Source organism: Ovis canadensis, chromosome 1, assembly GCF_042477335.2.
Source record: "Ovis canadensis isolate MfBH-ARS-UI-01 breed Bighorn chromosome 1, ARS-UI_OviCan_v2, whole genome shotgun sequence".
In the NCBI taxonomy this organism is placed as follows: Eukaryota; Metazoa; Chordata; class Mammalia; order Artiodactyla; family Bovidae; genus Ovis; species Ovis canadensis.
The window spans coordinates 102,653,822-102,714,138 of NC_091245.1; the positions used below are offsets into that span (position 1 = coordinate 102,653,822).

At 52.8% G+C, this 60,317-nt stretch overlaps 4 protein-coding genes and 1 long non-coding RNA gene across 27 annotated transcripts in view; 1 reads left to right on the top strand and 4 right to left on the bottom strand.

The window, feature by feature from the left end:
* Positions 1 to 6,428: 6,428 nt before the first annotated feature.
* On the bottom strand, positions 6,429 to 9,876 carry LINGO4 (leucine rich repeat and Ig domain containing 4). The gene has a single exon (XM_069542407.1). It carries the CDS (start codon positions 8,884 to 8,886, stop codon positions 7,102 to 7,104), a length of 1,785 nt encoding a protein of 594 aa, XP_069398508.1. The 5' UTR covers positions 8,887 to 9,876; the 3' UTR covers positions 6,429 to 7,101.
* A 2,210-nt stretch (positions 9,877 to 12,086) lies between these two features.
* Positions 12,087 to 37,229, bottom strand: RORC (RAR related orphan receptor C). 22 transcript variants are annotated; one of them, XM_069542518.1, is made up of 13 exons: positions 37,117 to 37,206; positions 36,600 to 36,637; positions 34,444 to 34,473; positions 26,619 to 26,671; positions 22,366 to 22,451; positions 21,942 to 22,083; positions 20,179 to 20,691; positions 19,716 to 19,837; positions 18,722 to 18,854; positions 18,451 to 18,558; positions 18,158 to 18,268; positions 16,582 to 16,691; positions 12,087 to 13,599 (listed from the first exon to the last, which is right to left on the bottom strand). In XM_069542518.1, the coding sequence occupies exons 6-13, from the start codon at positions 21,952 to 21,954 to the stop codon at positions 13,438 to 13,440; spliced, it is 1,272 nt and encodes a 423-aa protein (XP_069398619.1). In that variant the 5' UTR covers positions 21,955 to 22,083; positions 22,366 to 22,451; positions 26,619 to 26,671; positions 34,444 to 34,473; positions 36,600 to 36,637; positions 37,117 to 37,206; the 3' UTR covers positions 12,087 to 13,437. The 22 variants fall into 22 exon arrangements, with proteins under 22 accessions (XP_069398619.1, XP_069398634.1, XP_069398610.1 ...); XM_069542533.1 differs by having other exon boundaries at positions 26,515 to 26,671; positions 37,117 to 37,199; XM_069542509.1 differs by lacking the exon at positions 36,600 to 36,637 and having other exon boundaries at positions 37,117 to 37,219.
* Positions 37,230 to 38,341: 1,112 nt separating this feature from the next.
* LOC138414819 (uncharacterized) lies at positions 38,342 to 54,154 on the top strand. The gene is made up of 5 exons (XR_011246968.1): positions 38,342 to 38,486; positions 45,195 to 45,277; positions 45,589 to 45,654; positions 52,446 to 52,545; positions 52,996 to 54,154. It is a non-coding gene; the product is annotated as an uncharacterized lncRNA (long non-coding RNA).
* Positions 46,242 to 48,571, bottom strand: C2CD4D (C2 calcium dependent domain containing 4D). 2 transcript variants are annotated; one of them, XM_069542567.1, is made up of 2 exons: positions 48,340 to 48,571; positions 46,242 to 47,471 (listed from the first exon to the last, which is right to left on the bottom strand). In XM_069542567.1, exon 2 carries the CDS (start codon positions 47,391 to 47,393, stop codon positions 46,353 to 46,355), a length of 1,041 nt encoding a protein of 346 aa, XP_069398668.1. In that variant the 5' UTR covers positions 47,394 to 47,471; positions 48,340 to 48,571; the 3' UTR covers positions 46,242 to 46,352. The 2 variants fall into 2 exon arrangements, with proteins under 2 accessions (XP_069398668.1, XP_069398663.1); XM_069542562.1 differs by lacking the exon at positions 48,340 to 48,571 and having other exon boundaries at positions 46,242 to 47,709.
* Positions 54,155 to 59,327: 5,173 nt separating the features above from the next.
* The window catches only part of THEM5 (thioesterase superfamily member 5), an 8,608-nt gene continuing 7,618 nt past the window's right edge, over positions 59,328 to 60,317 (bottom strand). The window contains exons 5-6 of the mRNA XM_069542579.1: positions 59,802 to 59,926; positions 59,328 to 59,478 (exon numbers count right to left, since the gene is read on the bottom strand). Coding sequence (XP_069398680.1) covers positions 59,432 to 59,478; positions 59,802 to 59,926 — 172 coding nt within the window. The 3' untranslated portion in view covers positions 59,328 to 59,431. The remainder of the gene's footprint in view (positions 59,479 to 59,801; positions 59,927 to 60,317) is intronic.

The following is a 60,317-nucleotide window of genomic DNA, read 5'->3' on the forward strand; positions in this document are numbered from 1 at the left end:
TGAAGGACCCAAGTTCGGAGCAACCCGTGGTAAGGGAGCTGTGGGTAGTTCGGGCATCAGGGGCCCACCCTTCCCTGGGGATTAAAGGGAGACCGGTCAAGGCTACTGGCTCGAAGGCACAAGCCGCGGGTAGGGGGGCCGTTTCTGTGGGGGCGAGGAAGGGGATGCAGACGGCGGTTTGCTTTGGAAGAGTGTATTCCAGTCGCCGTCTGGGTACTTGGACCGTTATGGACGGTTGGGCCCTGCTACCCACTCAGAGCGGCTGAGAGCCTCGCGAGGTGGCCCCGATCCTTCCCCGCCTCCAGTCCCCGCCCCGCACTAGGGGCTCACCCTGCGGGCAGGGGTTGAGCGCTCCGTGTAACGTGGGAATCGTGCGCACCAGCTTCTGTCACAATGCCTGGCACATGATAAGCATGCAGTAAATGTTTGTAAAATAAATGCAAGATTATATGTTTAGTCAACTAAGGAGATGCCATTGAGCCTCAGTTTTCCGTTTTGTATTAATTTAAAAAATATATGTTTTGAATAAGTAATACATGTACATTCTACCAAGGAATGAACAGATTTCTCATCCTTAAAGAAGCAATCGGTTTTACCAGATTCTTGTGGCTTTTCCACAAGATTTCTATAATATGCATACATTAAATTTATATATATTATCTAGTTGGTAACATGTTATATATGACTATTTTGCAATTTCTTTTTGCATGGTCCCGATATCTTTCTGTAGCAGTACACATGTATCTAATAGTTGTTTCACAGTAAGCTTGAGGCATGTATTAAGGTTTATTCAATCAGTCCTTTAACATTATATGATACCCAAGTATATTTTGTCTCTTGTATATCTGTACAGTAAACATTTAGGGCTGCAAACATTTAAGTCTGACCAGTGTGTGTATTGTTTTTTTTTTTAATTTGGCTATATACAATTTCACAAATTCTCTTTCTTCCATAAAGATTGTTCTCATTTGCATTCCACCAACAACATTTGAAAAGGATTTTGGTAAGTATAGTATTGCCAAATTGCCTTCCACAGAAGTTTTACCAGTTTTCTCTGCCATCAGCAAGCTTATACAGCCTGTTATAAAACTTTTGGATTTTTGACAATCTGATAGTGTAAATGGCATCTCACTGTAATTTTAATTTTCATTTCTCTTATAAGGTTGAGCATCTCTTAGTATGTTTAAGTGGCAATTATATTTTTCTGTAAATTGTCTGTTCATATACTTTGGATATCTGATGAGGGTAGGATAAAAGCTTCCCAGGTGGCACTAGTGGTAAAGAACCCCTCTGCCAGTGTAGGATAGGTAAGAGGTGTGAGTTGATCCCTGGGTTCAGGAAGATCCCCTGATCCCCCAGAGAACAGAATGGTTACCCACTCCAGTATTGTTGCCTGGAGAATTCCATGGACAGAGGAACTTGGGTGGGCTACAGTCCATAGGGCCATAACGAGTTGGACACAACTGAGGTGACTTAGCACACAAAACAAAATTGGATCTCTATTGCACACCTTAACACCAAAATAAATTCCAGGTGAACTAAATACTTACATATAAAAAAGGACATTTTAAAAGTATTTAAAGAAAACATAGGGTGATTTTTAAATAAGCTTAGATAGTAGGAGGCTTTTCTAAATATGATGTGAAACCTAGAAGTTATCAAAGAAAATGCTGACAAATTCAGATCCATAAAAATTAAAAAAAATTGCATAACAAAAAAAGTCACAATAAAAAGAAGACGACATAGGACAAATTGGGATTGGGTGAATTGAGATTTCTTTATTCTTATCTCCAGTTCTAGAGAGTCCATTTTATTTCCTTGAAGAGTATTCTGAACAAGGTGTAGGTGGCAGCAGGTGAAACTAGTTAAAGTGTGGGTGGCCCAGAATTCAGTGGGCAGCTGTTTCTACTCTACAAGGCAAAGCAGGGAAGTAGAATGTAGCTAGAGGGCTGGACAGGGAAGGATTCTCAACACAGTAATTCCAGAGCCTGCTGCTTACAGAGTTCCCTTCTTGGACAACATGCAAACCATTCAAATGATGCTCCATCTGAGGTTTTGGAAACCAACACAGTGGCTCTGCCCATTGTAGGATTTGCCCCATCACTCAAGGGTCTTCACCAGAAAGCAGCAACTGGGAGCATGGGTCTTAGTATTAGAAATTATGCTAGTGCTACTCTTCTGTCTTTAAGTCAGATTAATGAGTTGTGGCAGGCGTCCTAGGAGAGAGACACTCTCCTCAGCCTCTGGCCACCGCCATCCAGCTCGAAGTCTTCCTCCTTAATCCCCCTTTACAAAGCAGTCTGGAGGAAGAGGATTCAGGAGTTCCTTATTTCACACACTCTCCAGCCTGTATCACCACCACACTGACTTCTTAGAGCAAAAGTCCTACCCAAAGCCTCCTGCATCTCCCTGAGAGATGGATGCTGCAGGGAGAATGGTGGCAGGGAGGGCAGCAGAGCAGCTGGAGGCAACAGTATGTTTTCTTATAGGATCTGTCATATCACTTGCTCTTACTTATGCAATTAGCTACTTCACACCATAGCCCTTCCTAGCCTTTACTCTTTGCCTCTAATGGACCTGGAGAGCACAGGCAGCCTAAGCCTTCACCTTTCTCCTGCCACCTGAGGCTTCTCCCAGCAGAGGTTCTCTAAGCATTTCTGTCCATTGCGTACACCGGGTATTCTCACAGGGGTCTGTAACTCTCAAAGTTAAGGATCATTGCCTTGCAGCATGCTCTTCTTTTGAATTAGGGAAACAGCCCAGCAAAGGACGTAGGGAAATTAGAGTATCTCAGGAACCAAAATAGGGAGTGTAGAAGTGCTGCCAGAATGTCTGTGGGTCCAGATTTCTCTCAGCTTAGATGAGATCGTGTCTGAAATGAAAGAGAGGAGGGGTAGAGAGAGGATTGGGCAGGATGATCTCAGGAAGGTTCTCTAAAGCAGGAGTAGGCAGGTGAATAGAGCTGAATTCTTCTTGAGAGTAAAGCAGTTCACCAATCATCCCACCATCCTGGAAATTCCTGAGCCGCCTCTCTATAACCTAAGAAGTTGTTAAGGTTAGAACTCTGAAAAGCACCTATGAAATCTGAAGCCTCCATTTTTAATTACAAGAGGCTATGTTGCTGGCATCCAGGCATTTCATCTGATTTCTGGAATTTCTGCTTCTTTCTGCTGGTCCCTGGGGCAGAGGCAAGGGCATTGGGAGAGGAGACTGAGAAAAAAAGATTAAAAACCAACAACTGATCCTCTGCTTCCTGAATCAGGTGCATTAGAGTTACTGAGAGAAGGTGAGGATCAACAACTGACCTCAGTTTTCCTTAAGAGTTGGTCAGAGTAGGTGGGGCGGAGGATGTCCCCTGGATTTTACCTTTCTCACAGGTCAGTTCCTGCAGCAGAGAGACCCTGGGGAAGCGGGTAGTGAGAGCAGACAGTGACTGGAGCTGTACGACAGTGTCGTGGAAAGCATTTGGCTTTTGAGTCAGACAGCCCTAAGTTCAGAAGCAGCTCCCTTACTAATTAGCTCTGTGTACTTGAGCATGTTACTTAATCTACTTGACCTTTAGTTCCATCAGCCAAGATTCCCTATCTTATAGGGTTGATGTGAGGATTAAATTAGAAATCCTACATATAACCGCTGACATAAAATAAGTGTTATTTCTTTTCTATCTCCACGGCTGTCACCCCAGGGGAGAGCTGGCATTGGATTGCTTGTGATGTGGACCATAACATTCCTACACATACACACATACCACTTGCCCAGGTCTTTGGTTGTCGTCACACACTTGTCCACACACAGACACATACCACCCCAGCCCCCCAGCTAAAGCAGCCTTTCCAGACAGGTGAGGTAAGCAGTTGACTTACTGATGATGGTACAAGCTGTGGTACAAGTGCTCATCCCAGTAACCTTGTTACAGTAATTAGTGTCGCTTATTGAAGGTGTTCTGGAAAGGCTGTATCAGGAGAGCAAGGGGTGGTAGTGGGGGTGGGGGAGCCCCACAGGCATTTCCTCTGGGTTGAATGTGTTTTTTTGGGGGGATAGTTTTCTCACCTGTGCTGGGGAGGCCCTAGTCTACACCTAGAGTTATAACATCTGGAGCTGTGTTGTCTAATACAGTAGCCACTGGCTACATGTAGCTATTGAACACTCGAAAGATAGCTGGTGTGACTGAGGAGTGGGATTGAAAATTTGTTTCATTTCAGTTAATTTAAGTGTTAAAACCAATATTTAGTTATGGAAAACTTTTTTTGGCTACACCTACATGCGGAATCTTAGTTCCCTAACCAGGGATTGGAACCATGCACCCCTACAGGGGAAGCACAGAGTCTTAACCACTGGCCTACCAGGGAAGTCCCTAGAAGACTTTTAATATAGTTGGAACAACTTGGATGTATGAGTTGATTTTTTCAACAGTGAATTTTATGAAACCTAAATACAGATCAGGTATTTCTGGCGAAAATTTAGTTACCAAATTGGAATGTGCCGTAAGTGTAAAGGATATACTAAGTTTCAAAGGCCTAGTATGAAAAGGTAATGTGAAATATTTCATCACTCATTTTTATATTGATAACATGTTGAAATGATCAAAGTTTGGGTACACTGGGTTAAATAAACTATAGTCTTAAAATTAATTGTATCTGTTGCTTTTTTTTTTTTTCCAATGTGATACCAGAAAATTTGAAATCACCTAAGTGACTCACGGGATTTCCCTGGTAGCTCAACTGGTAAAGAATCCACCTGCAATGCGGGAGACCTGGGTTCAATCCCTGGGTTGAGAAGATCCCCTGGAGGAGGACATGGCAACCCACTCCAGTATTCTTGTCTGGAGAATCCCCATGGACATAGCAGCCTGCGGGGCTACAGTCCCTGGGGTTGAAAAGAGATGGACATGACTGAGTGACTAAGCACAGCACTGCACAAGTGACTCTCAGTCTGTCTCTCCTGGGCTGCTCTGGAGGCCGTGGGGCGCAGGCAGCAGCAGCTCCTGATCTAGACACACGTCGTCTGTTCCACACTGCCTCAGGGAGGGGGTGCTTCCCAGAGCAGATTTCCCAGAACCGCAGTGCTGCTTCTGCCCTTTTCTGCTTTGCAGTGTGCACAATTGAAACGAGAACTTCTGGCACCTATCCCCCAAGTCCCAGTCTAACAAGCAGCTGGTAGAAGATTTTGGAGATGGGGGAAGAGGGACGTGCCCCAGGGGAACCTTTCTGGTGTCTTACAACCTGGAGAGGAGAGGTTGCTGCAAGGCTAAGAGAGCTGTCTGTGCATGGTGGAGGGCAGGGTTGGAGGCTCCAGGGTACTCAAGATTGCCTGATTCCCCAGCCTCACTCTCCAAACTGCTGGGTTTCACAGTCACCTCTGCGTCCTCTCCACCCCACCCCCACATTCCCACCTCGGCTCCACTGAAGAGTTTGCCTTCTGGTGAAGTCTGGCTGCCTTCATACAGCGCCAGCTTCTCTCACCTGTCAGGGATAGTTTGGGCTGGGGGTCTTCTAATGAGTAGAGTCTCCCCAGAGCAAGGACTATGACTTCAGGAATGGCTTGGAACCCGATGATGCTTGTGGATTGTTGGGTGAGGCATGGGTGGGGGCCCAGAAGATGGAGGGGAACTGAGGATGCTGTGCAGATGCTGCTGCAGAGAGAGAGAGGGAGGGAGAAAGAGAGGCTCCCCGGGACCTCGTGACTCTCCACTTCTCGGTCCCTCCTCCCAGCTCCTTTCCTCTCCTTTCACTCCTACCCTTCCTTTGATGCTGAGGCTGCTTCTACTTCTCTTGAGCTCTCAGCATCTCCACTTTTTCTGACACTGCTTTGCCCTCTCTTTGAAGCACACTCAGAGGCAGTCAGCATCTTCTCCTCCCACTCCACCTCAGCATCTGGGGTCTCGATAAGGACAGCGGAAAGGCATGTAGTTCCTGCTGCTCCTTCTTCCCTCCACTTTTTTCACTAGAGCTCGCAGTGCCCCTCCCACCTTGCTCCTCCAAACCTAGTCCTGTTGTGTTCTGGGTCTCTCTCCTTTGACAGCTGCAGATTCTCGTTCTGTGGAGGTTCTCTTGCTTTCCACCAAGGGCACTAGGGCTCTGCACAACAGGAACAGTCGGGAGATTGAACCAGAATGAGAAAGAAAGGGGAGGAGCTGGGTGTCCTGGGTTGGAATTTTTGCAGAGGGATCCTTTGGAAGGCAGAGACTCTCTCCTCCAACTCTGGAAATGGAGCACACAGAGGAAAGGGCTGACATGAAAATGGCCTGGGGGTGCTGATCTTTTCAGGCTTGGCGGCAACGCTTTGCATAGACCTTTGGCTGTCAGGCTTGTTAGATTCAGGCAAGGTCATTGTTACAGGCTTAACAGGCAGGCAGAGGGGCGGGAAGCGGGATTCTGACAGAAAGAAGGGGCGGAAAAGACTGAAGTAAAGAAAACTGAGCCATCACATTTAGTTGTGGCTGCCACTGTCTTGGCCTTTAGATAGCAGGTTTAATGATGTGGCAGCAGCTTTAATGATATGATGGGGGTGGGGGGCTCATGCAGACCCCGTGCCAGTGTGTAGTCTGTGCCCCTCCCCCCAATCCCCAGTACCCCGTCACATCCTCTTCTCTCTAGCTTGAGGTCATTGGCCCTAGTTCCTTGTGCCTAGAGAGGGGATAGAGCAGCGGGAGGGAGAGAGGGACACCACCTGGGTAAGGAGCAGACTCCAAGAAGCAGTTGCACTTTCCAGCCCCACCCCTGAAGTAGCCTTATCACTGTGGTTGGCAATTGGCGTTGGTTATTCAGGGTATGTGTAAGTGTGTGTGGAGTTTAGGCTGGCAGACTGGAGGGTTATAGGTCCTGCTTTGTATGTGGTGTGCGGGGAGGGCTGGGCTGACTGCAGGATCTACACCTTCCGTTTCCTGGGACTCTCAGGGAGGAGATGACAATGCTATCCTTAAACTGCAAAAGCCTGAGGAGACAGGCTATGAGGAGGCAGCATCTGCTGCTGGCGTGGTGTGGCAGAAAGTGGGGAAAATCTGGGCCGTTTGGGATGAATGTCCAGTCCAAGCAGCCTTGGTTCTCTCCCACTGTGGTATCTGAAGCTGGCCTAGATGAGGCCCCACTGTGGAAGGAAAGGTCAGAAGAGCTTGGCAGTGACCCGGTTACCCCCAGAGTTCTTATCCCCAGAGGTCCGAGGTGCCACAAAGTCGAAGGTCACGTGATGTTTGACCCGGCCTTTGCCTTTGCTCCAAAGGGCGATGAGGCCAAAACAGAGGGTCACCGAGGTGAGGAAGGGGAGGAAGCCAACCGCCAGCACCATAGCTATACCTTTGCTGTCCAAGAAGAATGGCCCTGGGATCCCTGGCGAGGTGATGTTGGGGTCAGAGAGAGTGCCATTTGGTGGTTCAACTTGGATCACTTCCAGCCAGGTCCTCAGGGAGTCATTCCCTGCCACGTTGCTGACCACACAGACATAGGCCCCTCTATCCCGGAGTTGCACAGAGCGGATCTCCAGCGTCCCATCCTGTAGGACCCTCACTCTCCCAGCCTTCCCCAGCCGAACCCCCTGAGGCCTCATCCAGGAGACAGTGGGGGCTGGGTCCCCATCTCCAGAGCAGGAGAAAACGGCATGCCCCCCCTCCTCGGCCATGACCCAGCGCGGCCCGGATTTTCGGATCAGGGCTGGTCGGCAGGTGAAGTGCCCTGGAGGTAGGATGTCTGAAAACTCCCTCAAGCTCTTCCCCTGGACGTGCTGGGGGCCAGCACAGGCAGGTGGGGTGGAGCCAAAGTCCAGGCGGCGGCGGAGCCTGAGCAGCCAGAGGAGGCGGCAGTCGCAGGTCAGGGGGTTACCTGACAGCCTCAGGGTGACCAGTTTGTCTGGAGAAGGGAAGGCTGTTTCCTCCAGTGTCTGAAGGGCGTTGTCTGCCACATCCAGGAGGTGGAAGGCTGTCAAGCCATGGAAGGCGTGGGCCGCGATGGAGGTGAGGCAGGCACCCGACAGTCGGAGCTCCTGGAGCCGCACCAGGGAACTGAGCCTGCGGGCTGGGATGGCTGAGATGGGGTTCCGAGAAAGATCCAAGGCCCTGAGGAAGCTCAGGTGGTGCAGTGCTTGGAAGGGCACCGAGCTCAGGTTGCAGTGGGTGATGGCCAGGGTGCTGAGATTGAGCCCGCCCAGGCTCCCTGGCTCCAGAGCCTCCAGAGCTGGCCAGTGGCGGATCTCCAGCTCCCTTAGCTGCCCCAGCCCCCGCAGCGCCCCCGCTGGCAGCCTCCCGATGTCCAGTTCTCGGAGCCTTAGGGCCCCCAGTGCTGGAAGGCGGGCCAGGGCTGGGCCAGGCACAGTGCTGAGGTTGCAGCGCTCCAGGGTGAGGGTGCTCAGTTTGGCCAGCCCAGCAAAGGCTCCCGGAGCCACAAACACCAAGTGGTTGTCCCCAACCTCCAGCTGCTGGAGGCTGCCTAGCTCCCTGAAAGCGCCATCAAGGAAGAGGACGATCTGGTTGAGGCGAAGGTCCAGCAGTGTGAGGGAAGACAGGCCCGCGAAGACCCCAGGCCCCATGATTCGCAGCCGGTTGCCCTGCAGCCTCAGGGTGAGTAGGCTGCGCAGGCCGTGGAAGGCCCCTGGCTCCAGGGTGGACAGCTGGTTGTAGCTCAGGTCCAGTTCCCGGAGCTGGCCCAGGCGGGACAGCATTCCCTGCTGAAGCCCCCATAGGCGGTTTCCACTCAGGTCCAGGAGCTCAGTGTCTAGCGGGAGTCCCCCCGGGACAGCCTCCAGTCGTCGGTGGGCGCAAAGCACTGCCTGGGGTTGGGAGGTGCAGTCACACACAGCAGGGCAGTTGCCACTGCTTCCCATTGCCGGCAGGAGGAGCAGGAGAAAGACGGGGGGCCATGGGGGCCAGGCTTGCTTTGGAGCTGTGGCCACAGCCATGCCCTCTTTGCTCCTGGAACAGAGGATGACATGGCCCTTTTTGGAAAGTGGCTCAGATGATGGGTACTATGGATTTCCCTGAGCCTCCGTAGAGGAGAGGGATTGAGCTACCTGTCCTAGTGTGGCCGGGTAGTGTGCAGTACGCTCCCTGGAGACTCCTCTCTGGGGACTCTCTGCTCCCCTCCACCACCCCTGGGTAACAGGCCGAGTGCTTACTAGCTCTTGGAACCCTAGCCCAGTGGGGAAGATTTTATGGGAACAGGACAGAAAGAAGCAGGGAAGTAACTTTTGAGTTACCCTCTGTCTCAGAGATCCAGAAATACCCAGGTCCCTTCTCTCGAGAGCTGCTCTCCTAGTCTCTGCCCTGTCCCTCTCTGCCCACCCTTCTCTCATTCATCTGCCCACAGCTTTGTCTAAGGCTTATGGGGGTCATACCCCTGGATCCTGATCAGAGAGAGGCCTCACCTTGACTAAGTCATCCAAGCCTGGGAAGCATGTGGGCCTCAATTCGGCCCCCCAAGCTCCACTCACTGCCTCTCTGCCTTCCTCCAGCCTGGCCCAGGGCCCGAGGCCCCAGACTAACATGAGGCAATCTCCCCAGAACGCCTTATGGATGACAGCCAAGCTACACATTAAATGTGGCAGAGGATGCAGGGCACACGTGAATCCCTCACCAGAGCCCCAAGGGCAGCCCACCTCCTCTGTAGATGACATTGGGTATAAGGGACCCAAGAGAGGCCGAGCATTGTTTGCTTGGTCCTCAGACTTAGGCTTCTCTCATGCCCCTCTGTGGTGTTTTGATTCAAACCCCATGTGGGAGTCTGAGAGAGATCTCTTGTTGCCTTTGGCCTCTGCCGCCTGAGAAAGGCACAAGAGACACACCGGGAGCCAAGGAGGCCCAGACGAGTGAGGAGGGACAGTGTCTGACCAGATACTGTGGTGGGAGTAAGCAGGCCCTTGGCTGGCATAGGAGATCTCGGCACAGGCTGTGTGCCCAGTCTGTCAACTTAAAGTAAGTTTCTGGGTGCCAGGTGCCTGGGAAAAATTAGGAAGATGGTGACTGTGATGACCACTGGCGGCTGAATGAGGTGACAGAGGAGAGAAGATGCCATGGACCCCCCCTGTTCAATGACCACTGGGACCCCAAGAGAGGGGAAGTACTGGAATTGGTAAGAGATGGCTGCAGAGACAGGGCGAGAGTGAATTAATGCTCCCTGGGAGGCAGGATGCCTGGGTTTCTTTCTAGAGGCAGATCCCAGTCACTTTTGACCTTTCAGACTTCTGACTTTCTGGGCCCTATGAGGTCAGCTTTCTACCACATGGGCCATTTTCTCCCAGGTGGGACTTAGGAAAGACAGTTTAGGAGTTAGTGTGATTTTTTTTCCCCCTTTATTTCCCACGCTATCCCCCCTTCCACAAGGATCATTCAGGTGGCTACCCTACAGCTATTTCAGAGGACCACAGTAGTTCAGGAAAGAGGAAAGAGGCCGAAAGAGCAAGGGACGTGGGACACTGTTCTGAGGCTTGGGCATGAGAAAGAATGGCCCAGCTGGGGCTGCTGAGCAGGCTCCTCTGTTCCCTATCCCAAACTAACAGGTATGGATGGCATGCTAAGAATTCTCCAGGGAGCAATGTCCCAGCTTCCCTCATCCCTGGCCTCCCTCCCCCAGTGCCTGTCCTGGGTAGTCCACCTGACAGCTAGCTCTTTATCACTACTGCTGCAGTTCCTGCTCTTCCTTCTTTCCTGCATTCAGCAAAAGTGCGGTGAAGCGTGTAACCCAGCTTTCCCCCTTCCCACTCTTGTGAGCATCTTCTTAGTCTCCAGAGCCTGCCAGCCAGGGGCTGGCAGGTCCGGCCCCATTCTCTTTAAAGGTAGCTAATGTAATCACAAGCTTCCTTTGCTAAGCTCCGTGGGTATGGGACTGGCTCCCAGCCACTTTGCAGGAAGAGATAGGTGTCAGAACCACTTCTTTCTCTCCTCATGTGGGCTGGGGTCCAGGGGCATCACCCTCAAGAAGTAGGGGTCTTTCTTCTTGTCTCTGTGTGCCAGTCCAGGGACACATTTGATACTGGACAGCCTCTTTAAAGCAGACCTGAGTGAAGCATGGGGAACTACACCGGGGGCAGGGGGGCTCCTGGAGGAAAGATCTCTGGAATATCCACACTGACTGCAAAATAATCCTTCCCAGAAGTAGAGCGCCTGGGAAATGGAGGGAGAGCTCCTTGGAGTCCTTTTGCCCAGGGGCACCTGGGACATCTTACTTTTCCCATTAAAGTCCTAAAGGGCCAAGATCAATGGTGGGCTGGGGGCAGAGTGGGCACAAACCCTCTAGCCCTTGTGGGTCTGGCCTTGTCTCTGAGCATGTTATGGAGAAGGGCAGCTGCAGCTCCAGGACAGGAGGTGGGGGCACTTACCGGAGAAGCCGGAGGGTGGCATCAAGTTGGGCACCGCATCTGTCCAGGGCTGGGGGCCTGTCCCATTCAAGCTGCCCCTCGGCCCGCACCTCCCCGTGTGCCTCACTCCCCGCCTGCCCGCCTGCCCGCCTGCCGGGCGCTGCTGCTATTGCTGCTGCGGCCGCTTGCTGCCAAGACCGAGGTAGAGAGAAGAGCCAGAGAGAATTTCTCCTTTTTTTTTTCCTCTCTCTCTTTTAAACCGGGCGAGAATGAGTCTGCAGCAACCCTGTTGGTGCAAAATAAATAAATAAAGCAACCAGGGAGGGCTGCAGCAGTCGCCACTACAGGCTGGCAGTGGAGGGGAGGGAGCGCAGGGAGAGGCTTGGAGCCCCAGGGGTGGGAGGGTTGGCAGCTCCACAGAGTCTCTCGGACATCCTGACTCCCCCTGGGGAGCTCTGGGGCCACCCAGGCATTCTCCATAGGGTTGTCTTTCAGTCTCCCAAATGCCGGGAGATTCTGTGCCACCTCTCATTCTAAATGTCCCCTGTGGGTATCATTTGTGGGGAAAGTTCTCAGTCCAGAACACCCGCTGTGGTGCTTGGTCTGAGGTTGCTTCAGTGGGGAGAGGGGGCATTCCTGATAGCTCCCTCACCTCTATGGGGGATGGCTCAGGGTAGCGGGCTAGCATCCTTACAGTGTTGATGGCTGCCTGGGCTAGGAACCTGGGTCCTCATGCAGAAATGAGATTTCAGAGCAGCGCTAGGATAACCTTCATTAAGTCTCCTCCCACCTGACACACACACCTCTTGCCTTTGAAATCATTTTATAAAGAATGGCATAGGTTGGAGTTTATGTTTACACTCCCCTGAGAGGAAAAAAAAAAAGAAAGAAAAACCAAACCTCCTGACCACCTGCTGTTTCCCTCCAAGCAGGGCACACAGCTATTTATAAAACCAAGAGAAGTTCTCAGGCAAGATCACGGTCTTCTCCACCTTGCCGGACCCAGCGGTATCCACGAAGAGAGTGCTGGAATTGCATCTGCTTCCTTTCTCATCACAAGAGCAGGGCTGCAGGGTGGGGACCAGACAACTAGTACTCCAGGGGTCTGTTCTTGGCCCTGTGACTGATCAGTGTCCAGCTACCTCTTCTTTTAGGGATTTCTTGCAACCAAAGACAGCTGGGGCTGGTGTAGAGTTTGGGCCACCCCTGACCTAAGACTGGTGAACTAGGGCACCAGGTGAAATGTTCTGGGCTCCCTCAGGATTGGGACTCTGCCCTGGGGCCGCTAAATTCCTCTGAGCTGTGACCTCAAGGAAGACAGATTGTGTCAGATTAAATATGTCTATAGAGCCACATGACTGCAGGTTGAGTGTGTGAGTATGTTTCACCTGTCTGTGGATGTGTGTCTCTGATAGATTTGGGTAATCCCTAAAGTCTATTTTTAAAGTGCACATAAGTCTGAGTTCTACCTGTCTGTCTGTGATGTTCTTGGTCTTCATCATACCCTATCCCTATATGCAAATCCCATAAAATTATCATCCCCAGCCCCTTCCTTACTCCCATCCCATCCTTACCCTTCACATATCCAGTTTTTTTTTTTTAAGACCCCAGAGTGCCTAACCATCTCCTTGCTGAGCTGGAAGGAAGGGGGCAGGCAGCAAACCTAGTGATGCAGATTCATGTTATACGCAGGTCCTTCTGGGCTCTGGCCGCCAGTCTCCAAGCTTGTTGCACCACCCCAGCCAAAGCCCCAGGGAAATGCAATGAGGTATTTCAAAGTCCTGTTCTTAGCTTCTGAGTCCAGAGTTGAGTTCCATTCATCCAGGGTGTCCTGGAACCCCCTATTGTCCTGAGGATACCTAGGTCCTCCGAGAGGTCCTTGTATCCCACCCCAGGCCTCCCAGAAGCTGGGGGTGACAGGGCATGGGAAAGGAGCCCAGACAAAGCTGAGGCTGGGGACAGAGTCCCTCCATCCCGACCCTCTGGCTCTTGGCCTGCTGCCAGGCAGGCCGGTGGGCTGAAACCCAGTCTCAGCGTTTGTTCACCCATCCCCCCAAACAGTCAGAGACCACCCTCCAGGGGCCACAGGAAAGGAAAAGACCAAGGGAAAGGTGAGCCAGCAGGCTATAGGAAAGGCAACGGAGTCCCTCCTCCAGGTCACTTGGACAGTCCCTCGGGTGACTCGATTTCAGTGCTGAAGAGTTCCTTGTAGAGTGGAGGGAAAGCAGCTTGGACCACGATAGGGTGGAGATGCTGGAAGGTTTGCAGCTTTTCCACGTGCTGGCTACACAGGCTCCGCAGCTTCCCCTTGGGTGGCAGCTGGAGGTGGGTTCATGGGGAAGGAGGGTGAGTACTGCAGCTCTGTCCCCAGGTCAGAGAAGTCCTCCCATCCTTCCTGGGCTGCGACAACCCTCTGTACTCTCTCCCTGCACACTCAGCACTTGTGGGTCATCCAGATCCCATTGGTAGGGGTAGGTCTGTATTCAAGGAACTGGAGGCGCATGAGAACCGCAGTGGGACAGGAACGTGAATTCTGGCTGAGCCCCCAAATGGTGTTCCTGATACTCCTTAAATGAGCCCTGTTCAAGACTCTCTCACTCTCTTATGCTTTTTTAAAACATCTTTTTGCCATGCCATGTGGCATGTGGGCTCTTAATTCCCTGACCAGGGATTGAATCCATGTCCTCTGTACTAGAAGCCTGAAGTCTTAATCGCTGGACCACCAGCGCTTATAAAACCCATGTTTTTATAATAGTGAAAGTCTGTGACTCTTTTACACACTGTTAGGCGCCTGCTTGCCTTCGTTGATGCTGTTCCCCTTACCTGGAATGCCTTTTCAATTCTTCGGTGCTTGGCTAATTCTTACTCACCTTCAGTGTTACCTCCTCTAGGACTATTTCCCTGGATTAAAGGTCCCTTCCTTTGGGCTTCCCTCTGTGGAGCACTTAAATCCCATTTTAGGAAAATGATCCAATTTATCTATCTCTCCAGCCTAGATTTAAGCTCCTTGAGTCTCTCTCCCTCCCTCTCCTCCCCCACTCTCTCTGTATCCTCCGTACCCATCATACTGCTTGCACACGGCAAATGCTCAATAACTGTTTCTTTGGACTAAGCAATTTCCAAACAGATACCCAACACTGCAAATAGTAAACCACCATTGCCAGCACTCAGCCAGTGGAGGGGAATGACAAAGGCCCAGAGGTCCATGAGGAGACAGAGGCAGAGAGACCTCACCGGAGAAAGACTGAGAAAACCATTTATCTTCTGCAGTTTCCTGTATCACCAAGTGAGGCTCAAAAGCACCTCTCACCAGCCACCATCCCCCTCTCCCCAGGTTAGTTATCTGGAAAGGGACAGTCAGGGAAGAGCAGGCAGCACGGGATCCCTTGATACCTCTCGAATCCCTCCTCTTTTCATGCCTCCTGCTTTACCTCGCATTTGTCTGGGCTATTGCAACAGGGTCGTTCATTCATTCTTTCATTCATTCTCATTATATGTGTTGAGAACCTTCTGGCTGGGCACTGTGATGGGCTGTGGTGATGCGTCGGTGAATGAAATAAAATCTCTACCTTTATTAAATGTATATTCTAGTGAGGGAGCCAGACAATAAATATTAGAAAACTTCTTCAAAAAAACAATAAAGCAGGCTGATGGGTAGAAAGCTTTTTTGGATGGGGTAGTCTGGGAAAACCTCTCCAGAATAAAGGGATGGAGCAGGTTGTTTGGAAAACTAGGGGAAGAAGCATCCAGGCACTTGGAACAGCAGGTGCAAAAGCCCTGAGAAGCAACTTGATGTGTTCAAGGGATAGCAAGGAGGCCAGTGCTGCTGGAATGGGTGACTGAGAGGGCAGTGGAAGGAGACGAGGTGAGCAAAGAAGTCGGGGGTCATGCCGTGAGGCCAGTTGGCCACGACAGAGACTCTGGGTTTGATTCTCAGCGTGACGGCAGCTACAGGAGCACTGAGGACTGCCGTGTGGCTGCGGTAGGACAGACGTGTGGAGCAGGGGTCCAGCTGGAGGCCTCTCTAATGGTCCAAGTGAGCGCTGACAGCAAGAGGGTGACGGTGGGGAGGTGATGTATTCCGAAGGTGGATTCCACCAGATTTGCTTTCCAACTGCCCTCCCAGGTGCTGCTCCTCCTGAACTGTTCTACCAGACTTGAGGTTTATGTAGGGCAGAGACTGTCATTTAAGTCATTTCTGTATTCTCAGCACCCAGCACAGTGCCTGGCACACAGCAAGCGTCCATTGCTTGAACCATTCCATAAATGGTCCCCTTACATTGGTTCCAAATTAAATTGCCTAAAAAATAGCTCTGATGATATCATTCCTCTAGCCTTTGGTGCTCTCCATTGCCTGGAAATAAAGTCTTAATTCTTTAATATGGCATTGAAGGTCCTCTCTGATTTGCTCCCTGACCTAATTTTTAAGGTTGTCTTCTGCTACTTTCCTGCCCCCATCAATCTATCCCAGCTTCCGATCTTAACATGTAGTCAAAATGTTCCACCAACTATTCTCCACATACACATTATCTTTCCTCCTTATTTTTGCTCATATGGTTCCCTACGCCTGGAATGCCTATCCCACCCCTCAATGCCTGTTAAAATAAATATTTCATGGCCTAGTTTAAATGCCACCTTCACTAGGAAGCATTTATGAGCCTCTCCTTTTGCCCTCAAGTTATTTTTAACCCCTATTCCATGCTGTCACATTTCCCCAATATTAGTAATATATCAGGGGCACAGAGATGTGGTAGAAAGAGCCCCGGGACTTGCATTTATCACCCACGATTGTGTAAACTTGAACAAGTCATTCAGGTCTCCTTATCACTACAGGGAGATTTTAACATCTCTCTTACTGACTCGGTTGTCACAAAGATGAGTATATCTGGGAAAGCACGTTGTTAGTCACATTATTATTTTATCCCGTATCACATCCTATTGTGCTTTAGAGTCATTGGTATACAAATCTCTTCTTCACAGCAGGTTAAAAACTCTTGGTGGGAGTAAGGACGGCATCTCTGTATCTTTCCACTCACAGTACAAGCAGGTGCTGGTAAGCGGTGGCTCTGTTAAACTGAATTGTTCCCTGGAGGTCCCTCCCAATTTCAGGCTCCCTAACTTGTCATTTGTACCCACACAGAAGTGACTGCTCAGTCGCCGTGTCCTGTGCTGTTGCAAGCTCTCTCGTACAACTTAGCTCTCAGGCACTTCCTCCTCTGGACCCTCAGACCCTGGTCCTCGCAAACCCTGAGGTCACAGATCTGGCGCCGGGCCTGACCTCTGTCCCAGGACTGCTCCTACCTTTGCCAGGATGCCTTGGCGATGAGTCTTGCAGAGATGATGATGAAAGGCCAGCTCCAGATTGCACTGCAGCTGTTCTACTTTCCTTTTCTCTTGGAGCCCTGGCCGGTCTGAAGGAGGGGATGGGACCACAGCAAAAACAAGAAAGAACATGGACGTTAACTTCTCCCCAAAGGTGTGTCATTCTGGACATCTGTGCTGAACGGAGATCTTCTTAGCTGAGTGAGAGACAGTGTAGGGGGTGTGGGTGTGTGTTGTTTTGGAGTTAGTAAGCTGTGGGGCCTTGGGTAGCTCTCTATAAGGAAAACTGGGGAGAGATGAAAGAGATGAGACATTCTGATCTCCCAGTTCCAGGCTGCCTTCTCCCTGGTACCTAGATATTTCACATAGCTAATTCAGTGCTCTCCACTAAAACTCTGCTGTGGGGAAGAAAAGATCTCCCCCTTCACCCCGACTTGGCAAAGATGGCCCCAGAGAGGAGATGGGCCTTGTGTAGCCAGCCTAGCTCAGCACTGGGCCTTCTGTAGCACTCTGTGGCTAACTTCAAGAGACAAACCACCTTTTGTCCTGACTCCATAAAATAACCAGAAGTCATCTTTTCAGTCTTTATTTCCAGGTCAAGGGGCATGTTTTGGGCTCTACTCATTGGCAGAGCCAGTGGACTGGTAACTTGGTCTACAAACTCAGGTTAGTAGCACAATCCACTTCCCCAGGTTGTCAGAATCCTTGGCATTCGGCTGGGCTCACCCAGCCCACTCCATTCTGTGGAGCAGACATCCAGAGTCCTGCCCTGATGGCAGGTAGCCTTTTGTTTCTATTTTTGGCTCTGTCCTAGGACTCATGGGATCTTAGTTTGCCCACCAGGGGCTGAACCCACACCCTCAGCAATGAAAGCATGGAGTCCTAACCACTGGGCCGCCAGGGAATTCCCGATGGCATGTTGCCTTAAAACGAGTTCACACAGAGCAGCGATTCTCAAGCTTGGTGGCATGTCACAATAACCTACAAGAGGCTGTGCAAAGTTCTGGTGTCCGGCTGAACCTGAGATCCACGTCAGAGTCGCAGCACTCGTTTTCTAAAGCTCCACAGGCGGCTCCAGAGTGGGGCCACGGTGGGGTCCCCGGCAGGGACTCACATGCAGCCCAACTGCTCTCACCTCCTCTCTTCCTCATGCCTCCCCACTTCTCCAGCCCCACCTGCGGTTCTCTCTTCCCTCTCTCAGGCTCCTCTGGATCTTTATTTTTTTGACTCATCTTATTTTACAGCAACATTGGGTGGGCTTATTCTGCTTTATAAAGCACCTTGCCAGATTTAACCACAGCGAAGGTCCACACCCTTCAGTATCTGTCACGCCCCCACCGCCTGCTTGTGGGTTGCAATTTCTTCCTCCAGGGGATCTTCCCGACCCAGGGATGGAAACCCACATGTCTTAGGTCTCCAGCCCTGGCGGGTGGGTTCTTTTCCACTAGCGCCACCTGCGAAGGCTGCTTGAGCACAGCACACAGGTCCAGACTCTTCAATACCTTTCGTGCCCCCACCGCCTGACTGTCCTTTGCCCAAGCCCAGTGACACTCACTGGCATTGATGAGCACGAGGGCTGTGTAGAGGGCGATCTCATCCTCTGAAAAGCGCAAGGCACTCAGGGAGCGGGAGAAGTCAAAGATGGAGCTGATGAGTTCACTGCAGCCTGGGAGGGTGGAAACGAAATAGTGAGCAAGGCGGCTGAGGCCACAGTGCCCGAGGACACCCGCCCCCTTGGTGTCTGGAGCAGAGAGGGCAGTCTGTCATGGAAAGAGGGCGCCCTGGGTCTGGAAGCCTCGGATGGGGTTGGCATCGGACTCCTCTTGCTCATCTCCCCCTGCCCCTCACCCAAGGCTCGGAACAGCTCCACGCCACCGTATTTGCCTTCAAAAAAGACTGTGTTGTTGTCAGCGTTGTAGGCCCGGCACATCCTGACCAGCACCACTTCCATGGCTCCTGGGGAGTGGGGAGACAGGCAGGCGCGTTGTCACACAGAGCCAGGAATCCGTCTCTGTCCCCCTTCAGTGTCCTGGGCCCCTTGAGGCACCTCCCTCCATGCAGCCCCACCCATTCCACACTGGTCCCCCCACCCCGCAGCCCGCCCGCTTTCCCCGGGCACCTGCTTTGAGCAGCACGATCTGGTCGTTCTGGCAGAGCTCCATAAAGCCCGGGAGCCTCTTAGCGAACTCCACCACATACTGAATGGCCTCGGTGAGTCGGTGGGCACAGCGTCCCCACATCTCCCACATCGACTGCAGGGAGAAGGGAGGTCCCACTGGAGCGGTCTTTTAGGACCCCCGGGACCCCACTGAGGCCATGGGAGCCCAGACAGAACGGCAAGTACCCCCCACATCCTCAGCACTTGTGTTTTTAGCCTATTCTTAGCACAATGTGCTTTGGGGCCCAATGGATCTAAATTTGCCTTTGGCTCCACTACCTTGTGGCGTGGAGTATGTCTACGAACTCCTCTGTGCTCAGTTTCTCAGTCCATGAAAAACAGGAATGGCAACCTCATGGGGTGGTTATTGTAAGGGTCAAGGATAATTTATGTAAAGTGTTCAGCACAGTGCCTGGCAGAGAAAGAATGTTGAAACAGATGCTAATGAGGAGTCTGACTATTGTTGATAGAGGAGGAGGAAGGAGAGTATGCTAAGGTCTGTACTTCTAGGTCTGGGTGGTGAAGGACATAGGGTGTGTGTGTGTGTGTGTGTGTGTGTGTGTGTGTGTGTGTTAGTCACTCAGTGGTGGTCGACTGTTTGCGACCCTATGGGCTACAGCCCTCCAGGCTCTTCTGTCCATGAGATCGAAAATACTGGAGTAGGTTGCCATTGCCTTCTCCAGGGGGATCTTTCTAACCCAGGGATCGAACCCAGGTCTCCTACATTGCAGGCAAATTCTTTACCAATGAAGACCAGGTAAAACAACCATAGGCAGGAGCTAAGGAGAAGCTCTCACCCATCTGCTAGGGTGCATGCTTAAAAGCGGGTGCACACTGTGTCTCTCTGGGATAACCTGCCTCGCCCCAAGCCCACTCATGTGTGCAGGTTGCCGTCTCTGGACTCCCTGGGTAGTGGCAGGAGTCTTTCCTCCCCGGTACGGTGTCCTGGCCTCACCTTTCTCTGGTAGCCAGCCACCTCCTCGCTCGAGAAGATGTTGGAGCGCTGACGGAGCAGGTCCTCCAGCCGCAGCTGACACGTCTCCCGGTAGGACTTGCAAACGTTCTGCACCAGGTGCTCTGGGCCCAGGGGGAGGAAGGCAGAGGTTCCATCTCAGTCAGCTCCTACCTTTCGCATACCAAGGGCACTCCTCTGCCTGGCCTAGTCCTGCTCTGCCTCCCTCAAGACCCTTGTGTATGCTTGGTTTACATGGGATGCTGACTAGGGCCCCCCACCCCATGTTTTTTTGCTGCACTGCACAGTATGTGGGATCTTAGTTCCCTGACCAGGGATAGAACCCATGTCCCTGCAGTGGAAACGTGGACTCTTAACCACTGGATCACCAGGGAAGTCCCACAGGGCCCTTTCTTGGAAGCTCCTCCCTCATCTTTCTACGCTCTCCGCCTCCCCAGCTGCTTACCAGTCTCCGTCAGGGAAGCATAAGGCACCTCTGGGGTGCTGCGGAAACTGGGGGTGAAGTAGCTGTCCAGGCCCCGTCCTGGCTCCCCAAGCCCAGGACGCCTGGAGTCCTCAGAGTGAAGTCCACCCCTGTCCGGGGCCAGCTGGCTGCCTGTGCCGTAGAAGTTCTCCCTGCCCTCAGCCTTTCCCCGCTCAGGGCTGTATTCCAGGTGGTACGAGGCCCCGTTGAGCCTGGCCTTGGCCAGGCTGTTGGAGTAGGAGGGCCCGCAGCCTGGAGCTCTCAGGAGACTGGGGGGACAGGCTGAGGCCTCTGGCAGGTCAGGCGAGGAGCCCAGGGGTAGCTGCCCATCCGGGAGCCCCAAGGTGCAGGAGAGGGGTTCTGCTCCTTGGGCTCCCACGGGAGGGGTTTTGGCCGCTTGTTCCCGTTGCTGCTGTTGCCGCTGCTGCAGCTGTTTCTGCACCTCTGCATGCAGGCTGTCCCTTTGCTTCTTGGACATGCGGCCAAACTTGACAGCTGAAAGAGGTCGGGGGCTCAGGAGTTTTGGAGACGGGAAGACACGGCACAGGGCAGAGTCATAGGCACTGTGACCATTACAGGATTAACTTGCTGCTCCTTGAAGAGCTCACTCCGAGCAGACCTTCTCCAGTCTGGCTGAGAGCCTGCCTTCCAGGCATTTCTGTTCAAGACCCACTCCCCCCGACTCCTGTCTGCTTCTGGGCTCTGTCCAGCCCAGATGTATCAGCAGACGTATGAGCAAACTCTCCCTGCTTGAAACCAGCTTCGACTAAGTGGCAGAATTTGAGCAATGAGTCTGGGCTGGGGAGCCTGGCCTCCTGCTATGGGGCTGGGGATGGCTGAGGGGGGAGCCTCAAGCTGTATCGGGGTCACCTCGCCCATCTAGGAGGGTCAGAGGAAGAGGAGAGCCGAGAACACAGGTCTCCCTGTGGTCAGGCCTACAGGCTCCCTGGTGACCTAGATACTCACCACAGCCCAACCCAGGCTCCGCGGCTTGTTTCTGAACATCCTCTTCTGCTCTCTCTTTCCTGCCTTTTCACTCACCCCACCGCCCCTCCCAGGTGTGGGGGCACAGCCCCTCACCCCGCCTGCCCCTTTGCAACCCTTCGTGTTTCCTTTCACTTTGTTATTTTGGGCGCTGAAAAGTGCTGACAGGCTCCTTCTGGCTCCCCATCACCTCATGCCTCCCCCAGCCCCACCCTGGGCTCCTTCTGTGGTATTGGAGGGGGGAGCAGTTTGGGGGCTGCAAGGGGGCAGTGGCTGAGAAAGATGGAGAAAGGCACCAGGAACAGCCACCCTCGCCAACCTCAGCCTTCTGGGCTGTTCTCAGGGTAACTGTGTCCCATTCATAGTCGCAGCCCTTTGTCCCAAGCTGTGGATGGGGGTGCGGGGAGCCAGGTGGAGCTGGAGCCAGGGGCAGCTGGGGAAAGATGTGGACTGTGGATGGGGATGGGATCTGAGCAGGAGGCGAGTCGGGTGAGGAGAGTCCCTCCCGAGGAAGGGGGAAAGGGTCTAGGAGTTTGAGGAAACAAGGGTTTTTGTTGCAGAGCCTGAAGCTGGGGACTGTGAAGACCTCTGATGAGGGCAGCCCGCCCACCCCAACGTTGGACAGTGGAAGAGACCAGGGCCTGCCAGAGGGAAGGATGGAGGGCGGAGACCCGGAAGGCTGTCGAACCCCTGTCTGGTGCCGCTGGTCAGGCTGCCGCTCTGGCGACTGAAGCCCTGGGGGGCTGCCCACTTGGCCTCACCATCTCGGGACATGCCCAGGGCCAGGCACTTCTGCAGGCGGCAGTGCTGGCATCGGTTGCGGCTCGTGCGGTCAATGGGGCAGTTCTGCTGACGGGTGCAGGAGTAGGCCACGTTGCACTGCTGGCTCCGGCGGAAGAAGCCCTGGGGAAGGCAGGCGAAGACCATGGCTGCTGACCCTGGCCAGGCCTACGTCAGTCTGAAGGCCTCCGGATCATAGGACCCCTCAGTTTTCCCTCCTCCATTATAATCTGTCCTGCAGTCACTTCCCTAGTGGAAGACAAGGCCCTCCATGCACAGGGCTCTCCAGGCAAGGCGCCAGCGGGCAGCTCCCTAGCTGTCTCAGGAGACCAGCCCTGCCGGCGGTACGAAGCCCACCGAGCCCCGTCTATCCTCTGAAGAGACTGTGTATGAGCGAGCACTCACCTTGCACCCCTCACAGGTGATAACCCCGTAGTGGATCCCAGATGACTTGTCCCCACAGATTTTGCACGGAATCACTTCAATTTGTGCTGGAAGAAGGAAAGAGCAGAGGTCAGCCTGGGAGCCTTCTGTGCATCCTACCCCAGCACCTGGGAGGCAGATACAGGGACGTGGTGTATCCTCTGCTGCCCTACCCCAGTCCATCTCGCTTTATCTCTCTTGTAAGATGGAAGACCCGGCTTCCCTGGTGGCTCAGTGGTAAAGAACCCACCTGCCAAGCAGGAGACGTGCGTTCAATCCCTGGGTTGGGAAGATCCCCTGGAGATGAAAATGGCAACCCACTCCGGTATTCTTACCTGGAGAATCCCATGGACAGAGGAGCCTGGCGGGCTACATACAGTCCATGAAGTCGCAAAGAGTGGGACAGGACTTAGCGACTGAGCAACAACAATAAGATGGAAGAAGGAGTGAACGCCAGATGCCACTCAGCAGAGGGTCTGTGGAGGCTGTTTTAGTTTTGCGGAGCGGCTGGGGTTGTATCAGTTCTATGGGGGCAGAGAAAGCAGCTGCAGAGAGGCCACCTGCTCAGCCCATCAAGATGAAAAGCTCTAGCTGCCTCCCTCCCGCCTGGGGACCGAGGAGTCCTCACTGCTTCACAACACCTGCTTCCCGCCCAGGGGGCTTCCTCTGAGCTGCCCTCCCCCCACTGGGGCCTGGCCCCCAGGGCAGAGTGTGGGGCCTGGTGGGAAGATGTGGTGCACCAGGCGGGAGGCACCTGGGGGCCAGGTAGAGCTGCCTGCCACCCTCAGCCGGGCTGTGAAGGCTCAGGGAGGGGCTGTGCAGAGGCTGGGGGGCCAAGAGGGCAGGGTCACAGGGTGGGGCCCAGAGAGGGTAGAGAGAAGCCAGATGGAGCCCAGGAAAGTGGGGGCAGCAAGCCAGCTCTTCTGGATGTCTGAGAGCCAGGGAGCGGATCAAACAGAGCTCCGAGGTTCCTGGCCCAGAGCAGAGGGTGGCTGTGTATGGATGCTTACGTGTGTGTACGCGGGCCTCTGCCTCCAGCTGTATGAGCCCAAATCGTGAATGTTAACACTGGCTGGGACTAGAGACCATTGGATCATTCAGACTCTTTTTTTCCCCTTTACCGAGGAAGGAATAGGCCAGATGAGATCAGATGGTTGGCCCAGGTTCACACAGCTAGCTTACTCAGGAGCTGGGTCTCTATCCCAGTTCCCCATAGCTTTCCATTCTGCTGATCCATGTCTGTGATTTCAGGGGCACACACATCAGTGGGCATGTTGCCTGCTTGAAGGGGTGCTTGTGTGTGCGTGTGTGCATGTGTGTGTGTGTGCGTGAAAGGTATGTGTGATTCATGAGGCAGCAGGCATCGCTGCTTGAGCCAGTGTGTACACTGTGCATAATTGTGTGCTAGTGTTTGTTCACTGGCTGCCAGGACCCTCCCCTTCTCCCACTAAGCTCATTGTAACCCACCTCCCTGGGGCCTTCGCTGTGGTTGGTTACTGGCCCCAGGTTCGTTTCTACTTTGCCCATCCTTGTCAATGCCCACAGCTCCCTGCTAAGTTTCAGGGATGAGCCGCCGACCTCCCCACCAGCCAATCTTTGGAGGGACTGGGCAGGGATGGGTTCTCTTTCAGGTCTTTTCATCACTCCTAAGGGCATGCGCATCTCTCCTCTGCCATTGCTGACCTGCTGCCTCCCCTCTGAGGGAGAATGCCTGGGATGGCTGCTGCTGCTGCTGCTAAGTCACTTCAGTCGTGTCCGACTCTGTGCGACCCCATAGACGGCCCCCCACCAGGCTCCCCTGTCCCTGGGATTCTCCAGGCAAGAACACTGGAGTGGGTTGCCATTTCCTTCTCCAATGCAGGAAAGTGAAAAGTGAAAGTGAAGTCGCTCAGTCGTGTCCAACTGTTTGTGACCCCATGGACTGCAGCCCACCAGGCTCCTCCACCAATGGGATTTTCCAGGCAAGAGTACTGGAGTGGGGTGCCATTGCCTTCTCCTGCCTGGGATGGAGCAGGATGTGAAAGTGGTCTAGGACCACAGCCCCTCCTCATCTCTGATTCCAAGGGTCAGAAGAAGCAGCAGCCGCCTGGGAGGCAAAGCCACAGTGCTATGGATTCTCTTCTGGCCTCAGCCTGGGCTCTGGTTGTGGTGTAGGGCCTGCTGATGTGAGGTGGGGAGGGGGACCATGGCTTGCCCACTACTCCCCCAAATACTGTTTTTGTCACCCTTAAACCGTCATCCCCTCAGGCTAGCCTAGACCTGAGTCAGAGTAAGCAGCTGCCTCTCATGGGGGACAGGGTGTCTGAAATCCCTCCATCATAACTTGAGTCTCTCCTACTCGAGTTCTCAGGCAGTCCACTATCCTGCCCAGCACCCACCCAGTAGGCTGTCCTGATCATCTAGGACAGATGGCAAGAGAGCTTTCAGATTCTTTCCAGTAAATTAAGAGCAGATGGGAATGAATGGAGGGAAGAGAGAACAAGGGAGGACTGGATACCTGGAAAAGGGGCAGAGAATGCAGGGACACCTGCACATCTTAGCCACTGGATTCTCTAGGTCTCAGTGCCCTTGTCAGTAAAATCAGGGTAAGCACAGCCTGCGTTGCCAGTGCAGGGGGTGACGGGTGTTAGCATAGGGGGTACATGGAATCACCTGAGCAAAGTGCCTTGCAGCTGCAAACACTGGGTGCTGGCTGCCATTGAGCACAGCGGCGGGAACAGAACCCTGAAGGCGTTTGAGGCCTAAGAGAAGTACTTGTCTCCTGTGGAGTCAGCTCCTGCCTCTCCCCGACCAGTTCCCCTCCAGCATTGTGGGATCTCACTCCTCAGTGGCCTTAAGCCCGGAGAGGGCAGAAACCATCGTGGGTCACCCAAAAAGTAAGCGGGAGGGAGACTAGGCCAAGCCACAGTAGGAACTTGGGCTCCAGCCCAGCGCTCAACCACAGGTCTCCCTGCCTCTTCCCTTCTCCAAGAGCCACATCCGTGTGCGTGTGTGCACTGACCACATGGCTGACCCAGACACGTCTCTCGGCCCCACCACCTGACCCACTGCTGGTCCCAGCCCCAGGAACCTCACAACAGTGTCACTGAGACCTTGCCCTTTTCATAGGACAATGTGGCCAGCCACAGACCAGACTCACAAATACCCGTGTTTGGGGGAGACCAGAGTTTGGACCCCAGCCACTGGGCCGGCCAGCCATAGTCCCACACTCCCCAGCCACAGTCTGAGACAGAGGTACAGAGTGAGACAGGCACACAGGGTCAGGGGTTTGGGGCTAGACTGTCCAGCCTCTCAGCTAGAGAGACCAAGAGGTTCGGGACCAGGAGACGACAGAGACAGACGCAGAGATGGAAAGAGAGCCCCGGAAACACAGAAAAAACCCACACTCATGTCCTGGCCCCATGCCCAAGGCCTGGCCCTGTCAGCACGGTCAGGCCCTCTTATCCTGCTCCTCCCTCCTGGCCCTGCCACCTGTACCCCGGCCATGCCATCTACCCAAAACCTCAAAGAGAAAGTACCGGTGCACACGACTGTGACTTGTGGAGGAGGGGCGGGGAGAGGACGGGAAGAGGACCGGCAGAGGTGGCGGTGGGGTGAGCTGGAGCTGAAAAACACCTTGAATACCTCACCTTTGCAACCTCCCCCCATGAGCCCTGTCCCTGAAGCAGCAGCTGGTGGGAACCCAGGTTGGGGAGGGGAGCTGAGTAATCACAGGATTACTCAAGCTGTTTCCCAGGAGCCTGGCCTGCCAGGAACTTACCACCTAAGGGCCTAACAGTGCCAGGAACTAGAACTAAGCAGAGGTCAGGAGCCTCGAGGTCAACCCTTGCAGCATGGCTCCCACAACAGCCCTCACTCTATCCGCCCTCGCCTGCTGCTTCAGGAAGATCGGTGTAGCACACTGCGGTTCTCTCCCAGGGCCCATCAATTCCAAGGAGGGAGCGACGTGCCCACGTACACATGATACCTCCTGAAAGCACCTAGTGATTGCATGACCCTAGACCTCTGAGTCGCCAACAAGATCCCCTGGGGAGCTAGTTAAGATGCAGGTCCCTACTCAGGAAGTTGGAGGGGCCCAGGTTCTGCATTTGAACAAGCTCTTGGTTGGTGCCCAAGCTTGCTGGTCCTCACCCTACATTTCTGAGTAGCAAGAATGTAGTCCCTCTTCCTGCTTCTGCTTCTTCCTGGGGCATAAGGGTGGGGCTGGTGGTCTCCTCCTCAGCTCATTCTTTTACCTTCTTTTATCTGCCAACCGGTGTGACTTCTAAAACTTCATTCCGACACAGGACTAGGAAAAGAAAATGAATCTCTTCTGGACTGCTTTGGGGATTGAAGTATCCCCAGGGAGCCTCCTCTGAGCACCTCCTATGTGGGGAAATACGGTAGAGACAAAGTAGGCTGTCCCCCTCCCTCCAGCCTCCTCTAATCTCACCCTTCTCACAGCTGCAAGATTCATTGATAGCGCTCTTTGAATACATCCCGAGCTTGGCCCTGTGCCACCTTAGAAAGCCAGCCCTGGGCCCTGTCCAGGTGCCCTATGCCACAGAGAGGAAGTGGTAGGAGCAAAGGAGGGGCTGCAACCCAGGGGGATCTTTCCCCTCAAACCCCAGAACCACCCCAGCTCTGGCAGAGAAAGATGCAGGCAGAGGCACCCTGAGGTCCTCATCTTCCCCTGGTGCTCTATCTGCCCAAGGCTAGGCTTTTCCTCTCTCCTCTTTCTCTTTTTCTCCAAAGGACATTGATTAAGAATGATGATGACAGGTGGCACCTTCCCAGGTGGCAGAGTGGTCAAGAATCCTCCTGCCAATGCAGGAGACACAAGAGACATGGGCTCGATCCCTGGGTCAGGAAGATCCCCTGGAGAAGGAAATGGCAACCTACTCTAGTGTTTTTGATCCCATGGACAGAAAAGCCTGGAGGCTACCCAGCCCAGTATTCTTGCCTGGGAAATTCCACGGACAGTGGGGCCCAGCAGGCAACAGTTCATGGGGTCGCAAAGAGTCAGACATGACTGAGCGGCTGAGCACACACAAGCATGATAGACATAAGCATTGGCTGAATTCTTACTCTGTGCCAGGCTTTACATACATTTTACGTTTAATGACCACAATAATCCCGTGAAGTAGGTACTCTTTGTATCGTCCGCATTTTAAGAATGAGAAAACTGAGTCCAGGGGAGAGTAAGTGGCTTGACTAAGGTTGCACAAGCTTGCTGGTCCTCACCAGAAGTGGGAGATCTGGTATGTAAGCCCAGGTCTCTGTGACCTGAGAGCCAGGGTCCCCAGCCATTGAGCCTTTCACTCTAGAAGGATGAGACACCCAAATGCACTAGGCAGCTTGTGGGTGGGGGCATGTTTACCGGCTGCAGCGGAAGCGCAAAGTGAGGGGGGGGGGGCTAGGACCAGAATTCAGGGAGGACACCCACGGCACTGAAGCCGGGCCTCACATCTAGGCTAAAGATCCAGACAGTCGTTATTCCCTCTGCCCCATACCTTCTCCCGTGGTGTCAGCCCTCTCCTGCCTTTAACCATGGTTCGCCCACCCCAGCCGAGCTCCTGACTTAGGACTCCTCTCAGGCCCACAGCTCCGCTGGCGTATGGTCTGGCTTTCAGGTCAGGCATGCTGGTAGGCCTCTTTGCAGAAACCAGTGAGTGAGTGAGTGAGAAAGGACTGTATCTCTTTTCTTAGCTCAGGGGCTCCCACCCCCCAGCTCCAACTCAGTCCCTCTCCCCACAGAGACCACACCTCTGGCCAGGGGATCCCTGTGTACCCCAGCGGGTCACCAGCCTCCGTCCTTTCTCAGCTCTCAGTTCCCGCAGCTTCTGCAAAGCTGGAAACCACGGCTGGTGGTGGGCTCCCCGCGCCACAAACAGCAGGAAGGGGAGGGCAGGGTGGGGGTCAGAACAGAAGCCGCTGTACCTGGCGAACGCTCCTGCCTGCCTTTGGTGAAAATTTTCTGCTGATACACCCAGGTCCCAGGGCTGAGAAAGTAGTGAAGCTAAAACTCAGGTGGGCGAGGGAGAGTCTGGGGTTTTGAAAAGCTACGAAAGACAGCCAGCCACCTGAAACCCCCCTCCTGGTGCCCCCGCCGCCCCCGCAGTCTGGGACAGGAGAAAGAAGGGGAAACAAAAGAATTGAGTGAAAACAACCAGGGGATGGGGGGAGGGGATGAATCACCAGGAGGAAGCAGTAAGGAGCAGGAGCCCAGACGCACTGCCAGCGGCCTTCCCGAGGCTCGAGTCTCCTTTCCAGAGGGCCTCTGCTGCTGTGGGAAGGCCAGGGCCCCCAGAAAGACCCAGGCTCTGGCCCCGCACCCCTGCCATGTTGCTGTCCCTCCTCCTAGATGGATATCTCCATCCTTTCTGAGCCTGGAGTCCCGTGGAGGGGTCAGCTGGAGGAGTGGAGATGAGATCTCAGAAAGGACTAGTCATTGGAGGAGACCCCAGGGCTGCCTCTCTAGGAGAGCTCTCAGCATGGGAAAGTCCCTGTTCCCCATCTGAATCAGGGGACAGAGGCAGGGGAGGGGAAGGAGCCCCTGGGAGGGGCAGCCACACCAATACCCATGTTTCATGGTGATGGGACAGGCTGGGGTGCTCCCACCTTCTAGAGCCCTGAGCTGGAGGTGTTTGGGAGTCCTGTTAGGAATGGGCAGAGAGAAAAAGCCAAAGGTACAAGGGTGACTCGAGGAAGGAGGGGGCCCTTTGTATGGCCCTGAGCTCTCTGGGTGAGGTCTGTGGCTCCCTGGGACTTGGACTGTTTTCTGGTTCACAGGTCCTCCTCATCATAACCAGACTTGAGGAAGATCAGGGCACAACAAAGATGAGAATGCAACCTCATAGCCCGTGCCCTCCCACCTCCCCATCCAGGCCTAACGCCAGGGCCTTATGTCCGTCTCCACTCCAGCCATGCCCTGGAGTGAGGTGACGGGGCCACCCTCCCTCTGTCTGGCTGGGAAGTTCTTCTGGCTAATGGATGTTTCCTCTCTACTCGGCAGCAGGTCACGATGGCAGAGTCCCTGTCGTTCTTTGGGAACTTCTATAAACTCCCTCCCTCCCACTTCTGCCTTCCTGCACCTGACCTATCCTCAGTGTCTCCCCTCTCCTGCCCACCTTCTCTTCTCTCTGTCACTCCCTGGGTCTGTGTGCCTTCCCATCCTCGGCACTTCAGTCCTGTTTCAGGCTACACGTTGTCATGCTCTGGCTCCCCTGGCATTTCTCCAGTTGTAGCTCTATCTAGACATCACTCTCTTCCCGTGTATTTATAGATCTTCTGTCATTCGAGTTTGGCCTCTGCATCTCTCTTTATTTCTTGGTCTGGTTTCTTTCTTCTTCTTCTTAAAAAAAATTTATTTGGCTGCACTGGGTCTTAGTTGCAGCATGCAGAATCTTCTATTTTCAACACGTGGGATCTAGTTCCCCTACCAGGGATCGAACCTGGGCCCCCTGCATTGGGAGCACGGAGTCCTAGCCCTTGGACCACCAGGGAAGTGCCACTGGTCCGTTTTCTGCTCCTGGTGTGTCTGGACCTTGGTCTTTGTGTGGGTCACAGTCCCAAGCCCCTAGTGCTCTGCCTGCCCCAGAGAAGGTCAGAGGACAGGGAGGTAGCGGGAACTCACGAGGGGCTATGCGGTGCCCAGAGACGTCCAAGTGAGAAGGACCGGCGGCACCAACCCCGGATGGGAGGAGACCCTCTCCAGCCTACCAGCTTGGTGGGGGGTGGGTTTGTCACGTAGAGCTGCTCTGTTCAGTGTCTCCCCGTTCAGTCCCGGGCTCTCCTGCCCTCCTGCCAGGCTCTAAAGCACATCTGACCGTTGCTTCTTCCGAAAGTGGACTGGCTGATTTGAGATCATTTCTGGGAAGACTAACCTTTGCTAACCTTTCCTGCTAACCTTTGCTGTTACTGGGAAGAAGCTAGAAGGGAAACTGAAGTTTGGGTCTCCTCACCCCTCCTGGCTGCCACAGCTCGGACGCCTGCATGGGAGTCTCCACTCCAAGTGTGGAGGTGAGGCTCTTTCCTTCCCTTGGCCACCTCTCCGTGTCTCCTCTGAGTTTCTTCCACTACCCTGGGGGATGCTTTACTTGGAGATCATTGCTTTCTGCTTGCTCAGAACGGGAGCTTCTCCAAAGTTAGTTTTGTTTTTAAATTCAGCTTTTTTTTTTTTTTTTTAAACAAGAGACAGGGGCGCAATGACTTGCCTAAGGACAAGGCTAGTCAGGGACAGAGGTGGCTCAGAACCTGGTATTTAGACTCAGCCAGTGGGTTTTTCCAGTACACAATATGCACTCTCTTTTGTGGGTTATGGGAAGACCCCCAGTTGAGGCTGGGGGTGCTTTCTGCCTCAGGCCACAGGGGTCCAGGGCTTCCCTTTTCGTCCTTCACCCTATGCTCTGGGAGGTTCTCTGGCTCCCTACATGAGGGCGATTTGCCCACCGCTGCTCTGCTGGAAGGCACAGGGACCCCAGACATCTGCCCCCCAGCTGTTGGCCCATGGCTTTTGGCCAGGAAGCCGGTAAAGTTGAAGGCTTTTTGCTCTCATCTCTACTGCCTGATCCTACTCATCAAACGGGCATCTGAACCTGGGATGAGGGGTCTCTTTCTCACACGCGCACGCGCACACACACACACACCCTGGCTGGATTCCGCTTGGTCCTCATGATCCTGCAGTGGGCAAGGAGTATGATGGCTCAGAGGCCTAGATGCTGGGGTTCTGACCCCCTCCGCCAGCTGCCCTCTCTTTACCCTCGCCAACCCGCTGCCTCAGGGCACAGCGGCTCCTCCGGCCTCCTTTCTCACCCTCCCACAGTTAGTTTGGAGGCGTGGAGGGAAACACTGCGGTGGGTGCCGGGACAGCGAGTCTGGGCTGCCTGCTAATTGCCAGCCTCCACCTACTACAGCTGTGTGATCTAGGGGTGAAGCACTGGGCCCCTCTGGGTCTCAGTTTCTTTTTGTAAAACAAGGCGCAGGGCACCTCACCTGCTCTGGGAGATCCTTGCCAGAGCCCATGACAGAGGAGTTCCTCAACAGTCCCTTTACTGCGACTGCTGTAAGGGAACCGCTTGAGGAACAAGACTCCACGGCTACTCCACCCAACAGACCCTGGCCTTGACCAGGACACACCCTGCCAGGGAAGAGCACTCAGCTTTTGCCCACACTGTCCCCTCCTTTTCAGAAGGCCCGGGAATGATGATGGGCCCCAGGCTTCCCCGCTCCCAGGAGGCCCATTCACTTACTTCTCATGACTGAGTCCTGGGCTTTGCCGCCTGGGCTCCCTGTCCTTCTCAGCCGGGGTGGTCCAGGGATGGGGCGCAGCTGACAGCAAGGGTGGGGGCCAGGCCCTCGTGGCAGAGCCTCAGTCCGCAGCTCTGCACCTAGCTCTCCCCCAATGCTTCTGGGCCGGGGGGTTTAAGATCTGCACCACACAGGTGGCCAAGTGACAACCCCCCCCAACTCCACCCCCCCACCCCCCCTGGGATGCAGCGGGTAGGATGACAGGCGCCCCATGTGGCCAATCTGGGCCTGGGGCAGAGTGTGAGGGGCGGGGCAGCCAATCGCAGGGGGCGTTGGAAAATTCCAAAACCACAGGCGACAGCCACACGCGTAAAAGCTGTTTCCACCCGCCAGGGTAGTTCTGGCTGGGGAGCCGGAATGGAGCTCACATGAGCCTGGGGCCAGGTCCTTACTCCCCCTCCCCCCGAGGATCCCCGAGAGCCTGACCCTCTTTGCCAGGTGACTCCAGGGACGGGGCTATTTCTAGAGGTAAGTCACAGAATGTCTGCCTGGGGCCACCTGCGACGCTATGGACTGCCAACAGCCGTCTCCACCACCCACCACGCTCATGCCCTCCCTGCACACGGTGCATGCCCTGGGCTAGGGCATAAGTGATTATAGTAGCAGTAATAACCATCAGACAAATGCCACTATCTGTAGGAGGGATTAGTCTGTCAGAAATTTCCTCAGGAGCAAAACTGCTGAACTCGGAATGAAGATGATGTTAATAATAATGCTTAACCATGTGCCGGAAATGGTTCTTAAGGCTTTATGTGGATGATCTAATCCTCCCAGAAAGTTTATGTTGTAGGTACCATTATCCCTACTTCAAAGATGAGGACAGTGAGACGCAGAGAGGTTAAGTAACTTGTCTGAGGTCACACAGCTAGCAAAGTGGTGGAATCAGGACTCAAAATCAGGGTGTTTGACCCCAGATTACACTTGAGAAATGGGAAGCTTTCTCTGCTTCAGGTCTGCTTAGGAGGGTCTCCTGCTGTGTGAGTCTGTAGAGTTTCTTGCTCTTGGAGTCCTTCTCTGGGGTCCATCAACCTCAGAGGCCCTCTCAGCCTCATATCTGCTCTGTGGGCACCTCAGCCTCGGGGTTCCCTCTTCAGGACCCCTTAGTAATCAGGTGCCCCTCTCAGTCTGGGAGTCCCTGTCGGGCTTCTCCCTTCCTGGGGTTGTCTTGGAGCCCCCTTTTACGACTGTCTACACTCCAGAGCCCACTTTTCAGAGTCTCTGGGCCTGGGGGAGGCATTAATCTTTCCTGGATTCTCTGGGCCAAACCTCCCAAGAGGCCTCTGATCTTGCCGGGACTCCAATGGCGCCTGGCACAGGCCTTTCCCCGCTGGCCTTCCTTGGGCACTCAGGAGCTGGCAGTGGGTTGGGGGAGGGGCTGTCAGCCCATGTTCTCCTGAGGACCCTCACGGGTGGGGGTGGGGTGGAGGTGGTTGCACAGGGCCAGTGGGTTGGAAGGGGATGAGGGGGTGTGGTCCTGGCCGAGGTTTCTGTGGTAAGGGGTTGAGGGTAGGAATGGCGTTTAGCCTCTTCCAGTTCCAGATGCTCCGAAAGTCCCCCTTCTCCCCCCCACCCACATATGGTCCCTGGCCCCCACCTCCCCCAGCTCACCCGCGTCACTCCTTGACCCGCTTTCCTCCCAGGGCCCTGCTCAGCATTTCCGTGGGGCCCTGTGGCTAGGGGCAGGCGAGGCACTGATCAGGATTGTGCTGAGCAAAGCAACCCCCCACTCAGAAGGATGTAGCCTCCTGGTGGCCCCCCAGCCCCTATCTGACCAGCTCAGGGAGGAGGGTGATGCTTGGGCCCTCTGAGAGTCTCTGCTTGGAACAGGGAGCTCTAGGCAATGATGGCAGCAGAAAGAACTGCAGTGAGCTCTCAGGAGGAACTGGTCGGCAGTCCAAGGGAGGGCCATGGAGAAAGGCAGGTGACCTCTCATGCCCTGGAGTGGTCCTCCTCAGTTCAAGGATTCTGAGAAGGCATCCTGGGGCTGGAAGGGCACGTTGATGGGACATGAACTTTGAGACCAAGGTGCAGTGGGTGCATTTTCTGGGGGTGTAGCCTGTCTTATGAACTAGGAAGACAGATCTGATGAATTGAGAGTTCCCAAGAGAAGCTATTCCTTGCTAGTATCCATTGGCAAGTCCTTCCTGAGCTCTAATCCCTTCCTCACAGGTTGCAGCCTCAGTCTTTCAAGGTCCCCAGGACCCAGAGTGTGTTTCTCCATGTGTTTCCTACTAAGATGAAGGCTTTCCTGTTCTCCTGCTCTGCACAGGCTGGCCCCAGGCTTGTTTATGCCTTGGGATGTGTTAACCACAGAGATGCACAGCAAACCTGACTCTGCCGCCACAAAGCCTGGTGCAGGCTCCCTGAGTCCCTGAGGCCACCCTGCCTCAGCAGCTCCCTGCCTGACCTAGCGATCTCCGCCACTGCCCACGCCCCGCCCCCCACCATCCCACCCGGCATCTCCTGTGCCTCTGTCCAGCGGCTCCTCCTTCCTGTGGCTCCCTTTCACTGTCGTCTCCTTACTTCTTTGCGACATTCCCTCGCACTTTCCAGGCTTCTCCCTCATCTCCTCCCTTTGCCCCTCAATCTTGAGGTTTCATCACTCCTCCTCATCTCCCCGTCTCCCTGGTTTTTCAGCTCCACCTCCTTTCAGACCTGGCCACCTCTGCCCGGTTGCTCCAGCTCCGTACATGGGCCTCCTGGCGCCCTTGCTGAATTCTTTGCCATCTCTCCACACCCCAGCACCAGTTCCTGCCCCAGTCCTCTACTCACAGGTGTGGGTCTTCTTTGCAGCCAGCAGCTCTGTAAGGAGAAGAGAGGGGGTCAGGGCCAAAAGTCGAGGACCATGGAGGATCAAGAGAGCCTCCCCAAAGCTCAGGCCCTCACCCCCACCCCAGTCCTTCCTGGAAGAACCTGGCGTCTGGGGAGAAGGTGGGACCACCTCCACTGCACTGCTCTCTTCACTCTGCCCTACAGTCACGCGAAGCCTCTTCAAATCCTGAAATGTGCCAGGCTCCTCACCACCCTGGGACTTCCCCACATTATTCTTTCTGCCTGGAAGGCCCTTCCCTGGCCCCTCCTCAATCTAGACAACTTTTCAGCCCCCAAGTTCCCAAGCAAGTCTTTTCCTGAGAGAAGCCCTCCTGCCCCTGTGCTGACACACTCAGCACCAGTTGATTTCCTGGCACTGATCACATCATCTCACTGCTATAATTGTTCATGATCTAAGAACAGGGAGCTTTCCTGCTGGACAGTAAGCCCTATGGAGGCAGGGACTGTGTCTGCCTTGTTCACATTGTTATTTTGTAGTGCCTCCCCCTTAGAGATACACAGTAAATATTCTGCTGGCTGCACAAGCATGCTCAGCCATGTTCAACTCTGCAACCCTACTACTGTAGCCTGCCAGGCTCCTCTGTCCATGGGATTTTCCTGACAAGGATATCGGAGTGCGTTGTCATTTCTTCCTCCAGGGAAATCTTCCTGACTCAGGGATCAAACCTGTGTCTCCTGCATCGTCAGGAGAATTCGTTACTACTGAACCAAGCGGCCAGAGTTAAAACTCTTGGTTGCTTGTTTGTGCCCGCAAGCATCTGGAAATTTCGAGGTGCAGGAGTTGAGGGTAGGGTAGTGAAGATGTTAGAAGGAAGAAGGGAGAGCTGCAAGCACAGACACCCCCACCACACACACTGCCTCCTGCAGGCTCTGGCTCCACTGGCCCCCCAGCCTGCAGAAGGAATGCCTCGTGCTGTGTGTGGCTGGTCCAGGTGAAGAGAAGGCTGTAGGGAGCACAGATGGGTTGATGTGGGAGGAAGGCAGGGAGGCACAGACCTCCAGAGGGGCAGCTGCTGAGGGGGAAGCCTTTAGCTAGAGCCTGGTTGGAGCAGGGAAGATCATGTCATTCATTCATATGGTTAACTTTTATTAAACACCTATCAAAGGAGTCCCTGCGAAGAAGCTTTCCCTGCCAGACCTTACTGCATTTTGTACATCCACACAGCAGCTCCTCACAGAGCACAAGGACAGTCTTTCATTTCAGTAAATGCTGCAGGCCTGCCTTAAGCCCCCTGTATTTCCCCTGACCTCTAACTTGGCTCTCCTGTTACTTTTTCCTTCTACTTGCCGAGTGGGCTTCCCTGGTGACTCAGATGGGAAAGAATCCAGGAGACCTGCAATGCCAGAGACCTGGGTTGGATACCTGGGTTGGGAAGATCCCCTGGAGGAGGGAACGGCTACCCCCTCTAGTGTTCTTGCCTGGAGAGTCCCCATGGAAGAGGAGCCTGGCGGGCTACAGTTTATGGGGTCGCAAAGAGTCGGACACCACCGAGCGACTAAGCACAGCACTTGTCCAATGCTCACACACTGTCGCTCTGCCCAGGAGGTGCCCCCTACACGCCAGTTCCTCCACTGGACTGGGTGGGAGTGATGGACTTGAAGGTCTGGGCTCAGCTGGGGTGGGGTGGAGGGAGGACTGCGCAGAGAGGGAGTGGCTCCATCCGGCCCCTCCCTCTGGCCGCCAATCTTGCCTGGCCCCACCCAGCTTCCTCCCTGACGTGGCACCCTCTTCCCTAGCCTCTAGCCTTGAACCTCACAGCAGGCCTGGGGTGGGGGAGCTCCCCTTGCTTGCCCCGGCAGTGGAGTTCTCCCTCCACCAGGTGGCCCCACCACTTTTTGCCTCAGGGCTCACACCTGACTGAGCATGTGGCCATGGGAGCCCGCTGAGCGGTTTGAGTTAGACCCTCCGTGGGGCCAAGGACTGCCTGACTCTCCACACCCCCTGGCCCCCCCGCCCCGCTACCCCTGGCCGAGCGTCCCACATTTTCTGCAGAAATGAAACCGCGTCCTCCACCCCCAACCCTGAGCCAGTGGGGAGCAAAGTGCTGGGGGTGGGCGTGGGCAGCGGACAGGGTTCTATTGCTTGCTCCCCTGACCTTTGTCATCTTTAGAGGCAGGACGGCTTCCTCCGTCGCTGAATGAACAGAAGGTGGAGTGGTCGGCCTCTCACTGCTGCCCGGGGTCCCAGCCAGATGAGCAGTGTCCGCCCCTCCTCCCAGGGGGCGCTCTCACTTGAAACCAGACCCTGCCCACATGCTGGCCCTTCCTCCCTCCAGCTTCCCTGACTCTCTTCTCTTCTCCTCTCCTCCCCCAGCCCACTTGTCTCTTCCTTCTTCACGGCTGCCTTTCTTTCCCCTCCACGTGCTTCCTGCTTCTCCCTCCTCCTCTTTCTCTCCTCTGTCTGGCCCCTTAGCCCTTCCTCCCATGTCTCCTTCAGTCTCTATCAAGACCTGTTCTGTCTCACCGGCCTACCCTCCCCTGCTAACTCATCTTTCTCTCCTTCTCTCTTCTCTTGCCCCAACCCTCTCACGTCCCGACCAGCCCCTTCCCATCTCTCCTCTGCACCTCCTGGGAGCCCCTTCCACCTGCCTGTAAGGCTGCAGGGCCTCTTACCCTGCGAGGCTCGGTGGTGTCTCTGTGGGGCCCTGTCCATGGGGCAACTCCCTTGGTGCCGTCCTTGCTGCCCTGACTGCCCAGGAGGGCAGGGAGCAGGGCCCAGGGGAGGGAAGAGGGAGGAGGAGGGAGCACCTGGCCCGACAGCAGGCAGGGGAAAGGAGTGGCTGGCAGAGCGTCCCGGCATCAGGAGGGGACACAGGGAGAGATGGGAGGAACAGAGTCTGGGGCCTTGAGGAGAGACAGGATAGGTGACGGGAAGGGCACTGGCCTTTCTGCATCACCTACTGTGTGCTGGGTCCTTTGCCAGTCACTTTCTGTAAATCCATGATTTTCTCCAATCCTCCCAATGTCCACCATGGAGCAAGCATAGTTGCTTCAGATACCTATGTGATGCTCAAAGCTAGCGGATGCTCGAAGATAGTCACAACTTGCCCAGGGATTGTACAAGGACAGTAAGTGGTTGAGCTGTGATTTGAACCCAGGTCTTTGTGACTCTAGAATCATGCGCTTTCTATTTGACCAAGACATGTGTGCTCAGTCACTCAGTCGTGTCTGACTTTTTGCAGCCCCACGGACTGCAGCTTGCCAGGCTCCACTGTCACTGGGATTTTCTTGGGAAGAATACTGGAGTGGATTGCCATTTCCTCCTCCAGGGGATCTTCCTAACACAGGGATCCAACCTGTGTCTCCTGCATTAGCAGGTGGATTCTTTACCACTGAGCCACCAAGACAGGTGACTGGTGAAGGGGAGGTGGGGAGGGGAGAGATGAAGATGGGGTGGCATATTTGGTGGATGGTGCCTCTTCTACAGGATGAGGTCGGGTTCATCCCAGCAGTTCTTGGTTTCCTTGAGGCCTCTGCCGACTTAGCGTCTGCACTTTGCTGACCTTCCCTAGAACTCCCCAGCTCCCTGATGCCTTCACAGCCTCCTGGTCTGCTGGGTGCTGAGGGCAGGCCTGGAGGTGTGTGCCGAGGCAGAGGAGCAATGGGAGAGGAGTGTAGAGGAGACATGCTTCATGCAGTAGTTGCAGGAAGGAGATTCTCCCCCCCCCCGCCCCGCCCCAGTCTGGCAGCCCCCACGGAGGAAGGGCTCTGGGGAGGCCACAGGATACAGCTTCTGAGGATCCTGGGTGCCACTGATCTCCTGCACAGCCTCAGCCCAGAGTTTGATTAGCTGGGCCTGGCTCTCCTGGTTACCCAACAGGCTGGCTGGCCAGCGGCCAGGCTGCAGTGGGGAGGCTCCCTGGCACCTCCTCCTGCTCTCACTCCCAGCTGGTAAACAGCAGAGCAGGAGCCAGACACGCCTCAGCCTCGTGACTGCAGCCCACTCCCCCCGACGTGGTGCACGTGGCACCTGGCGTGGAGAGGCGGGTAGCTGTCCCCTCCCCGGCCTGCCCTCCCATCTTGCCATCCTCCACTTGTGCCCCACCCTGGAGCTTCACGCTCAGCTCCCAGCGGCACCTCAATTCCCAGGTAGCTCCCAGAGTCTCCCAGGGCTGCAGCTCACAGGACAGAGGTTAGAAGTAGAGAAGGACTTTCCAGCTCCCAGGATGGTTGACAAGGGGGTAGGGAGTGAGGAAGAGTGAAGTGGAAACTTTTGGGGACCTTCTCGTACCGAGAGTCTGAGGGCGTGTGTCTGTGTCTCTGAGACTCTGATTATCCCCGTGTCCTTTTGGTAAATGCGTGGCCCACGCATCTATGTATACTTCTCTGCACAGAACAGGATGTTGGTCTGTTTTGGGGTGCAGCCCCTTGGGCAGGCTTCAGTAAGCAAAGCTCTCTGAAGAACCCCCAGGCAGATCAATAGAGCCAGTGAGAGGCAGGGGGGCAGGGCCACGGGGAGTGCTGCTCTGTTAGCCCCTCCCCACCCACAGCTGGCTTTGCTTCCACTCAGGACCCTGTCTCTGTGTTTCCCCCTGCCAACCCCCCATGCCTATGGCTCTTCTGTTTTTTGTGCCTCATCTCTCTCTTTTCTTCTCTTTAACCCTCCCTTTGTGACTCTGGGTCTCTCAGGATCCTTCCTGACCTCCCAAGCATGGGCACAGAGCAGAGGCCATGCAGAGCACCTGGCAATGGACACTTGGCCCCAGCATGGTGCCAGGCAGCCCTGCCTGCCCCAGATACCACAGGTCTGGTTGCCTCTCTCAGCCCTGCCACTTCGGGTCACTGTGTAAGGTGGGGGAGGAAGTGACTGGTGGTTGGGAAGACAGGGTCCTCCTAGACCTAAGCTAGTTACACACTTCCTGGACATTTCTACCCCTTCCTTGCCCTAAGCATGGATGGCTGGTGTTCTCCCTGGGGCAAGAAGGTAACTCATCCTTTTGGGAAGTCCCCTCCTGCCTACCCTTCCTCTCTTCTGCTCCAATCGCAGCCCCCTTTCTGGAGGAATCAGTCCTTTCAGAGCAGGGCATTGGTTATTTCCTCCTCACATTTTTATGCAAGGAAGAGGCTGATAGGGATCAGAGAATCATTTCACCCCCCACGTGCCCAAGTTCCCTTATCAGGGGAATCTGAAAGTGAGGGGCAAGCAGCCTAGAGGGGGTGGAGGGTGGTGGTGGCGGCTTGGAACTGGGGAACAGTCACCAACTTCTCTTTCCCTTCTTCCCCACCCCTAAACCACAGAAACCACTTAAAGCTCAGGGCAGGCCTGCCCTCCTGGGGGGGCCTAGGGTGGAAAGGTGGAAAGTACGGGGACCTGGGCAGCCTGCATGCCACATACTACCTCAGCTCCATCCTTCGAGGCCCACCCGCTCTGGGAAGCCTGACCCAGAGATTAGGAACACTTTCCTTTAGGTCCTCCCTAAGAGGTCCATGCCTGGGGAGACCTCAACCCACTGGAGTGACTCAGGAAGGGGGCCCAGGCCCCTCAACCATGAAAGAAAAGACATCCTGCTTCTATAAACGCCTCAGTCACCAGCTCTCCCCTTTCCTGTCACAAAGGCCACTGTGGGTGGAGGGACAGTAGAAATTTGACCCTAGTTCCTGGCCCGAACATTCCATGTCCCCTTGTCTGTCAGTTAACATTTGTGGTCATTTAAGCTTGGATGTGGAGAAGGCAATGGCACCCCACTCCAGCACTCTTGCCTGGAAAATCCCATGGACGGAGGAGCCTGGTAGGCTGCAATCCATGGGGTCGCTAAGAGTCAGACACGACTGAGCGACTTCACTTCCACTTTTCAGTTTCCTGCATTGGAGAAGGAAATGGCAACCCACTCCAGTGTTCTTGCCTGGAGAATCCCAGGGACGGGGGAGCCTGGTGGGCTGCTGTCTATGGGGTTGCACAGAGTCGGACACGACTGAAGCGACTTAGCAGCAGCAGCAGCAGGCTTGGATGCAGCAAGGAGCGTTGAAAAGCAGGAGCTCTGATTTTTGGAGCCAAAAGACAGATAAAAATGCAGCCTACTATTATCAGGCCTCAATTACCACATCATTAAAAGGGGGACAATAGGTTCAGGATGGGGGGACACATGGTCACCCATGGCTGATTCATGTCAATGTATGGCAAAAACCACTACAATATTATAAAGTAATTAGCCTCCAATTAAAATAAATAAATTAATTAAAAAAAATAAAAGAGGGACAATAATAACAGTCCAGACTTGTGTCTGAACATACTTTGAGGCCAGAGCAGTCTGCACACTGGAGGGATTAGTCTGACCTTATTAGCCCCAGGGCATGCTTTTGTGGCTTTAGCTCGCCAGGAAGTTCCTCCTGAGACATTGTGGTCCCCATGGTGTGGGGAGGGGAAGGTCGCAGCTGTGGACGCTGAGTGAACTGCTCCTGACTGGAATGGACTTGAATTCTCACCTCTCAGCCACCTCTGAGCAGCAGTAGGAGGTGTGGAGGAAGCCACAGTCCTGGAATTTCTCTGCAGCCAGGGCTGCTCCTCAGGCAGGTTTACTTAACCTCTCCGATCTATCGGCTCGGTCAAACGGGAACAGAACCCACCTTGCTGAGTGGTTGCAATGATTAACTGGCATAATGAGTAAAATACAGGACCTACGGGTACAAAGTACTGCGGTTAAAAAGAGATGTTTCAGTCTCTCTCTCTCTCTTTCCATTCCTCCCTTCTTCTCTCTGTCTGACTTCCTTCCTTTGCCCCTTTCCTGCTTCAATTTTCTCTAAAACAGATTACCGAGTAACATTTTTACATTTTGCTTATTCATTTTGTAACTTATCTGATTCCCATTTCTGTTTTTTTTTCAGTGTTTATTTATTAATTGGAGTATAATTGCTTTCAATATTGGGTTGGTTTCTGCCATACATCAACATGAATCGGCCATAGGTATACATATGTCCCCTCCCTCTTGAACCTCCCTCCCACCCCTCTAGGTTGTTACAGAGCGCAGGTTCAGCCCTCTGTGTCATATAGCAACTACCCATTAGCTAGCTATTTTACATGTGGTAATGTGTATGTTTCAATGCTACCCTCTCAATTCACTGCACCCTCTCCTTTCCTTCCCTGCGTCCACAAGCTTGTCCTTTATGCTATGTTTCTATTGTGCCTGCATGCTGCTGTGGCTGCTAAGTTGCTTCAGTTGTGTCCGACTCTGTATGACCCCACCTGCATGCTGCTACTGCTACTGCTAAGTCACTTCAGTCATGTCCAACTCTGTGCGGCCCCATAGATGGCAGCCCACCAGGCTCCCCTGTCCCTGGGATTCTCCAGGCAAGAACGCTGGAGTGGGTTGCCAGTTCCTTCTCCAATGCATGAAAGTGAAAAGTGAAAGTGAAGTCGCTCAGTCGTGCCCGACCCTCAGCGACCCTATGGACTGCAGCCTTCCAGGCTCCTCCGTCCATGGGATTTTCCAGGCAAGAGTACTGGAGTGGGGTGCCATTGCCTTCTCCGCATCTGCATGCTAAGTCACTCCAATTGCGTTAGACTCTTCGCAACGCTATGGACTGTAGCCCCTAAGGCTCCTCTGTCCAAGGGATTCTTTAGGGTTCTTTACCACTAGCTCCACCTGGGAAGCCCCGAGTCTCTATTGCTGCCCTGCAAATAAGTCCATCGCCACCATTTTCCCGGATTCCATATATGTGTTGATATCAATATTTATCTTTCTCTTTTGGACTGACTCCATTCTGCGTAACAGGCTCCCGTTTCTATTCTGATCACTGCTGTATCCAAAGCTCAGCACCTGCCGTGTGTGTATGTGCTAAGTCGCTCAGTCATGTCTGACTCTGTGTGACCCCATGGACTGCAGCCTGCCAGGCTCCTCTGTCCATGGGATTCTCCAGGCAAGAATACTGGAGTGGGTTGCCATGCCCTTCTCCAGGGGATCTTCCCGACCCAGGAATCAAACCCAGGTCTCCTGCACTGCAGGCGGATTCTGTACTGACTGAGCCACCAGCGCAGCCCCTGCTGGCCCTCCCTAAGTATCTGTTGAAGGACTGCAGGAATGAAAGGCGACTGGCTTCTTCTTTTCTTTCTCCTTTGAAGGAGGCATCAGATACAGCTGTTCACCGAACGTTGTCAGGGGAGGATTTCGGGTTGAAGAAGGACAGTACTAGGGATAGAACTGGACCTATGGGTGGACTTCACAGGCTGAAAAGATTGGAGAGCTATCATCTTAGGGAAGGAAGTGACCTGACTGGGAGGTGGCAGCTGGTTGTTGTTGTTCAGTTACCAAGTGGTGTCTGACTCTTTGCGACCCCATGGACTGCAGCACTCCAGGCTTCCCTGTCCATTACCAACTCCCGGAGCTTGCTCAAACTCATGTCCATTGAGTTGGTGATGCCATCCAACTATCTCATCCTCTGTCATCCCCTTCTCCTACCTTCAATCTTTCCCAGCATCAGGGTGTTTTCTAATGAGTCAGCCCTTCCTATCAGGTGGCCAAAGTGTTGGAACTTCAGCATCAGTCTTTCCAATGAATATTCAGGACTGATTTCCTTTAGGATGGACTGGTTGGATCTCCTTGCAGTCCAAGGGACTCTCAAGAGTCTTCTCCAACACTACAGTTCAAAAGCATCAGTTCTTTGGCACTCACCCTTCTTTATGGTCCAACTCTCATGTCCAGAGGTGACTACTGGAAAATCCATAGTTTAGTTTGGACTAGACCTTTGTTGGCAAAGTAATGTCTCTGCTTTTTAATATGCTGTCTAGGTTTGTCATGAAAGGAGCAAGCCTCTTTTACTTTCATGGCTGCAGTCATCATCTACAGTGGTTTTGGAGCCCAAGAAAATAAAGTCTATCATGGCATCCGGTCCCATCAGTCAGTCAGTTCACTTAGTCGTGTCTGACTCTTTGCAACCCCATGGACTGCAGCACGCCAGGCTTCTCTGTCCATCACCAACTCCCAGAGCCTACTCAAACTCATGTCCATCACATCGGTGATGCCATCCAACCATCTCATCCTCTGTTGTCCCCTTTTCCTCTCATCACTTCATGGCAAATAGATGGGGAAACAATGGAAACAGTGACAGACTTTATTTTCTTGGGCTCCAAAATCACTGCAGATGGTGACTGCAACCATAAAATTAAAAGACACTTGCTCCTTGGAAGAAAAGCTATGACCAACCTAGACAGCATATTAAAAAGCAGAGACATTACTTTGCCAACAAAGGTCTAGTCAAAACTAAACTCTGGACTTGCCAGTAGTCATGTATGGATGTGAGAGTTGGACCATAATGAAGGCTGAGCACTGAAGAACTGATGCTTTTGAACTGTAGTGTTGGAGAAGACTCTTGAGAGTCCCTTGGACTGCAAGGAGATTAAATCAGTCAATCCTAAAGGAAATCCTGAATAGTCCTGAATACGCATTGGAAGGACTGATGCTGAGGCTGAAGCTCCAATACTTTGGCCACATGATGGGAAGAAATGACTCATTGGAAAAGACCCTGATGCTGGGAAAGATTGAAGGCGGGAGGAGAAGGGGACAACAGAGGATGAGATGGTCAGATGGCATCACCAGCTCGATGGACATGAGTTTGAGCAGGCTCTGGAGTTTTTGATGGACAGGGAAACCTGGCATGCTGCAGTCCTTGGGGTCAAAAAGAGCTGGACACGACTGAGTGAACTCAATGGACCAGATGCCATGATCTTCTTTTTTTGAATGTTGAGTTTTAAGCCAGCTTTATCACTCTCCTCTTTAACTTGCACCAAGAGGCTATTTCCTCTTCGCTTTCTGCCATAAGATGGTGTCATTTGCAATGAATATTAAGGGTTGATTTCCTGTAGGATTGACTGGTTTGATCTTGCTGTCCAAGGGACTCTCAAGAGTCTTCTCCAGCACCACTATAGTGAGGTGACTGAGAGCTCAGACTCTAAGACCAGACTGTGGTTTAAATCCTAGTTCTATCCCTCACTGGATTAGTAAAACTTGAGGTCACACTGGATAACAATATTAACAATAGTACTTAACTCTCATGGGAGTTGCTGACAAGTTGTTGGATAAGATTCCCTTGCATGCTGCTGCTGCTGCTGCTGCTGTCGCTTCAGTTGTGTCCGACACTGTGCGACCCCATAGACGGCAGCCCACCAGGCTCCTCTGTCCACAGGATTCTCCAGGCAAGAACACTGGAGTGGGCTGCCATTTCATGGCGATCATTTTTTTTGTAGCTGTTAGTGCTTAACATTAGTTGATCAATGCTACCACCTGGTGGACATCTGGAGCAAGATTTTCCCTGGCCTGGGGATTGGAGAGGGGCCTAATCAGGGGAGGGAGAAGGAATGGAGGAGCATGGTGTGTGTGTGTGTGTGTGTGTGTGTGTGTGTGTGTGTGTGTTGGAGAGGGACCTAATCAGGGGAGGGAGAAGGAATGGAGGAGCATGCGTGTGTGTGTGTGTGTGTGTGTGTGTGTGTGTGTGTGTTGGAGAGGGACTTAATCAGGGGAGGGAGAAGGAATGGAGGAGCATGCGTGTGTGTGTGTGTGTGTGTGTGTGTGTGTGTGTGTGTGTAATGGTAGCATTATATATGCTGAGGTTTATAGGTAACAAAGGCTTGGCCCTGGTTACGGGCACTTGGCAAAATGAGAAATGGCCCAAGGGGGTGGGAAAAAGAAGCTGTGTTGGCACAGTGTCTCCCTCCCTCCCTCCCTCCCTCCCTCTCCTCCTCCCTGTTTTCCTCTTCCAAGCCTGCCCTGAGCCAAGAGGAACCAGCTTCAGAGAAGGAGGGGTGAGAGAGAAGAAGGTCACTGCTGACGTCAGGGACATTCAGGTAGGAGGTAAATACACTGTGACCTACATGTATCCATCTTCCACATTCTGCCCCTACTCACCTGGGTAGCCTTTTCTGAGCAAAACCATGAGAATAGCTCTCACAGTCCAGTGGGACCCCCTTTGCCCGTAGGACCTCAATCCCTGTGACCTTATATCTTGGTCTTTCAGCACTCAAGTACTGCTTTACTCCCCAGGGAGGCCTAGGTATGGCAGGAACAGGCAGGAGCGAGGATCCCTAAAGGCATAGTGTGCTAGTCTGACATCCTCTGACTCACTCCCAAGACCCAGAAATTTCATCTCTCTCTTCAGATCAGAAGGTTGGACTTCCCTGGTGGCTCAGATGGTAAAGATCTGCCTACAATGCGGGAGACCCAGGTTCGATCCCTGGGTTGGGAAGATCCCCTGGAGAAGGAAATGGCAACCCACTCCAGTACTCTTGCCTGGAAAATCCCATGGATGGAGGAGCCTGGTAGGCTACAGTCCATGGGGTCGCAAAGAGTCGGACACGACTGAGCGACTTCACTTCACTTCTTCAGATCAGATGTGGGTGTGAGTGGGGTGCTAGATGGGTGGGGGGTGTTGATTTCCCCTGTGCACCCCCCAGGAACCCCCAGGGGAAGGTGAGTTATGCTGCAGCTTCAGTCACAGAGCTTTACAGTGATTGGACGGCCCCCTGAAGGGATAGGTGCTGTGTTGAGCAGGGAACTTCGGACCCACTCAGCTCAGACCTAGTAAACTAGTGTCTGAGTCTCTCAGGAACAGAGCTCGGGATTCTTTCCCTATGTTTAACAAGCTCATCCAGCATTTCTGATGTCTGGTAATTGTGATACTCAATTCAAGTTTGAGAACCACTTCTTAAAGTCTGCTCCGAATCAGAAAACCTGAATGAGCTTCCTCCATCCCTTGTAGGGCCAGGGCAGAGGGAGGAGGGCAGGCTGCAGATCTGAGAAGCAATGTGCAAACAAGGGGAAGCAGATATTTTATTTGCAGAAATAAATACATGTTGGGCAGATGGAAAGAATGGAGACTGTAGACCCGGTGGAGCCCTCCCGAGGAAGAGACCTTCTCTCAGGCTACAGGCTGAGATGGGCAGGCACCAGGGAGGCCCCGGGACATAGCCCACCACCCAAGGGCGGCAGCAGGGCAATCAGGGGCGTCTCACACTCCCCCAGCAACACGTCCCTGCGGAATCCTGCGCCCCTGTCCAGCACCTTGGCCCTCAGACTGTGGGCGGCCAGGTCCGGCGGGCCGAGCCCATCGAAGAAAAAGTCCTCATTGAAGATGGGGTTGGTGCTGCATTTGACCACTCGGCTCCGCTGGCCCCGCGGCCGGGAGCGCGGCCGCAGCCTCAGCACCACGCAGCAGCCACCGCCGCCGCTCCCGGGGCCAGCCTGCGACCGCGGCAGGCCCTCGGCGCTCACCAGGCGCAGCCGCAGCCGCCCGGGCCCGGCCGGGTACTCGGCGGAGAGCCGCAGCTGCCCTCCCCGGGGCTCGAGGTGCAGCACGCTCTCCTGGGTCGGCCGCAGTTGGCAGCACAAGAAGTCGAGGTGGAAGAGGGGCGGCGTGGGCGGTCCCGCGCGGCGCGAGGCGTGCGGGCTGGTGGCCGCCGAGCTCGCCTGCAGCCGGGACAGCGAGCTCGGCCGGGGCGGCCGGGGCCGGTCGGGGCCTGGCCGCGGCGAGCCGAAGGGCGACGAATCCGGCGACGAGGCCGTGTCGCTGTCGGGGGCCCGGCAGAGGCGCAGGTCCGGGGCGGAGACGTGCAGGCGGGACGGCGCGGGGGGCAGCCCGCCGGCGGGGGTGGCCGGTGGCCAGTGGAACAGGGACTCGCGCCGGCGCGTGTGCGGGCTCTCGGGCAGGAAGGCCCAGCCTTCGCGGCCCGCCAGGTGTGGCAGCGAACAGGTCGCGGGGAGGCCGCGCCCGCCGCTGTGGGGCAGCGGGCCACCTGGGTCCTGGAGTCGAGGCGGGATGAAGAACTGCGGGATGCGATCCGGGGTGAGGACGTTGGGGCACGGGCTAGACGGGGTGCGGCGCTTAGGAAACAAACTGGAGGGCGCCCACCGGGCCCTGGGCTCCGCGGCCCCTACCCGGTAGCCAGCTTTCTCCAAGAGCCACATGAGGCGGCGGCGGCGGTGGTGGGGTGCTGAAAGCCCGAATTCCACGAGGCCGAGAGGATCCGAGTCCAGCGTGGAGGCCTGGGCAAGGAAAGGAGGGGAGCCCAAGGTGAATGATGCTGCAATCGTACACCGGGCGATCTGCCGCCGCTCCCTTCTTTGGGGGCCCAACCGGCGCAGTAGGCCCTTTTTGAGCGGCGGAAACAAAGGGCGGCAAAGTCTGAGGGTCCGGAGAGAAATGGAGTCCAGGGCTGGGCAGGCCTCGGACATACGAGTACACAGACTCTCCCACTGCTTTCACACCCACCTCAGAGTGAGAAGGCCTAACACACCCACTGGAACCCTAGACTCCTACTAGAAGAATCGAGTAACACCACATCATCAAGAGGTCTGTAGTCAAAAACACTGACCCAGAGCTGAAACTCCCTCATATGCACTCTCCTCCTCAAGAGACACCGCGGCCCTAGGGGAGGGGGGTCACCCCTTCTCCCATGCCCATTCCGGAACACCGGGGCGCTCCTCCCCGGTCTGATCTGGCGCCGCTTGGGACTCCCACCACTCCCCTCCCCAGCCCCATCCCTTGGCTCCCGTCCCCTGCGGCTGCGCAAGTTTCTGCAGACTGAGCCATCCTTCGTCCCTCGCCCCACTTGTATCCTCTTGCTCCTCCCTCGCCTTCCGGGGCCGTTCCAGGCCAGAAACGAACTGCCTGCACATTTGACTGCCGCCCCGAGAGCACCCACGGCCTGCTCAAGAAGAGCACCTCTCGGGGACACAGAATGCCGCCCCCCCACTTAAGCCCTGGCTGTCCGGCTCCCTACCTCCCAGTCCTACCGCATCCCGAGTCTGCAGCGGACCGAGTAGTTGGGCCGCCCCTCCCACTCTCCACTCCTTTCCCCCCTAGGAAACCGCTGAGCACAAAGACAGCATTGATTCTCCGTCACCTTCTGACCTGATTCCGGGAGGCCCTCCGCGGCGCGCTTACCGCACCCGCTCGCCGCACTCCCAGGGAGCGCGATGTTCCGACTTTCTGTCTGGGAGTCTGAGCTCCAAGGCAGTGGGCTCGGCCTGGCGCCCAGAGTTCAGGCCTCACCTGTGGGCCGCCTCTGGGTCCTGGCCTCGGGCCAGGAGCTGTTCGAAGCCGGGAGGGGAACAACTTCCTCTCCAGCTTGCTCCCCCAGCCCAGTCCTGGGAGGAGCTGGCAGGGGCCTCCGTTGCCTACGTACGACCTCTTTTCCTGGATAAACACAGCTCTGTCTTTAAATCCATCAGCCCGGCCTTCTTAACTCCTTCCTTCAGGTTTCTAGCAGCAAGCCAGCCCTGTGCCCTGGGGCCTTCTCTGCTGGGAGTTGGGGAGGGCTGCTGTGAAAAGAGAGATAGCCATTCCTTTGCGGTGGCCTCCATCCCTTAATGCTACCCGGGCCCCTCCCAACCCTCCTAGGTGAAACCCACAACCCTGACCACACGAACGGTAACTTCTGCAAAGCCCTCCCTGCTGGAATCCTGCCTTGGCCCCCATTGTTTAGTTCTGGAGACATCCCAGTTGCTCCCAAACACAGTGACTGCAGTGACTGGTTCTTTGAATTACACTGGACCAGGGAAAAGTGACCAAGCTGGAAATATCTGGACACAGAGACACTGAGGACAGAGCTGTTTCCATCAGTGAGTAGAGGTCAGGCTTGCCAGATGTGTGTTAAGCTGTAAATATAGTGTCTCCCCCTTCCTTCCTGTCCTTGAAGGCAGATTCTAGGAAGCACAGGCCACCACTGGCAAGATGAGCCCATCAGCTGTACTTCAGGAACACTCACCGTCCTTCATTCCCTCCTTAGGACATCCGTCTTCGAGGACCACTTCCCCTTCACCCTTCAGATCTGGAGGTCCTCACTGACATTTTCCCATTGAAATTAAGATGTTCTGTTGTCTGATTTCATAGTACCCCATACTTCTCCCTTATGGCCCTGTTCACAGTTTCTTTTTGTGTGTGTGTGATTTATTTCTGTGACTGTTTAATATCCTCTTCTCTTAGCAGGCTGTAAGCATCACAAAGACAGTGCTTAGAACAAGTCAGATGCTTAATCAGGACTGTGAATAAATGAATGATATTTAGCAGGTGGCTCAGCCAGTAAAGATTCTGCCTGTAATGCAGGAGACCGGGGTTCCACCCCTGGGTCGGGAAGATTCTCTGGAGAAGGGAAAGGCTACCCATCCCAGTATTCTTGCCTGGAGAATTCCATGGACAAGGAGCCTGGCGGGCTACAGTCCATGGGATCTCAAAAAGTCAGTCACGACTGAGTGACTAACATTTTCACTTCAAGCAGAATTGTATCTGAATTAGTTCTTTTATCCTTCACTGTGTTAAATGCTAGAGATACATAGAAGGGGGAAACAGACAGACAATAATGACAGCAACAAGGCAAACTGTGAAGTTCAGGAAATGAACGAGATTATTATTTTGACATCTGATACTTAAGAGTCTTCAGGGAGCAAATGTTTCCTTTATGGAGATGACTGGCAGCACCCAGACCCTCCAATCCAAAGGCTTCTGACTTAGCTCAGCCTTGGTGTCGTTTCTGGGGACAGTGGTCTGTGTGGAGTGCTGCAGCCAAGAACTCACAGCTGCGGCATCAGTCAGGTTGGGGATTTGAGCCCTGGGATTTACTAACTGTATGACCTCTGGCATGTAACTTAATCTCTCAGAAGTTCTCCTTTCCCATCTGAAAAATGGAGAGAAACTATCTAAACTTCAGAGTTAGCATGAAGATTAAGATCATACATAGACGTTTTCCTGGTGGTCCAGTGGTTAAGAACCCACTGGCCAATGCAGGGGACATGGGTTCCATCCCTGGTCCAGGAAGAGCCCACACGCATGGGGCAGCTAAGCCCATGTGCCACAACTGCTGAACGCTTGTGTTGCAGCTACTGAAACCCACGCGCTCGGAGCCTGTGCTCTGCAACAAGAGAAGCCCGCGCCGTGCAACGAGTGGTCCCCATTTGCTGCAGCTAGAGAAAGTTCACGCATAGCAACGAAGACCCAGGGAACTGCACAGAAATTAAAAAAAACAACCAAAGAGTGAAAAAGATCACGCTTGCGTATCAGTTAGACTGACTTCTGCTACAAGCACACAAAAACAGAGACCCCAATTCAATCTTACTTGACAATAAGGACATTTTTGTCTTCTGTGATTAGAAGTCCAGAGGAAGGGTAGGCTTCAGGGAAGTTTGATTCTTTAGTTTCATTCATTCAACCATCCATAGTTATTGACTACCCACCACATGCCAGGCACTGTGTACTAGACTCTGAGGATATAGAAGTGAGAAAACAGAGAAATCTTCTGGCCAAATGGAATCTCTACTTTCGTGGGAGAAGAAAGACCATAGACAAAAATGAATTAGTAAAAAGTACAGCTTGTCAGATGAAAATCAGTGTTGGGGAGAGAATTAAAGTAGGGGAGGATCACTGAGGGTGTGAGGAGAGCATACAATTGTAAATAGTGGGGTCAAGGATGGCCATCTTGAGAATGTAACATTTCAGTAATGATATGAAGGAAGGAGAAAGGAAAGCATTCTAAGCAGAAGGAATTGAAATGCAAAGTCCTGAAGCAGAAGCATGCCTGGAGTGTTTAAGGAGGCAGAGTCCATTGCAGCTGGAACAGAACGAATGATGGGAAGATGACCTTAGAGAGATAGTAAGGCCAGAATCTTATGGGGCTTGAAGCCACTGTAACAATTTTAGCTTTTCCTTGTGGTGAGCTAAGGAGTGATACCACTGGACATGCATTAAAAGGGTTGCTCTGGCGGCTGTGCTGACAGTAGAAATAGAGGGATAAGGGCATAAGTAGGGAAAACAGATAAAAGGATATTGAGATAATCTTTGCACAAGTTGATTGGGGCATGGATCAGCATTGTAGTAGTCAGTTTCTGGCCCTATTCTGAAGACAGAATCAACAGGATTTCATGATGGATCCATCCTTATCTAAAGAGAAAGAATTATCCAAGGTTTTTGGCTCTAACAGTTGGAAGAATGGAGTTGCCATTTGCTGAGGGGGAAAATATGAGGAGCTCAATTTTAGATCTGAAGCTGAAGCGCCAATACTGTGGCCACCTGATGCGAAGAGCTGACTCATTAGAAAAGACCCTGGGGCTGGGAAAGACTGAAGGTGGGAAGAGAAGGGGACAGCAGAGGATGAGATGGTTGCATGGCATCACTGACATGAGTTTGAGCAAACTCTGGGCAATGGTGAAGGATAGGGAAGCCTGGCATGCTGCAATCCATGGAGTCAGGAGAGTGACTGCAGGGTGATTGCTGGACAGTATTACGGGCCCACTTTATATCCCTGTGGCTCAGATGGTAAAGAATCTGCCTGCAATGCAGGAGACCTGAGTTTGATCTCTAGGTCGGGAAGATCCCCTGGAGAAGGAAATGGCTAAACACTCCAGTACTCTTGCCTGGAGAATTCCATGGTCAGAGGAGCCCAGCAGGCTACAGTCCATGGGGTTGCAAGCAGTTGTCAGATGGTTCAACAGAGGGCATTTATCACAGGGAACCTGTCACCAAGGTTGGTGGAAGAACAAAAATGGCAAAATAGGAAGGTGAGGGCTTTCTAGTAGGATCTGTAATCATGGGTCTACAAAACTACTTGTAGGATCTACGCCCCTACGTGAGTTGCCTCTCAAAACAGAAAAGGGCGAGAAATACCCTTACATCTCCCGACTTCCCGCTTTCCAGTCTGCCACCAGAGCCTTTCAAAGCTGATGACAGAGGAGACTGGGAAATGCAGACTGCAGGCACTGGGCCTCTGCAGTCCGAGGCAGAGTAGGACAAGGGTGGGGATCTGAGAGCAATCACTCAAATGACCGGCACACCAGGGAGCTGAAAGCCGACTTTATTAGAACAATAAGACATCAGACCCGGAACTTGGAGGTCACCTCATCTACTCTTTCATTTTTATAGAGCAGGAAACAGACCTCAAAAGAAATGATGTGCCAAAGAGTAGCAGAGTTGAGACTAGAACCCAGATCTTCTATCTTAAAGAACCTCTGTTCTTTCTTGTACTCCAGGGGTCTTCATTATTAAGCAGAGCTTCTTCGTTGAATGAGGACCCACAGTGTGGCTTCCCCCCACTTCCAGCACCATTGCTGCCACTCAAGAACTTTAGAGGTGATCTGGGGCCTTGACCTCCTTTTTCCTCCAGTGCCACTGTAGAAGGACACTTAGAGGACTGGGCAGGACAGAGTGCTTTCTTGGGTTCAAGCCAGAAGAAGAGACACAGAGGGGAGAGACTTTTCCTCTGGGTCAGCAGACAACTACTAGACTCCCTGGGCTTTTGGGCTAAATTGTCCCTTGTCCTTGAGCAGTGGCCTCAGGCAGCATAACTTGGCCAGCGCGCTCACTGCAGGTACTGGCAGGTGATAGGATTGGTGATATACTATGTCTTGCATCTCTGGCTCCTCACCCAGGACCCTTGATGAATGACCTAACTCTCTGATCTTAGTTTCAGGAAGACCTTAGGGGGAGCTGATATGAACTATTGATAGCCCTTGCTTTCTGAACTTGTTAGTCTTATAATTGCTTTATTCACTCTTTGGCTTCTCTTGGCCCTTGATTCAGATATTTGGAGAACACACATCCTTTGCTTCAAGCAAAATAAGCTAGCACATTTGCCTGGATGGCCTGTTGGATTCCACCCAATCTACCTGAGTAGTAGTTGCATTCCAGATGAACGCACTACACATGGAATTGGCTTTTAAAGTGTGGAGGTCCCACCTCCCATTGTTTCTGCCTAGAAAGCTGCAATACTTGGCCCTCTGTGAGAAGAGAGGCATCCGTCGACTCTCTTAATGCTAGAGAAGCATTCCAGCAGCTGGTGATCTTATTTCCATTCTGGAGATCCCTGCCTGCCCCCCAGGCCTTTTCCAATCAAGGCTGTCACTCCCAGCCTGGCTGTGGGTCTTGCCTGAGACCCTCCTACTTCTGTATGTTTTTCAGCTTATGCTTGTTTTCTGCTAGAAACTGGTCCCAGTGGAGAAGTGACAGGGTATATCAAACCTCTGCCATCCTCAGCACTTGGCTTCCAAAGTCATCCTGAGTGTTGACATCCAGTTGCCAAGTGAGAAAAGAAAGAAGCAAGTTGTATTTGAGTTTCCAAATACAACTGTTTTGGTTTTCTTCTTTTTCTTGACTGTATGGGAAAGATGGAATATATTTCCCTTCTTCTCTTGGAAATGTTTAAATGACACAAAGACAGAACTATAGATCAATGGAACAAAATAGAAAGCCCAGAGATAAATCCGCACACCTATGGACACCTTATCTTTGACAAAGGAGGCAAGAATATACAATGGAGAAAAGACAATCTCTTTAACAAGTTGTGCTGGGAAAACTGGTCAACCACTTGTAAAAGAATGAAACTAGAACACTTTCTAACAGCATACACAAATATAAACTCAAAATGGATTAAAGATCTAAACATAAGACCAGAAACTATAAAACTCCTAGAGAGAGATGAGAACACAGGCAAAACACTCTCTGACATAAATCACAGCAGGATCCTCTATGACCCACCTCCCAAAATATTGGAAATAAAAGCAAAAATAAACAAATGGGACCTAATTAAAATTAAAAGCTTCTGCACAACAAAGGAAACTATAAGCAAGGTGAAAAGATAGCCCTCAGAATGGGAGAAAATAATAGCAAATGAAGCAACTGACAAAGGATTAATCTCAAAAATATACAAGTAACTCCTTCAGCTCAATTCCAGAAAAATAAACGACCCAATCAAAAAATGGGCCAAAGAACTAAACAGACATTTCTCCAGAGAAGACATACAGATGGCTAACAAACACATGAAAAGATGCTCAACATCACTCATTATCAGAGAAATGCAAATCAAAACCACAATGAGGTACCATTTCATGCCAGTCAGAATGGCTGCTATCCAAAAATCTGCAAGCAATAAATGCTGCAGAGGATGTGGAGAAAAGGGACCCCTCTTACACTGTTGGTGGTAATGCAAACTAGTACAGCCACTATGGAGAACAATGTGGAGAGTCCTTAAAAAACTGGAAATAGAATTGCCATATGACCCAGCAATCCCACTGCTGGGCATACACACCGAGGAAACCAGAATTGAAAGAGACATGTGTACCCCAATGTTCATCGCAGCACTGTGTATAATAGCCAGGGCATGGAAGCAACCTAGATGTCCATCAGCAGACGAATGGACAAGAAAGTTGTGGTACATATACACAATGGAGTATTACTCAGCCATTAAAAAGAATACATTTGAATCAGTTCTAATGAGGTGGATGAAACTGGAGGCTATTATACAGAGTGAAGTAAGCCAGAAAGAAAAACACCAATACAGTATACTAACGCATATATATGGAATTTAGAAAGATGGTAACAATAATCCTGTATGCGAGACAGCAAAAGAAACCATGAGGACAGATATCATTCTGAGGGGCAACAGTATAGAACAGTCTTTGGACTCTGTGGGAGAGGGAGAGGGTGGGATGATTTGGGAGAATGGCATTGAAACATGTATATTATCATATGTGAAACGAATCGCCATTCCAGGTTCGATGCATGATACAGGATGCTCGGGACTGGTGCACTGGGATGACCCAGAGGGATGGGATGGGGAGGGAGATGGGAGGGGAGTTCAGGATGGGAAACACGTGTACACTCGTGGCAGATTCATGTTGATGTATGGCAAAACCAATACAATGTTGTAAAGTAATTAGCCTCTAATTAAAATAAATAAATTTATATTAAAATAAATAAATAAATAAATGAAGATTAGCCCTAGATGGTTGGATGGCATCACTGACTCAATAGACATGAGTTTGGGTAAACTCCAGGAGTTGGTGGATGGACAGGAAGGCCTGGCATGTTACAGTCCATGGGGTCTCAAAGAGTCAGACACGACTGAGCGATTGAACTGAACTGAACTGAACCATGATAAAGGACAATAGGTTTTTGGTGTACACTGATTTAGACTCTGGGTTTAGTTGGTTTTCAAAGGCAACTGTGAAAGCACAAGAGAAAGGTGTTTTTTGTTTCATTTGTTGCTGTGCCATGCAGCATGTGGGATCTTAGTTCCCCGACTGGGGGTCAAATCCATGCCCCCTGCATTGGAAGTGCAGAGTTTTAACCCTGGACCACTAAGGAAGTCCTTGAGAAAGGATTTTTATGTGAGTATGTCGGGGAAGGAATAGCTACCACAAGGTTTCTGGCTGTGGCTTCTAGTAAATCTCCAGTTTTTGGAAGGCACTGGATCAAGTCCCTTCAAATCCATGTCAACTGATCTTTTGCTTGTCATTCAAGACTGATGGCTTAGGAAGTGTGTGGTCTAGTTACTAGAAAGAGAGCCTGATCCACCCACCACTGCTGAATTTGTGTCCAACTCTCTGACCCTGTTCCATGCCACAAAAACCTCATTTTCTCTGAACACCCTGAATTTGAATTCTTTACTTGGCAGGATGAGAGTTTGGACACAGACTCACCCTCCTCTGCTGATTCTCCTTTCAAACTGAGGCAGTGGTGGCTAGCTACTTACCAACCCCATTTCCCTTTCTTCCACAACATGGAGTTAGACCATGTTTTCCAGCCAACCTTCCTTTCAGTTTGGCGGAGTCTTGTGACTGAGGAAACACATTGAGGCTTGGTTCTGAAAACCTCCCTGTGATTCTCTCTTCTTTCATTAGGCAACTAGGCGTCAACCCAGGATGACTTTGGAAATTGCATGTTGAAGATGACAGAGCTTTTGTCAGTCAGGTTACTGAATGACTGCCAAAAACCAAACACTAGACCTAACCTGAATGAAAACTAGTCCATTTATGAAAAGGGTTAGACTACGGAGATGCAAAGCTTTATCTGTTTCAGCATTTGGCATCACCATACCTAATAAAAGGTGTCCCAGGTGGCTCAGTGGTAAGGATCTGCCTGCCAATGCAGGAGACAGGGTTTTGATCCCTGGATCGGAAAGATCCCCTGGAGAAGGAAATGGCAACCCACTCTAGTATTCTTGCCTGGGAAATCCCATGCACAGAGAAGCCTGGCAGGCTATAGTCCATGGGGTTGCAAAGAGTTGGACATGACTTATCGGAGAAATATCAATAACCTCAGATAGGCAAATGACACCGCTCTTATGGCAGAAAGCAAAGAGGAATTAAAGAGCCTCTTGATGAAGTTGAAAGAGGAGAGTGAAAAAGCTGGCTTAAAACTCAGCATTCAAAAAACTAAGATCATGGCATCCAGTCCCATCACTTCATGGCAAATAGATGGGGAAACAATGGAAACAATGACCAACTTTATTTTCTTGGGCCCCAAGTCACTGTGGACAGTGACTACAGCCACAAAATTAAAAGACACTTGCTCCTTGAAACTAGACAGCATAGTAAAAAGCAGAGACATTACTTTGTTGACAAAGGTCCATATAGTCAAAGCTATGATTTTTCCAGCAGTCATGTATGGATGTGAGAGTTGGACTATAAAGAAAGTTGAGTGCCAAGGAATTGATGCTTTTGAACTGTGGTGCTGGAGAAGACTCTTGAGATTCCTTTGGACTGCAAGGAGATCCAACCAGTCCATCCTAAAGGAAATCAACCCTGATATTCATTGGAAGAACTGATGCTGAAGCCCCAATATTCTGGCCACCTCATGTGAAGAGCTGACTCATTGGAAAAGACCCTGATGCTGGGAAAGATTGGAGGCAGGAGGAGAAGAGGATGACAGAAAGTGAGATAGTTGGATGGCATCACCGACTCAATGGACATGAGTTTGAGCAAACTCTGGGAGTTGGTGATGGACAGGGAGGCCTGGCGTGCTGCAGTCCATGGGGTCACAAAGAGTTGGACACCAATGAGCGACTGAACAATGACATAGCTGTTCTCACATCAAACCTTTCCTCCCTGGAAATGTGCACCAGCCATATCAGTCTTTTTCCTCCTTTACCATTGTTCTCACCTGATATGTCCGCCATGGCCCTTGGTTTTGCTGGCTGCTTCACATATTCCTTTCACTCCAGGTTGGTGCCACTCCAGAGGCCTGCCTTTCACCAGTAGCTGGGCCTTCAGCATGCCTTAGCCCCCATGTATTGGTCAATTTGTTTTCCCGATCCTCACTGTGGCTTATGCAAATCATTGCCCTTCCTCCAGACCTCTTTCTCCACCGGTGGCCTTGCCTCCTATCTCACTGAGGAAGTCAAGGTGCTCCTGTCAACTTCTAGTCCCTCTCTGTACCACCCTCCAACTCCTTCCTTTTGGTTTCAGGGTCACGGTGATGTTCTTCTGCCTCCACTTGTGTCCACTTGTGGCCTTCAGAGTTTTAGTAGTTGTGGCCCACAGGCTCAGTTGCCCCTCAGCACGTGGGATCTTCCAGGACCAGGGATCAAATCCATGTCCCCTGCACTGGCAGGTGGATTCTAGGTTAAGAATCCCTTGGCCCTCCAGGGGAGCCCACCATTTGTGCTCTTGATCTAGCTCTAAGACCAGATGGCTGTTCTGCAAGATGACACCTCTCTCCTCAATACACTTAAATCTCTTTCTTTAAATAAAATAATAACAACAACAACATTCCTAGAAAGACTCATCTCGATTCACTTTGTCATTCCCATTCATTTTTTCATCTACCACAATCTAGGATTTGCTCCTACCTCCTGGCAAAAAAGACCACCACCTTCTTTACTGCCAAGTCCAAAGGCCTCTTTTTAATTCTTATCTGCTTTCTCTATAGCATTTGATACTGCTGATCTAACGACGGTCCCACCTGTCCTATTCCTGGCCTCCTTAGTGGGTGTTTGGCTCTCTGTCCCAGCGTTAAGCCCCCGTGTGGCTGCATGTTCTGTCACTGACCCTTTTCCCTGCTCTTCCTTCCTCTCTCATCTTGTCCCTCTCATGCTCTCTGGCCCCTCCTCACTTTCATTCTGCATAATCCACTCCGTGGGATTCCATGCCAGTTTTTATATTGATGACTTACTGATTGAGTCAGTACGTAATCAATTCTGAGTTCCAAATGATAATATCCAGGGCCCCTGCTGCTGCTCACCCTATGGTTGAGGTTCCATGGGTACTTCAAGCTCAATTCATGTGAAGTTAACCTCAGTATCTCCCTCCACCTCACACCTGCTCCCCTGTATGCCCAGTGATGCCACCTGGAACCATCAAGCCAGAAACTACTCTTTGCAACATTTTCATATTTCTCATCTTCATTGCTTTGAACCATGTTAGGTCCTTACTGTCTCTTGTTTGGAGCCCCACGGGGATCTCCTAACCAGTGCTCCCAACTTCAGTCTTGCTGACCTCTTATTGTCACCAGAGTCATCTTTCCAAAAAACAAAACTTTATGCCATGCCCCAGCCAAAACCCTTTAAAGCATCCCTGTTGCCTACAAGACACAGTTCAAGCTCCACTGCACGGTTTAAGGCACCGTCCATGGCCTGCACCTGCCCTGCCCCCTTCTCTTTCCCTAAACTCCTGCCCACTCAACACCTTGCTGTTCTCCAAAGTCACTGTGCCTTTGCCCGGACTAGCCCCCTGTTCAGAATATCCTCTTATTCCCTGCCTGCCTGCCTGGTGGACACCACTTACCTTTTGAGACTCAGTTCAAGCACAGCTTCCTCTAGAAAACCTCTGATTGCTTTCCTAGAGCAATCCCCTCCTCCCTTTGTGTCATAACTGGGCCTCCGGGTGGGAGGAGTGGACAGGGTGCTCTGCTCCCCGCCCGGCGCCATGCATGCTGAGACCAAAGGCCTTGTCTTTCATCACTGTGCGCCTGGCGCCTCACCCAGTGCCTGGCAGGCCTCAGTACGCCACTTCTCTTGGTGCTGAATGGGAAAGTGGGTATATGGGAGGCCCTGGGAGAATCTTGAGTTTCAACAATAGGAGCGTCTTGGACTGAGACTAGGGCTGTGATACTTTATTTATGCAAGGAAAGCACCCTCTCCCTCACTTCACCTGCTACTTTTTGGGCACCCCTCCCTGCCCCACGGTGGGTCCCCGGTAGGCAAGGTGGTGATTGGTAGGCTCTCCTGAAGGCACTGTGTCTATTGTTGAGATGACTCCTCTTCTAGCTGCATCTGGAGGAAAGTGCCTGCAAGAGAAGGGTGAGCCAAATGGCAGGGGCCAAAGCATGGATCGCAGGAGCTGATGGGGTGCTCAGAGCTTTGGTATCCAGTTACTCAGTACCTGGGTCCTGTCTTTGTAAGACATGCTGGGCCACTCATATACAGGAAAAAAAAAAAAAGTCCTAATTCAGTTTTTCCTCACTTTGCCTGTGTGTACAGCAGGTCCCAATCCCACTCTAAAAAGCTGGAGCCCACCTTGTAATTGGATCCTTAGCATTCCCCCTTCTGTTTGTTCTGGGCATAGCGCCAGCAGGACAGGGCCAGGGGTTGGAGCTGAGGTCCTCTTTACCTGAGGCTTTAGCGTAAACTGTCTGCTGATCTCTGCTCTGGGTGACACAGGACAGGTACATCTTCTGGTCCTCGATCTTTTCCACATTGACGTTCAGCACAGCCAGAGAGCCCAGGGGAATCAAGCTGGGAGAGGAGGTGGCTTAGCCCCGCTCATGTAAGCCCCTGGGCCCTGCCCCTCAACTCTCTGTCCTCCCCCATACTTCTCTTCATCTTACCTTGTCCAAGGACTTAAGTGGCTCCTGGCTCAGGGCCCATCTGCCAGCAACCAGAGCTGCATGGCAGAGATTCTGATCTGGCCAGGGGACCAAGGGACTGTGTGGCTGGGGAAGGAGCATGACAGGGCTTCTGCACCCCAACTGTTCCCTCAATGGCCAACACCCCAAAGATCTGTACTTACTTAAAAAAATAATCTGATTTTGTTGTTGTTGTTGTTTAATTTTTTGGCCACACCATGTAGCACGTGGGGTCTTAGTTCTCTGACCAGGGATTGAACCCACATCCTCTGCATTGGAAG

What these genes read in the sequence shown, in the direction of transcription:
- RORC (XM_069542413.1), bottom strand. Translation starts at nt 37,156, where the DNA reads ATGGACAGGGCCCCACAGAGACACCACCGAGCCTCGCAGGGTAAGAGG. An exon ending in CCTCGTGCTCATCAATGCCA is followed by an intron (nt 16,692 to 18,157) that starts GTGAGTGTCACT and finishes CCCCTCCTTCAG; the next exon opens with ACCGGCCAGGGCTCCAAGAG. An exon ending in GCCAAGGCATCCTGGCAAAG is followed by an intron (nt 13,600 to 16,581) that starts GTAGGAGCAGTC and finishes ACCCACCTCCAG; the next exon opens with CTGCCACCCAAGGGGAAGCT.
- LINGO4 (XM_069542407.1), bottom strand. Translation starts at nt 8,886, where the DNA reads ATGGCTGTGGCCACAGCTCCAAAGCAAGCCTGGCCCCCATGGCCCCCC.
- C2CD4D (XM_069542562.1), bottom strand. Translation starts at nt 47,660, where the DNA reads ATGTCCGAGGCCTGCCCAGCCCTGGACTCCATTTCTCTCCGGACCCTC.